The 72,089-nt window shown below is 48.6% G+C and overlaps 1 protein-coding gene across 1 annotated transcript; it reads left to right on the top strand.

Moving 5' to 3' along the window:
- Positions 1 to 34,240: 34,240 nt before the first annotated feature.
- Positions 34,241 to 41,242, top strand: LOC139243979 (probable G-protein coupled receptor 139). The gene is made up of 2 exons (XM_070870933.1): positions 34,241 to 34,421; positions 40,341 to 41,242. The coding sequence occupies exons 1-2, from the start codon at positions 34,241 to 34,243 to the stop codon at positions 41,240 to 41,242; spliced, it is 1,083 nt and encodes a 360-aa protein (XP_070727034.1).
- Positions 41,243 to 72,089: the final 30,847 nt, after the last annotated feature.

Consider the following 72,089-nt stretch of genomic DNA (forward strand, 5'->3'; position numbering starts at 1 on the left):
AGACTGTGGTCAATTGGTCAGTTTCTGGTTTCTAGGACAGACTGTAGTCAGTTGCTCAGTTTCTGGTTGTCTCGGTCAGACTGTGGTTAGTTGGCCAGTTTCTGGTTTCGAGATCAGACTGTGGTCAGTTGCTCAGTTGCTGGTTTATTGGTCAGACTGTGGTCAGCTGGTCAGTTTCGTTTTGTCTCGGTGAGACTGTGGTCAGTTGCTCAGTTTCTGGTTTCTAGGATGGACTGTGGTCAGTTGGTCAGTTTCGGGTTGTCTCGGTCAGACTGTGGTCAGCTTCTGGTTCCTAGGTCAGGCTGTGGTCAGTTGCTCAGTTTCTGATTTATATGTCAGACTGTGGTCAGTTGCTCAGTTTCTGGTTTCTCGGTCAGACTGTGGTCAGTTGGTCAGTTCGGGTTGTCTCGGTGAGACTGTGGTCAGTTGATCAGTTTCTGGTTTCTAGGACCGACTGTGGTCATTTGGTCAGTTTCGGGTTGTCTCGATGAGACTGTGGTCAGTTGCTCAGTTTATGGTTTCTAGATCAGACTTTGGTCCGTTGCTCAGTTACTGGTTTCTGGGTCAGATTGTGGTTAGTTGGCCAGTTGCTGGTTGCTTGGTAAGACTGTGGTCAGTTGGTCAGCTTCGGGTTGGCATGTAGACTGTGATGATTTGTTCAGTTGCTAGATCCTTAGTCAGGCTGTGGTCATTTGGTCAGTTGCTAGTTGCTCGGCGAGACTGTGGTCAGTTGGTCAGTTACTGGTTGCTCGGTGAGACTGTGGTCAGTTGCTCAGTTACTAGTGTTTAGGTCAGACTGTGGTCAGTTGGTCAGTTGCTGCTTGCTCGGCCAGACTGTGGTCAGTTGCTCAGTTACTGGTTGCTCGGTGAGACTGTGGTCAGTTGCTCAGTTACTAGTGTCTAGGTCAGGCTGTGGTCAGTTGGTCAGTTGCTTCTTGCTCGGCCAGACTGTGGTCAGTTGCTCAGTTTCGGGTTGTCTCAGTCAGACTGTGGTCAATTTCTGGTTCCTAGGTCAGTCTCTGGTCAGTTGGTCAGTTTCTGGTTTATAGGTCAGACTGTGGTTAGTTGCTCAGTTTCTGGTTTATAGGCCAGACTGTGGTCAGTTGGTCAGTTTCTGGTTGTCTCGGTGAGACTGTGGCCAGTTGCTCAGTTTCTGGTTTCTAGGTCAGACCGTGGTCAGTTGATCAGTTTCGGGTTTCTAGGTCAGACTGTGGTCAGTTGGCCAGTTGCTGGTAGATAGTTCAGACTGTGGACAGTTGGTCAGTTTCGGATTGGCATGTAGATTGTGATGATTTGTTCATTGCTGGATCCTAACTCAGGCTGTGGTAATTTGGTCAGTTGCTGGTTGCTCGGTGAGACTGTGGTCAGTTGTTTAGTTACTGGTTTCTAGGTGAGGCTGTGGTCAGTTTCTGCTTGCTCAGTCAGACTGTGGTCAGTTGCTCAGTTTCGGGTTGTCTCGTTCAGGCTGTGGAGATTTGCTCAGTTTTCGGGTCCTCTTGGTTAGACTGTGGTCAGTTGCTCAGTTACTGGTTTCTAGGTCAGGCTGTGGTCAGTTGGTCAGTTGCAGCTTGCTCAGTCAGACTGTGGTCAGTTGCTCAGTTTCGGCTTGTCTCGTTCAGGCTGTAGACATTTGCTATGTTTCGGGTCGTCTCGGTTAGACTGTGGTCAGTTGCTCAGTTTCGGGTTGTCCCAGTCAGACTTTGGTCAGTTGGTGAGTTTCTGGTTGTCTCGGCCAGGCTCTGGTCAGTTGCTCAGTTTCGGGTTAACTCGTTCAGGCTGTGGACATTTGCTCAGTTTCGGTTTGTCTCACTCAGACTGTGGTCAGTTGGTCAGTTTCTGCTTGTCTCTGTCAGACTGTGGTCAGTTGCTCAGTTTCCGGTTTATAGGTCAGACTGTGGTCAGTTTGTCAGTTTCCGGTTGTCTCGGTGAGACTGTGGTCAGTTGCTCACTTTCTGGTTTCTAGGACAGACTGTGGTCAGTTGGTCAGTTTCGGGTTGTCTCGGTGAGACTGTGGTCAGTTGCTCAGTTTGTGGTTACTAGATCAGACTGTGGTCCGATGCTCAGTTGCTGGTTTCTAGGTTAGACCGTAGTCAGTTGGCCATTTGCTGGTTGATTGGTCAGACTCTGGTCAGTTGGTCAGCTACCGGTTGGCATGTAGACTCTGATGATTTGTTCAGTTGCTGGATCCTAACTCACGCTGTGGTCATTTGGTCAGTTGCTGGTTGCTTGGTGAGACTGTGGTCAGTTGCTCAGTTATTAGTTTCTAGGTCAGGCTGTGGTCAGTTGGTCAGTTGCTGCTTGCTCGGCCAGACTGTGGTCAGTTTCTGGTTCCTAGGTCATGCTGAGATCATTTGGTCAGTTTCTGGTTTATAGGTCAGACTGTGGTCAGTTGCTCAGTTTCTGGTTTATAGGTCAAACTGTGGTCAGTTGCTCAGTTTCTGGTTTATAGGTCAGATTGTGGTGATTTGCTCAGTTTCTGGTTGTCTCGGTCAGACTGTGGTCAGTTGGTCAGTTTCGGGTTGTCTCTGTCAGACTGTTGTCAGTTGGTAAGTTTCTGGTTTCTCTGTCAGACTGTGGTCAATTGGTCAGTTTCTGGTTTCTAGGACAGACTGTAGTCAGTTGCTCAGTTTCTGGTTGTCTCGGTCAGACTGTGGTTAGTTGGCCAGTTTCTGGTTTCGAGATCAGACTGTGGTCAGTTGCTCAGTTGCTGGTTTATTGGTCAGACTGTGGTCAGCTGGTCAGTTTCGTTTTGTCTCGGTGAGACTGTGGTCAGTTGCTCAGTTTCTGGTTTCTAGGATGGACTGTGGTCAGTTGGTCAGTTTCGGGTTGTCTCGGTCAGACTGTGGTCAGCTTCTGGTTCCTAGGTCAGGCTGTGGTCAGTTGCTCAGTTTCTGATTTATATGTCAGACTGTGGTCAGTTGCTCAGTTTCTGGTTTCTCGGTCAGACTGTGGTCAGTTGGTCAGTTTCGGGTTGTCTCGGTGAGACTGTGGTCAGTTGATCAGTTTCTGGTTTCTAGGACCGACTGTGGTCATTTGGTCAGTTTCGGGTTGTCTCGATGAGACTGTGGTCAGTTGCTCAGTTTATGGTTTCTAGGTCAGACTTTGGTCCGTTGCTCAGTTACTGGTTTCTAGGTCAGATTGTGGTTAGTTGGCCAGTTGCTGGTTGCTTGGTAAGACTGTGGTCAGTTGGTCAGCTTCGGGTTGGCATGTAGACTGTGATGATTTGTTCAGTTGCTAGATCCTTAGTCAGGCTGTGGTCATTTGGTCAGTTGCTAGTTGCTCGGCGAGACTGATGTCAGTTGGTCAGTTACTGGTTGCTCGGTGAGACTGTGGTCAGTTGCTCAGTTACTAGTGTCTAGGTCAGGCTGTGGTCAGTTGGTCAGTTGCTTCTTGCTCGGCCAGACTGTGGTCAGTTGCTCAGTTTCGGGTTGTCTCAGTCAGACTGTGGTCAATTTCTGGTTCCTAGGTCAGTCTCTGGTCAGTTGGTCAGTTTCTGGTTTATAGGTCAGACTGTGGTTAGTTGCTCAGTTTCTGGTTTATAGGCCAGACTGTGGTCAGTTGGTCAGTTTCTGGTTGTCTCGGTGAGACTGTGGCCAGTTGCTCAGTTTCGGGTTTCTAGGTCAGACTGTGGTCAGTTGGCCAGTTGCTGGTAGATAGTTCAGACTGTGGACAGTTGGTCAGTTTCGGATTGGCATGTAGATTGTGATGATTTGTTCATTGCTGGATCCTAACTCAGGCTGTGGTAATTTGGTCAGTTGCTGGTTGCTCGGTGAGACTGTGGTCAGTTGTTTAGTTACTGGTTTCTAGGTGAGGCTGTGGTCAGTTGCTGCTTGCTCAGTCAGACTGTGGTCAGTTGCTCAGTTTCGGGTTGTCTCGTTCAGGCTGTGGAGATTTGCTCAGTTTTCGGGTCCTCTTGGTTAGACTGTGGTCAGTTGCTCAGTTACTGGTTTCTAGGTCAGGCTGTGGTCAGTTGGTCAGTTGCAGCTTGCTCAGTCAGACTGTGGTCAGTTGCTCAGTTTCGGCTTGTCTCGTTCAGGCTGTAGACATTTGCTATGTTTCGGGTCGTCTCGGTTAGACTGTGGTCAGTTGCTCAGTTTCGGGTTGTCCCAGTCAGACTTTGGTCAGTTGGTGAGTTTCTGGTTGTCTCGGTCAGGCTCTGGTCAGTTGCTCAGTTTCGGGTTAACTCGTTCAGGCTGTGGACATTTGCTCAGTTTCGGGTTGTCTCACTCAGACTGTGGTCAGTTGGTCAGTTTCTGATTGTCCAGGTCAGGCTGTGGTCAGTTGCTCATTTTCCGGTTTGCAGGTAGACTGTGCTCATTCGGTCAGTTTCGGTTGTCTAGGTCAGGCTTTGGTCAGTTGCTCATTTTCGGGTTGGCAGGTAGACTGTGGTCAGTTGGTCAGTTTCGGCTTGTCTTGGTCAGACTGTGGTCAGTTGCTCAGTTTCTTGTTGTTAGGTCAGTCTGTGGTCAGTTGCTCAGTTTCTGGTTTCTAGGTCAGGATGTGGTCAGTTGGTCAGTTCCTGGTTTCTAGGTCAGGATGTGGTCAGTTGGTCAGTTTCGGGTTGTCTCGGTCAGACTGTGGTCAATTGGTCAGTTTCGGATTGCCTCTGTCAGACTGTTGTCAGTTGGTCAGTTTCTGGTTTCTCGGTCAGACTGTAGACAATTGGTCAGTTTCTGGTTGCTAGGTCAGACTGTGGTCAGTTGCTCAGTTTCTGGTTGTCTCGGTCAGATTGTGGTTAGTTGGTCAGATTCTGGTTTCCAGATAAGACTGTGGTCAGTTGCTCAGTTTCTGGTTTCTAGGTCGGACTGTGGTCAATTGGTCAGTTTCGGGTTGTCTCTGTCAGACTGTGGTCAGTTGCTCAGTTTCCGGTTTATAGGTCAGACTGTGGTCAGTTGGTCAGTTTCCGGTTGTCTCGGTGAGACTGTGGTCAGTTGCTCAGTTTCTGGTTTCTAGGACAGACTGTGGTCAGTTGGTCAGTTTCGGGTTGTCTCGGTGAGACTGTGGTCAGTTGCTCAGTTTGTGGTTACTAGATCAGACTGTGGTCCGATGCTCAGTTGCTGGTTTCTAGGTTAGACCGTAGTCAGTTGGCCATTTGCTGGTTGATTGGTCAGACTCTGGTCAGTTGGTCAGCTACCGGTTGGCATGTAGACTCTGATGATTTGTTCAGTTGCTGGATCCTAACTCACGCTGTGGTCATTTGGTCAGTTGCTGGTTGCTCGGTGAGACTGTGGTCAGTTGCTCAGTTATTAGTTTCTAGGTCAGGCTGTGGTCAGTTGGTCAGTTGCTGCTTGCTCGGCCAGACTGTGGTCTGTTTCTGGTTCCTAGGTCATGCTGAGATCATTTGGTCAGTTTCTGGTTTATAGGTCAGACTGTGGTCAGTTGCTCAGTTTCTGGTTTATAGTTCAAACTGTGGTCAGTTGGTCAGTTTCTGGTTTATAGGTCAGATTGTGGTGATTTGCTCAGTTTATGGTTGTCTCGGTCAGACTGTGGTCAGTTGGTCAGTTTCGTGTTGTCTCTGTCAGACTGTTGTCAGTTGGTAAGTTTCTGGTTTCTCTGTCAGACTGTGGTCAATTGGTGAGTTTCTGGTTTCTAGGACAGACTGTAGTCAGTTGCTCAGTTTCTGGTTGTCTCGGTCAGACTGTGGTTAGTTGGCCAGTTTCTGGTTTCGAGATCAGACTGTGGTCAGTTGCTCAGTTGCTGGTTTATTGGTCAGACTGTGGTCAGCTGGTCAGTTTCGTTTTGTCTCGGTGAGACTGTGGTCAGTTGCTCAGTTTCTGGTTTCTAGGATGGACTGTGGTCAGTTGGTCAGTTTCGGGTTGTCTCGGTCAGACTGTGGTCAGCTTCTGGTTCCTAGGTCAGGCTGTGGTCAGTTGCTCAGTTTCTGATTTATATGTCAGACTGTGGTCAGTTGCTCAGTTTCTGGTTTCTCGGTCAGACTGTGGTCAGTTGGTCAGTTTCGGGTTGTCTCGGTGAGACTGTGGTCAGTTGATCAGTTTCTGGTTTCTAGGACCGACTGTGGTCATTTGGTCAGTTTCGGGTTGTCTCGATGAGACTGTGGTCAGTTGCTCAGTTTATGGTTTCTAGGTCAGACTTTGGTCCGTTGCTCAGTTACTGGTTTCTAGGTCAGATTGTGGTTAGTTGGCCAGTTGCTGGTTGCTTGGTAAGACTGTGGTCAGTTGGTCAGCTTCGGGTTGGCATGTAGACTGTGATGATTTGTTCAGTTGCTAGATCCTTAGTCAGGCTGTGGTCATTTGGTCAGTTGCTAGTTGCTCGGCGAGACTGTGGTCAGTTGGTCAGTTACTGGTTGCTCGGTGAGACTGTGGTCAGTTGCTCAGTTACTAGTGTCTAGGTCAGGCTGTGGTCAGTTGGTCAGTTGCTTCTTGCTCGGCCAGACTGTGGTCAGTTGCTCAGTTTCGGGTTGTCTCAGTCAGACTGTGGTCAATTTCTGGTTCCTAGGTCAGTCTCTGGTCAGTTGGTCAGTTTCTGGTTTATAGGTCAGACTGTGGTTAGTTGCTCAGTTTCTGGTTTATAGGCCAGACTGTGGTCAGTTGGTCAGTTTCTGGTTGTCTCGGTGAGACTGTGGCCAGTTGCTCAGTTTCTGGTTTCTAGGTCAGACCGTGGTCAGTTGATCAGTTTCGGGTTTCTAGGTCAGACTGTGGTCAGTTGGCCAGTTGCTGGTAGATAGTTCAGACTGTGGACAGTTGGTCAGTTTCGGATTGGCATGTAGATTGTGATGATTTGTTCATTGCTGGATCCTAACTCAGGCTGTGGTAATTTGGTCAGTTGCTGGTTGCTCGGTGAGACTGTGGTCAGTTGTTTAGTTACTGGTTTCTAGGTGAGGCTGTGGTCAGTTGCTGCTTGCTCAGTCAGACTGTGGTCAGTTGCTCAGTTTCGGGTTGTCTCGTTCAGGCTGTGGAGATTTGCTCAGTTTTCGGGTCCTCTTGGTTAGACTGTGGTCAGTTGCTCAGTTACTGGTTTCTAGGTCAGGCTGTGGTCAGTTGGTCAGTTGCAGCTTGCTCAGTCAGACTGTGGTCAGTTGCTCTGTTTCGGCTTGTCTCGTTCAGGCTGTAGACATTTGCTATGTTTCGGGTCGTCTCGGTTAGACTGTGGTCAGTTGCTCAGTTTCGGGTTGTCCCAGTCAGACTTTGGTCAGTTGGTGAGTTTCTGGTTGTCTCGGTCAGGCTCTGGTCAGTTGCTCAGTTTCGGGTTAACTCGTTCAGGCTGTGGACATTTGCTCAGTTTCGGGTTGTCTCACTCAGACTGTGGTCAGTTGGTCAGTTTCTGATTGTCTCTGTCAGACTGTGGTCAGTTGCTCAGTTTCCGGTTTATAGGTCAGACTGTGGTCAGTTGGTCAGTTTCCGGTTGTCTCGGTGAGACTGTGGTCAGTTGCTCAGTTTCTGGTTTCTAGGACAGACTGTGGTCAGTTGGTCAGTTTCGGGTTGTCTCGGTGAGACTGTGGTCAGTTGCTCAGTTTGTGGTTACTAGATCAGACTGTGGTCCGATGCTCAGTTGCTGGTTTCTAGGTTAGACCGTAGTCAGTTGGCCATTTGCTGGTTGATTGGTCAGACTCTGGTCAGTTGGTCAGCTACCGGTTGGCATGTAGACTCTGATGATTTGTTCAGTTGCTGGATCCTAACTCACGCTGTGGTCATTTGGTCAGTTGCTGGTTGCTCGGTGAGACTGTGGTCAGTTGCTCAGTTATTAGTTTCTAGGTCAGGCTGTGGTCAGTTGGTCAGTTGCTGCTTGCTCGGCCAGACTGTGGTCTGTTTCTGGTTCCTAGGTCATGCTGAGATCATTTGGTCAGTTTCTGGTTTATAGGTCAGACTGTGGTCAGTTGCTCAGTTTCTGGTTTATAGTTCAAACTGTGGTCAGTTGGTCAGTTTCTGGTTTATAGGTCAGATTGTGGTGATTTGCTCAGTTTCTGGTTGTCTCGGTCAGACTGTGGTCAGTTGGTCAGTTTCGTGTTGTCTCTGTCAGACTGTTGTCAGTTGGTAAGTTTCTGGTTTCTCTGTCAGACTGTGGTCAATTGGTCAGTTTCTGGTTTCTAGGACAGACTGTAGTCAGTTGCTCAGTTTCTGGTTGTCTCGGTCAGACTGTGGTTAGTTGGCCAGTTTCTGGTTTCGAGATCAGACTGTGGTCAGTTGCTCAGTTGCTGGTTTATTGGTCAGACTGTGGTCAGCTGGTCAGTTTCGTTTTGTCTCGGTGAGACTGTGGTCAGTTGCTCAGTTTCTGGTTTCTAGGATGGACTGTGGTCAGTTGGTCAGTTTCGGGTTGTCTCGGTCAGACTGTGGTCAGCTTCTGGTTCCTAGGTCAGGCTGTGGTCAGTTGCTCAGTTTCTGATTTATATGTCAGACTGTGGTCAGTTGCTCAGTTTCTGGTTTCTCGGTCAGACTGTGGTCAGTTGGTCAGTTTCGGGTTGTCTCGGTGAGACTGTGGTCAGTTGATCAGTTTCTGGTTTCTAGGACCGACTGTGGTCATTTGGTCAGTTTCGGGTTGTCTCGATGAGACTGTGGTCAGTTGCTCAGTTTATGGTTTCTAGGTCAGACTTTGGTCCGTTGCTCAGTTACTGGTTTCTAGGTCAGATTGTGGTTAGTTGGCCAGTTGCTGGTTGCGTGGTAAGACTGTGGTCAGTTGGTCAGCTTCGGGTTGGCATGTAGACTGTGATGATTTGTTCAGTTGCTAGATCCTTAGTCAGGCTGTGGTCATTTGGTCAGTTGCTAGTTGCTCGGCGAGACTGTGGTCAGTTGGTCAGTTACTGGTTGCTCGGTGAGACTGTGGTCAGTTGCTCAGTTACTAGTGTTTAGGTCAGACTGTGGTCAGTTGGTCAGTTGCTGCTTGCTCGGCCAGACTGTGGTCATTTGCTCAGTTACTGGTTGCTCGGTGAGACTGTGGTCAGTTGCTCAGTTACTAGTGTCTTGGTCAGGCTGTGGTCAGTTGGTCAGTTGCTTCTTGCTCGGCCAGACTGTGGTCAGTTGCTCAGTTTCGGGTTGTCTCAGTCAGACTGTGGTCAATTTCTGGTTCCTAGGTCAGTCTCTGGTCAGTTGGTCAGTTTCTGGTTTATAGGTCAGACTGTGGTTAGTTGCTCAGTTTCTGGTTTATAGGCCAGACTGTGGTCAGTTGGTCAGTTTCTGGTTGTCTCGGTGAGACTGTGGCCAGTTGCTCAGTTTCTGGTTTCTAGGTCAGACCGTGGTCAGTTGATCAGTTTCGGGTTTCTAGGTCAGACTGTGGTCAGTTGGCCAGTTGCTGGTAGATAGTTCAGACTGTGGACAGTTGGTCAGTTTCGGATTGGCATGTAGATTGTGATGATTTGTTCATTGCTGGATCCTAACTCAGGCTGTGGTAATTTGGTCAGTTGCTGGTTGCTCGGTGAGACTGTGGTCAGTTGTTTAGTTACTGGTTTCTAGGTGAGGCTGTGGTCAGTTGCTGCTTGCTCAGTCAGACTGTGGTCAGTTGCTCAGTTTCGGGTTGTCTCGTTCAGGCTGTGGAGATTTGCTCAGTTTTCGGGTCCTCTTGGTTAGACTGTGGTCAGTTGCTCAGTTACTGGTTTCTAGGTCAGGCTGTGGTCAGTTGGTCAGTTGCAGCTTGCTCAGTCAGACTGTGGTCAGTTGCTCAGTTTCGGCTTGTCTCGTTCAGGCTGTAGACATTTGCTATGTTTCGGGTCGTCTCGGTTAGACTGTGGTCAGTTGCTCAGTTTCGGGTTGTCCCAGTCAGACTTTGGTCAGTTGGTGAGTTTCTGGTTGTCTCGGTCAGGCTCTGGTCAGTTGCTCAGTTTCGGGTTAACTCGTTCAGGCTGTGGACATTTGCTCAGTTTCGGTTTGTCTCACTCAGACTGTGGTCAGTTGGTCAGTTTCTGATTGTCTCTGTCAGACTGTGGTCAGTTGCTCAGTTTCCGGTTTATAGGTCAGACTGTGGTCAGTTGGTCAGTTTCCGGTTGTCTCGGTGAGACTGTGGTCAGTTGCTCACTTTCTGGTTTCTAGGACAGACTGTGGTCAGTTGGTCAGTTTCGGGTTGTCTCGGTGAGACTGTGGTCAGTTGCTCAGTTTGTGGTTACTAGATCAGACTGTGGTCCGATGCTCAGTTGCTGGTTTCTAGGTTAGACCGTAGTCAGTTGGCCATTTGCTGGTTGATTGGTCAGACTCTGGTCAGTTGGTCAGCTACCGGTTGGCATGTAGACTCTGATGATTTGTTCAGTTGCTGGATCCTAACTCACGCTGTGGTCATTTGGTCAGTTGCTGGTTGCTTGGTGAGACTGTGGTCAGTTGCTCAGTTATTAGTTTCTAGGTCAGGCTGTGGTCAGTTGGTCAGTTGCTGCTTGCTCGGCCAGACTGTGGTCAGTTTCTGGTTCCTAGGTCATGCTGAGATCATTTGGTCAGTTTCTGGTTTATAGGTCAGACTGTGGTCAGTTGCTCAGTTTCTGGTTTATAGGTCAAACTGTGGTCAGTTGCTCAGTTTCTGGTTTATAGGTCAGATTGTGGTGATTTGCTCAGTTTCTGGTTGTCTCGGTCAGACTGTGGTCAGTTGGTCAGTTTCGGGTTGTCTCTGTCAGACTGTTGTCAGTTGGTAAGTTTCTGGTTTCTCTGTCAGACTGTGGTCAATTGGTCAGTTTCTGGTTTCTAGGACAGACTGTAGTCAGTTGCTCAGTTTCTGGTTGTCTCGGTCAGACTGTGGTTAGTTGGCCAGTTTCTGGTTTCGAGATCAGACTGTGGTCAGTTGCTCAGTTGCTGGTTTATTGGTCAGACTGTGGTCAGCTGGTCAGTTTCGTTTTGTCTCGGTGAGACTGTGGTCAGTTGCTCAGTTTCTGGTTTCTAGGATGGACTGTGGTCAGTTGGTCAGTTTCGGGTTGTCTCGGTCAGACTGTGGTCAGCTTCTGGTTCCTAGGTCAGGCTGTGGTCAGTTGCTCAGTTTCTGATTTATATGTCAGACTGTGGTCAGTTGCTCAGTTTCTGGTTTCTCGGTCAGACTGTGGTCAGTTGGTCAGTTTCGGGTTGTCTCGGTGAGACTGTGGTCAGTTGATCAGTTTCTGGTTTCTAGGACCGACTGTGGTCATTTGGTCAGTTTCGGGTTGTCTCGATGAGACTGTGGTCAGTTGCTCAGTTTATGGTTTCTAGGTCAGACTTTGGTCCGTTGCTCAGTTACTGGTTTCTAGGTCAGATTGTGGTTAGTTGGCCAGTTGCTGGTTGCTTGGTAAGACTGTGGTCAGTTGGTCAGCTTCGGGTTGGCATGTAGACTGTGATGATTTGTTCAGTTGCTAGATCCTTAGTCAGGCTGTGGTCATTTGGTCAGTTGCTAGTTGCTCGGCGAGACTGTGGTCAGTTGGTCAGTTACTGGTTGCTCGGTGAGACTGTGGTCAGTTGCTCAGTTACTAGTGTCTAGGTCAGGCTGTGGTCAGTTGGTCAGTTGCTTCTTGCTCGGCCAGACTGTGGTCAGTTGCTCAGTTTCGGGTTGTCTCAGTCAGACTGTGGTCAATTTCTGGTTCCTAGGTCAGTCTCTGGTCAGTTGGTCAGCTCCGGTTTATAGGTCAGACTGTGGTTAGTTGCTCAGTTTCTGGTTTATAGGCCAGACTGTGGTCAGTTGGTCAGTTTCTGGTTGTCTCGGTGAGACTGTGGCCAGTTGCTCAGTTTCGGGTTTCTAGGTCAGACTGTGGTCAGTTGGCCAGTTGCTGGTAGATAGTTCAGACTGTGGACAGTTGGTCAGTTTCGGATTGGCATGTAGATTGTGATGATTTGTTCATTGCTGGATCCTAACTCAGGCTGTGGTAATTTGGTCAGTTGCTGGTTGCTCGGTGAGACTGTGGTCAGTTGTTTAGTTACTGGTTTCTAGGTGAGGCTGTGGTCAGTTGCTGCTTGCTCAGTCAGACTGTGGTCAGTTGCTCAGTTTCGGGTTGTCTCGTTCAGGCTGTGGAGATTTGCTCAGTTTTCGGGTCCTCTTGGTTAGACTGTGGTCAGTTGCTCAGTTACTGGTTTCTAGGTCAGGCTGTGGTCAGTTGGTCAGTTGCAGCTTGCTCAGTCAGACTGTGGTCAGTTGCTCAGTTTCGGCTTGTCTGGTTCAGGCTGTAGACATTTGCTATGTTTCGGGTCGTCTCGGTTAGACTGTGGTCAGTTGCTCAGTTTCGGGTTGTCCCAGTCAGACTTTGGTCAGTTGGTGAGTTTCTGGTTGTCTCGGTCAGGCTCTGGTCAGTTGCTCAGTTTTGGGTTAACTCGTTCAGGCTGTGGACATTTGCTCAGTTTCGGGTTGTCTCACTCAGACTGTGGTCAGTTGGTCAGTTTCTGATTGTCCAGGTCAGGCTGTGGTCAGTTGCTCATTTTCCGGTTTGCAGGTAGACTGTGCTCATTCGGTCAGTTTCGGTTGTCTAGGTCAGGCTTTGGTCAGTTGCTCATTTTCGGGTTGGCAGGTAGACTGTGGTCAGTTGGTCAGTTTCGGCTTGTCTTGGTCAGACTGTGGTCAGTTGCTCAGTTTCTTGTTGTTAGGTCAGTCTGTGGTCAGTTGCTCAGTTTCTGGTTTCTAGGTCAGGATGTGGTCAGTTGGTCAGTTCCTGGTTTCTAGGTCAGGATGTGGTCAGTTGGTCAGTTTCGGGTTGTCTCGGTCAGACTGTGGTCAATTGGTCAGTTTCGGATTGCCTCTGTCAGACTGTTGTCAGTTGGTCAGTTTCTGGTTTCTCGGTCAGACTGTAGACAATTGGTCAGTTTCTGGTTGCTAGGTCAGACTGTGGTCAGTTGCTCAGTTTCTGGTTGTCTCGGTCAGATTGTGGTTATTTGGTCAGATTCTGGTTTCCAGATAAGACTGTGGTCAGTTGCTCAGTTTCTGGTTTCTAGGTCGGACTGTGGTCAATTGGTCAGTTTCGGGTTGTCTCTGTCAGACTGTGGTCAGTTGCTCAGTTTCCGGTTTATAGGTCAGACTGTGGTCAGTTGGTCAGTTTCCGGTTGTCTCGGTGAGACTGTGGTCAGTTGCTCAGTTTCTGGTTTCTAGGACAGACTGTGGTCAGTTGGTCAGTTTCGGGTTGTCTCGGTGAGACTGTGGTCAGTTGCTCAGTTTGTGGTTACTAGATCAGACTGTGGTCCGATGCTCAGTTGCTGGTTTCTAGGTTAGACCGTAGTCAGTTGGCCATTTGCTGGTTGATTGGTCAGACTCTGGTCAGTTGGTCAGCTACCGGTTGGCATGTAGACTCTGATGATTTGTTCAGTTGCTGGATCCTAACTCACGCTGTGGTCATTTGGTCAGTTGCTGGTTGCTCGGTGAGACTGTGGTCAGTTGCTCAGTTATTAGTTTCGAGGTCAGGCTGTGGTCAGTTGGTCAGTTGCTGCTTGATCGGCCAGCCTGTGGTCTGTTTCTGGTTCCTAGGTCATGCTGAGATCATTTGGTCAGTTTCTGGTTTATAGGTCAGACTGTGGTCAGTTGCTCAGTTTCTGGTTTATAGTTCAAACTGTGGTCAGTTGGTCAGTTTCTGGTTTATAGGTCAGATTGTGGTGATTTGCTCAGTTTCTGGTTGTCTCGGTCAGACTGTGGTCAGTTGGTCAGTTTCGTGTTGTCTCTGTCAGACTGTTGTCAGTTGGTAAGTTTCTGGTTTCTCTGTCAGACTGTGGTCAATTGGTCAGTTTCTGGTTTCTAGGACAGACTGTGGTTAGTTGGCCAGTTTCTGGTTTCGAGATCAGACTGTGGTCAGTTGCTCAGTTGCTGGTTTATTGGTCAGACTGTGGTCAGCTGGTCAGTTTCGTTTTGTCTCGGTGAGACTGTGGTCAGTTGCTCAGTTTCTGGTTTCTAGGATGGACTGTGGTCAGTTGGTCAGTTTCGGGTTGTCTCGGTCAGACTGTGGTCAGCTTCTGGTTCCTAGGTCAGGCTGTGGTCAGTTGCTCAGTTTCTGATTTATATGTCAGACTGTGGTCAGTTGCTCAGTTTCTGGTTTCTCGGTCAGACTGTGGTCAGTTGGTCAGTTTCGGGTTGTCTCGGTGAGACTGTGGTCTGTTGATCAGTTTCTGGTTTCTAGGACCGACTGTGGTCATTTGGTCAGTTTCGGGTTGTCTCGATGAGACTGTGGTCAGTTGCTCAGTTTATGGTTTCTAGGTCAGACTTTGGTCCGTTGCTCAGTTACTGGTTTCTAGGTCAGATTGTGGTTAGTTGGCCAGTTGCTGGTTGCTTGGTAAGACTGTGGTCAGTTGGTCAGCTTCGGGTTGGCATGTAGACTGTGATGATTTGTTCAGTTGCTAGATCCTTAGTCAGGCTGTGGTCATTTGGTCAGTTGCTAGTTGCTCGGCGAGACTGTGGTCAGTTGGTCAGTTACTGGTTGCTCGGTGAGACTGTGGTCAGTTGCTCAGTTACTAGTGTCTAGGTCAGGCTGTGGTCAGTTGGTCAGTTGCTTCTTGCTCGGCCAGACTGTGGTCAGTTGCTCAGTTTCGGGTTGTCTCAGTCAGACTGTGGTCAATTTCTGGTTCCTAGGTCAGTCTCTGGTCAGTTGGTCAGTTTCTGGTTTATAGGTCAGACTGTGGTTAGTTGCTCAGTTTCTGGTTTATAGGCCAGACTGTGGTCAGTTGGTCAGTTTCTGGTTGTCTCGGTGAGACTGTGGCCAGTTGCTCAGTTTCTGGTTTCTAGGTCAGACCGTGGTCAGTTGATCAGTTTCGGGTTTCTAGGTCAGACTGTGGTCAGTTGGCCAGTTGCTGGTAGATAGTTCAGACTGTGGACAGTTGGTCAGTTTCGGATTGGCATGTAGATTGTGATGATTTGTTCATTGCTGGATCCTAACTCAGGCTGTGGTAATTTGGTCAGTTGCTGGTTGCTCGGTGAGACTGTGGTCAGTTGTTTAGTTACTGGTTTCTAGGTGAGGCTGTGGTCAGTTGCTGCTTGCTCAGTCAGACTGTGGTCAGTTGCTCAGTTTCGGGTTGTCTCGTTCAGGCTGTGGAGATTTGCTCAGTTTTCGGGTCCTCTTGGTTAGACTGTGGTCAGTTGCTCAGTTACTGGTTTCTAGGTCAGGCTGTGGTCAGTTGGTCAGTTGCAGCTTGCTCAGTCAGACTGTGGTCAGTTGCTCAGTTTCGGCTTGTCTCGTTCAGGCTGTAGACATTTGCTATGTTTCGGGTCGTCTCGGTTAGACTGTGGTCAGTTGCTCAGTTTCGGGTTGTCCCAGTCAGACTTTGGTCAGTTGGTGAGTTTCTGGTTGTCTCGGTCAGGCTCTGGTCAGTTGCTCAGTTTCGGGTTAACTCGTTCAGGCTGTGGACATTTGCTCAGTTTCGGGTTGTCTCACTCAGACTGTGGTCAGTTGGTCAGTTTCTGATTGTCTCTGTCAGACTGTGGTCAGTTGCTCAGTTTCCGGTTTATAGGTCAGACTGTGGTCAGTTGGTCAGTTTCCGGTTGTCTCGGTGAGACTGTGGTCAGTTGCTCAGTTTCTGGTTTCTAGGACAGACTGTGGTCAGTTGGTCAGTTTCGGGTTGTCTCGGTGAGACTGTGGTCAGTTGCTCAGTTTGTGGTTACTAGATCAGACTGTGGTCCGATGCTCAGTTGCTGGTTTCTAGGTTAGACCGTAGTCAGTTGGCCATTTGCTGGTTGATTGGTCAGACTCTGGTCAGTTGGTCAGCTACCGGTTGGCATGTAGACTCTGATGATTTGTTCAGTTGCTGGATCCTAACTCACGCTGTGGTCATTTGGTCAGTTGCTGGTTGCTCGGTGAGACTGTGGTCAGTTGCTCAGTTATTAGTTTCTAGGTCAGGCTGTGGTCAGTTGGTCAGTTGCTGCTTGCTCGGCCAGACTGTGGTCAGTTTCTGGTTCCTAGGTCATGCTGAGATCATTTGGTCAGTTTCTGGTTTATAGGTCAGACTGTGGTCAGTTGCTCAGTTTCTGGTTTATAGGTCAAACTGTGGTCAGTTGCTCAGTTTCTGGTTTACAGGTCAGATTGTGGTGATTTGCTCAGTTTCTGGTTGTCTCGGTCAGACTGTGGTCAGTTGGTCAGTTTCTGGTTTCTAGGACAGACTGTAGTCAGTTGCTCAGTTTCTGGTTGTCTCGGTCAGACTGTGGTTAGTTGGCCAGTTTCTGGTTTCGAGATCAGACTGTGGTCAGTTGCTCAGTTGCTGGTTTATTGGTCAGACTGTGGTCAGCTGGTCAGTTTCGTTTTGTCTCGGTGAGACTGTGGTCAGTTGCTCAGTTTCTGGTTTCTAGGATGGACTGTGGTCAGTTGGCCAGTTTCGGGTTGTCTCGGTCAGACTGTGGTCAGCTTCTGGTTCCTAGGTCAGGCTGTGGTCAGTTGCTCAGTTTCTGATTTATATGTCAGACTGTGGTCAGTTGCTCAGTTTCTGGTTTCTCGGTCAGACTGTGGTCAGTTGGTCAGTTTCGGGTTGTCTCGGTGAGACTGTGGTCAGTTGATCAGTTTCTGGTTTCTAGGACCGACTGTGGTCATTTTGTCAGTTTCGGGTTGTCTCGATGAGACTGTGGTCAGTTGCTCAGTTTATGGTTTCTAGGTCAGACTTTGGTCCGTTGCTCAGTTACTGGTTTCTAGGTCAGATTGTGGTTAGTTGGCCAGTTGCTGGTTGCTTGGTAAGACTGTGGTCAGTTGGTCAGCTTCGGGTTGGCATGTAGACTGTGATGATTTGTTCAGTTGCTAGATCCTTAGTCAGGCTGTGGTCATTTGGTCAGTTGCTAGTTGCTCGGCGAGACTGTGGTCAGTTGGTCAGTTACTGGTTGCTCGGTGAGACTGTGGTCAGTTGCTCAGTTACTAGTGTCTAGGTCAGGCTGTGGTCAGTTGGTCAGTTGCTTCTTGCTCGGCCAGACTGTGGTCAGTTGCTCAGTTTCGGGTTGTCTCAGTCAGACTGTGGTCAATTTCTGGTTCCTAGGTCAGTCTCTGGTCAGTTGGTCAATTTCTGGTTTATAGGTCAGACTGTGGTTAGTTGCTCAGTTTCTGGTTTATAGGCCAGACTGTGGTCAGTTGGTCAGTTTCTGGTTGTCTCGGTGAGACTGTGGCCAGTTGCTCAGTTTCTGGTTTCTAGGTCAGACCGTGGTCAGTTGATCAGTTTCGGGTTTCTAGGTCAGACTGTGGTCAGTTGGCCAGTTGCTGGTAGATAGTTCAGACTGTGGACAGTTGGTCAGTTTCGGATTGGCATGTAGATTGTGATGATTTGTTCATTGCTGGATCCTAACTCAGGCTGTGGTAATTTGGTCAGTTGCTGGTTGCTCGGTGAGACTGTGGTCAGTTGTTTAGTTACTGGTTTCTAGGTGAGGCTGTGGTCAGTTGCTGCTTGCTCAGTCAGACTGTGGTCAGTTGCTCAGTTTCAGGTTGTCTCGTTCAGGCTGTGGAGATTTGCTCAGTTTTCGGGTCCTCTTGGTTAGACTGTGGTCAGTTGCTCAGTTACTGGTTTCTAGGTCAGGCTGTGGTCAGTTGGTCAGTTGCAGCTTGCTCAGTCAGACTGTGGTCAGTTGCTCAGTTTCGGCTTGTCTCGTTCAGGCTGTAGACATTTGCTATGTTTCGGGTCGTCTCGGTTAGACTGTGGTCAGTTGCTCAGTTTCGGGTTGTCCCAGTCAGACTTTGGTCAGTTGGTGAGTTTCTGGTTGTCTCGGTCAGGCTCTGGTCAGTTGCTCAGTTTCGGGTTAACTCGTTCAGGCTGTGGACATTTGCTCAGTTTCGGGTTGTCTCACTCAGACTGTGGTCAGTTGGTCAGTTTCTGATTGTCCAGGTCAGGCTGTGGTCAGTTGCTCATTTTCCGGTTTGCAGGTAGACTGTGCTCATTCGGTCAGTTTCGGTTGTCTAGGTCAGGCTTTGGTCAGTTGCTCATTTTCGGGTTGGCAGGTAGACTGTGGTCAGTTGGTCAGTTTCGGCTTGTCTTGGTCAGACTGTGGTCAGTTGCTCAGTTTCTTGTTGTTAGGTCAGTCTGTGGTCAGTTGCTCAGTTTCTGATTTATAGGTCAGTCTGTGGTCAGTTGCTCAGTTTCTGGTTTCTAGGTCAGACTGTGGTCAGTTGCTCAGTTTCTGGTTGTCTCGGTGAGATTGTGGTCAGTTGATCAGTTTCTGGTTTCTAGGACTGACTGTGGTCAGTTGGTCAGTTTCGGGTTGTCTCGATGAGACTGTGATCAGTTGCTCAGTTTCTGATTTCTAGGTCAGACTTTGGTCCGTTGCTCAGTTGCTGGTTTCTAGGTCAGATTGTAGTTAGTTGGCCAGTTGCTGGTTGCTTGGTCAGACTGTGGTCAGTTGGTCAGCTTCGGGTTGGCATGTAGACTGTGACGATTTGTTCAGTTGCTCGATCCTTAATCAGGCTGTGGTCATTTGCTCAGTTGCTAGTTGCTCGGGAGACTGTGGTCAGTTGGTCAGTTACTGGTTGCTCGGTGAGACTATGGTCAGTTGCTCAGTTACTAGTGTTTAGGTCAGAATGTGGTCAGTTGGTCAGTTGCTGCTTGCTCGGCCAGACTGTGGTCAGTTGCTCAGTTACTGGTTGCTCGGTGAGACTGTGGTCAGTTGCTCAGTTACTAGTGTCTAGGTCAGGCTGTGGTCAGTTGGTCAGTTGCTGCTTGCTCGGCCAGACTGTGGTCAGTTGCTCAGTTTCGGGTTGTCTCAGTCAGACTGTGGTCAATTTCTGGTTCCTAGGTCAGTCTCTGGTCAGTTGGTCAGTTTCTGGTTTATAGGTCAGACTGTGGTTAGTTGCTCAGTTTCTGGTTTATAGGCCAGACTGTGGTCAGTTGGTCAGTTCCTGGTTGTCTCGGTGAGACTGTGGTCAGTTGCTTAGTTACTGGTATCTAGGTCAGACTGTGGTCAGTTGGCCACTTGCTGGTAGCTAGTTCAGACTGTGGACAGTTGGTCAGTTTCGGATTGGCATGTAGATTGTGATGATTTGTTCATTGCTGGATCCTAACTCAGGCTGTGGTCATTTGGTCAGTTGCTGGTTGCTCGGTGAGACTGTGGTCAGTTGCTTAGTTACTGGTATCTAGGTCAGGCTGTGGTCAGTTGCTGCTTGCTCAGTCAGAATGTGGTCAGTTGCTCAGTTTCGGGTTGTCTCGTTCAGGCTGTGGAGATTTGCTCAGTTTTCGGGTCCTCTTGGTTAGACTGTGGTCAGTTGCTCAGTTTCGGGTTCTCCCAGTCAGACTGTGGTCAGTTGGTCAGTTTCGGGTTGTCTCGGTCATGGTGTGGTCAGATGCTCCTTTTCGGGTTGTCTCGTTCAGGCTGTGGATATTTGCTCAGTTTCGGGTTGTCTCGCTCAGTCTGTGGTCAGTTCCTCAGTTTCTGATTGTCCCAGTCAGGCTGTGGTCAATTGGTCAGTTTCTGATTGTCTCGGTCGGACTGTGGTCAGTTTCTGGTTGTCTCGGTCAGACTGTGGTCAGTTGGTCAGTTTCTGGTTTATAGGTCAGACTGTGGTCAATTGGTCAGTTTCTGGTTTCGAGGTCAGACTGGGGTCAGTTGGTCAGTTTCTGGTTGTTTCGGTCGGACTGTGGTCAGTTTTCAGTTTCTGGTTCCTAGGTCAGACTATTGTCTGTTGGTCAGTTTCTGGTTTCTAGATCAGATTGTGGTCAGTTGATCAGTTTCTGCTTGTATCGGTCGGACTGTGGTCAGTTGCTCAGTTTCTGGTTTCTAGGTCATACTGTGGTCAGTTGGTCAGTTTCGTGTTGTCTCGGTGAGACTGTGGCCAGTTGCTCAGTTTCTCGTTTCTAGGTCAGACTGTGGTCCGTTTACCAGTTGCTGGTTTCCAGATCAGACTGTGGTCAGTTGGCCAGTTGCTGGTTGCTTGGTCAGTCTGTGGTCAGTTGGTCAGTTTCGGCTTGGAATGTCGTCTCTGATGATTTGTTCAGTTGCTGGATCCTAAATCAGGCTATGGTCATTTGGCCAGTTGCTGGTTGCCCGGTGAGACTGTGGTCAGTTGCTCAGTTACTGGTTTCTAGGTCACGCTGTGGTCAGTTGTTCAGTTGCTGCTTGCTCAGTCAGACTATGGTCAGTTGCTCAGTTTCGGCTTGTCTTGTTCAGGCTGTGGACATTTGCTATGTTTCGGGTCGTCTCGGTTAGACTGTGGTCAGTTGCTCAGTTTCGGGTTGTCCCAGTCAGACTGTGGTCAGTTGGTGAGTTTCTGGTTGTCTCGGTCAGGCTGTGGTCAGTTGCTCAGTTTCGGGTTAACTCGTTCAGGCTGTGGACATTTGCTCAGTTTCGGGTTTTCTCACTCAGACTGTGGTCAGTTGCTCAGTTTCGGGCTGTCCCAGTCAGGCATTGGTCAGTTGGTCAGTTTCGGATTGTCCAGGTCAGGCTGTGGTCAGTTGCTCATTTTCGGGTTTGCAGGTAGACTGTGCTCATTCGGTCAGTTTCGGTTGTCTAGTACATGCTTTGGTCAGTTGCTCATTTTCGGGTTGGCAGGTAGACTGTTGTCAGTTGGTCACTTTCGGCTTGTCTTGGTCAGACTGTGGTCAGTTGCTCAGATTCTTGTTGTTAGGTCAGTCTGTGGTCAGTTGCTCAGTTTCGTGGGATTATTGTCAGGCAAAGGTCAATTGTTCAGTTTCTCGTTGAACTTCAGGATATGCTCAGTTGGTCAGTTTCTGATTGCGAGGACAGTCTGTGTTCAGTTGGTTAGTTTCGGGTTGTTCTTTCAGGCTGCGGACAGTTTCTCATCCTCGGGGCACCTCGGTCAGGCACTGGTCAATTGTTCAGTTTCTAGGTGCTCGCTGAGTTTGTGGTCAACTGTCCACTGATGCTGGAGGAAGTGAATATTTAAGGTTCTGGATTGGGTTCCGATTAAGCGCGATGCTTTGTCCTGGATGGTTTAAAGCTGTATTGCGATGGGGTACTCAATTAATTGGAGCTTCTCTATTTGTTTGAAGTTCTCTATTATGTTGAGTTTCTCTAGTAGTTTGAATTGCTGTATGAGTTCAACAGGCTGTGCGAGATGATGTGCTGTAATACTTATAGATAATCTTTGCGTGTCAGGGGCTTTATGAATATCGGCAGTGGTATGATAATGGGAGGTTGTAGGAGTCTGCGGGGCTGTATTTGTTTCAGGGACTGTATTCGTTTGAGCAGCAGTCCTAAATTGAGGGGCAAAATTAGTTTGTAGGGCAGTATTCGTTTGAGGCGCTGTGCTAGTTTGAGTTGTATGAGTTTGATGTGTTTTAATAGTTTGCGGGCTGCATTAGTTTCAGGCGCTTCAGTAGTTTGAGGGGCTGAATTGGTTTGAGTTGCAGCATTAGGATTTGAGGTTATATTAGTTTGAGTGGTTGTATTCGTTTGACGTGCGATATTATTTGAGAAGCGGATTAATTTGAGGGGCTGCATTAGCTTTAGAGTCTGTATTGGTTTTGAGGGGCCATATTATTTTGAGGTGCTCTGTCAGTTTGAGTTGTTGTATTCGTTTGAGAGACGGCATTAGTTTTAGGGCCTGTATTATTTTGAGGGCCTGTATTATTTTGAAGGCCTTTACGAGTTTGAGGTGCAGCAATAGTTTGAGGAATGTATTAGTTTGAGGGTCAGTGTTAGTTTGATGGACTGTATTATTTTGAGGGACTGTTTAGTTTGATGGTCTGTATCAGTTTGAGGGTCTGTATTAGTTTGAAGCACTGTATTAGTTTGAGGCACTGTATTAGTTTCATGGAATATATTAGATTGAGGGACTGTATTAATTTGATGGACTGTATTAATATGAGGGACTGTGTTGGTTTGAGGGTCTGTATTAGTTTGAGATGCTGTATTAGTTTGATTAGGCTGTATTAGTTTCAGGGACTGTATCAGTTTGAGGGTCTGTATTAGTCTGAGGGCTGTAATAGTTTGAGGACTGTAGTAGTTTGAGGGGCTGTATTAGTCTGAGGGCTGTATTAGTTTGAGGACTGTAGTAGTTTGAGGGGCTGTATTAGTTGAGGTACTGTATTAGTTTAAGGGACTGTATTAGTCTGAGGGCTGTATTAGTTTGAGGGACTGTATTAGTTTGAGGGGCTGTATTAGTTTGATGGAATGTATAAGTTTGAGGGTCTGTATTGGTTTGAGGGTGTGTATTAGTTTGGGGGTCTGTATTAGTTTGAGAGGCTGTATTAATTTGAGGCACTGTATTAGTTTGAGGGTCTGTATTAGTTTGATGCGCTGTATAATTTGATGGACTGTATTAGTTTGATGGACCGTATTAGTTTGAGGGACTGTATTAGTTTGATAAACTGTATTAGTTTGAGGGACTGTATTAGTTTGAAGGACTTTATTCGTTTAATGCACTGTATTAGTTTGAGGGGCTGTATTAGTTTGAAGCTCTGTATAGGTATGAGGGACTGTATTAATTTGAAGGTCAGTATTAGTTTGAGGGGCATATTAGTTTGAGGGGCCGTATATGATTGAGGGTCTGTATTAGTTTGAGGGACTGTATTCGTTTGAGGGTCTGTATTAGTTTCAGGGTCTGCATTAGTTTGAGGGGCTGTAAAAGTTTCAGGGAATGTATTACTTTGAGTGGCTGTATTAGTTTGAGGGGCTGGATTAGTTTGAGGGTCTGTATTTGTTTGATGGACTGTATTACTTTGAGTGACTGTATTAGTTTGAGGGACGGTATTAGTTTGAGGGACTTTATTATTTGGAGGGGCTTTGATAATTTGAGCAGCATTAATAGTTTGAGGGACTGTATTAGTTTGAGGGACTGCATTAGTTTGAGGGACTGTATTGGTTTGAGGGTCTGTATTAGTTTGAGGGTCTGTATTTGTTTGAGGGGCTGTAAAAGTTTAAGGGAATGTATTAGTTTGAGCGGCTGTATTAGTTTGAGGGGCTTTATTAGTTTGAGAGTCTGTATTTGTTTGATGGACTGTATTACTTTGAGGGACTGTATTAGTTTGTTGGACGGTATTAGATTGACGGTCTGTATTAGTTTTGGTGGATGTATTAGTTTTAGGGGTGTATTAGTTTGGGGGGCTGTATTAGTTCTAAGGACTGTATTCGTTTTCGGTTCTATATTAGTTTGATGGTCTGTATTAGTTTGAGGGATGGTATTAGTTTGAGAGCCTTTATCAGTTTGAGGTCCTGTATTAGTTTGAGGACTGTGGTAATTTGAGGGCCTATATTAGTTTGAACACTGTATTAGTTTGCTGGACTGTATTAGTTTGATGAACTGTATTAGTTTGACGTACTGTATTAGTTTGATGGACTGTATTAGTTTGATGGACTGCATTAGTTTAATGCACTGTATTAGTTTGACAGAATGTATTAGTTTGATGGACTTTATTACTTTGATAGGTCTTTATTAGTTTGAGGGACTGTATTAGTTTAAGGGCCTTTATTAGTTTGAGGTCCTGTATTAGTTTGAGGACTGTGTTAAATTGAGGGCATATATTAGTTTGAACACTGTATTAGTTTGATGGACTGTATTAGTTTGACGAATGTATTAGTTTAATGGATTGTATTACTGTATTACTTTGAGGGATTGCATACATTTGAGGGGCTGAATTATTTAATGGACTGTATTAGTTTGATGGACTGTATTAGTTTGATGGACAATTAGTTTGCGGGACTATATTAGTGTGAGGGTCTGTGTTATTTTGAGGTACTTTATTAGTTTCAGGGGCTGTGTTACTTTGATGGACTTTGTTAGATTGAGGGGTTGTAAAAGTTTGAGGGTCTGTATTAGTTTGAGTGACTGTATTAGTTAGTGGATTTGTATTAGTTTGAGGGGCTGTATTAGTTTGAGGGTCTGTATTTGTTTGATGGACTGTATTACTTTAAGGGATTGTATTAGTTTGAGGGACGGTATTAGTTTGAGGGACTTTATTAGTTAAAGGGGCTGTTTAATTTGAGCAGCATTAATATTTTGAGGGACTGTATTAGTTTGAGCGACTGTATTGGTTTGAGGGTCTGTATTAGTTTGAGGGTCTGTATTAGTTTGAGGGGCTGTAAAAGTTTGAGGGATGTATTAGATTGAGTGGCTGTATTAGTTTGAGGGGCTGTATTAGTTTGAGGGCCTGTATTAGTTTGATGGACTGTATTACTATGAGGGAGTGAATTAGTTTGAGGGACTGTATTAGTTTGACGGACGTTATTAGTTAGAGGGGCTGTATTAATTTGAGCAGCATTAATAGTTTGAGGGACTGTATTAGTTTAAGGGACTGTATTAGTTTGAGGGACTGTATTGGTTTGAGGGACCGTCTGAGATTGATTTACTATATTACATTGATGGACTGTAATAATTTGAGGGGCTGTATTAGTTTGATGGACTGTATTAGTTTGAGGGGCTGTATTAGTTTGATGGACTGTATTAGTTTGAATGGTTGTATTAGTTTGAAAGACTGTATTAGTTTGACGGACTGCATTAGTTTGAGGGTCTGTATTAGTTTGATGAACCATATTAGTTTGAAGGTGTGTATTAGTTTTACGGGATGTATTAGTTTGATGGGCTGTATTAGTTATAGGGACGGTATTCGTTTTAGGTTCTATATTAGTTTGATGCTCTGTATTAGTTTGACGGACTTTATTACTTTAATGGTCTTTATTAGTATTAGGGACTGCATTAATTTGAGGGCCTGTATTAGTTTGACGGACTTTATTAGTTTGAAGGTCTGTTATAGTTTATTGGGACTGTATTAGTTTGAGAGGCTGTATTCGTTTGATGGACTGTATGAGCTTGATGGACTGTATTCTTGGATTACTTCGAGGGACTGTATTGTTTGAGATGCTTTACTCGTGTGATAGGCTGTATTCATTGGAGGGTCTGAATTAGTTTGATGGACTGTATTCGTTTGGGCAGCTGTATTAGTTTGAGGAACTGTATTAGGTTGAGGGAATGTATTAGTTTGATGGACTGTATCAATTTGTGTGGCTGTATTCGTTAGAGGGACTGTATAAATTTGATGGGCTGTATTATTTTGATGGTATATTAGTTTGAGGGACTGTATTAGTTTGAGGAACTGTATTACTTTGATAGACTGTATTACTTTGAGAGACTGAATTAATTTGTGTGGCTGTACTAGTTTGAGGGTCTGTATTAGTTTGAGGGACTGTATTCGTTTGAGGGTCTGTATTAGTTTGATGGACTGTATTAGTTTGAGGGACTGTATTAGTTTGAGGGACTGTATTAATTTAAGTGACTGTATTAGTTTGACGGACTGTATTAGTTTGAGGGGCTGTATTAGTTTGAGGGGCTGTATTCGTTCGAGCGACTGTATTCGATTGAGGGTCTGTATTGGTTTGAGGGTCTGTATTAGTTTGAGGGACTTTATTAGTTTGATCCACTGTATTAGTTTGAGGGGATGTATTAGTTTGAGGCTCTGTATAGGTTTGAGCGTCTGTATTAGTTTGAGGGTCTGTATTAGTTTGATGGACTGTATTAGTTTAATGGACTGTATTGGTTTGAGGGGCTGTATTAGTTTGATGGACTGTATTAGTTTGAGGGACTGTATTACTTTGAGGGACTGTATTAGTTTAAGCGGCAGTATTAGTTTGAGGGACTGTATTAGTTTGAGGGGCTGTATTAGTTTGAGGGGCTGTATTCGTTCGAGCGACTGTATTCGATTGAGGGTCTGTATTAATTTGAGCAGCATTAATAGTTTGAGGGACGTATTAGTTTGAGAGACTGCATTAATTTCAGGGTCTGTATTAGTTTGAAGGGCATATTAGTTTGAGGTGATAATATGTTTGAGAGCTGTATTAGTTATACGTCTGTATTAGTTTGAGGGCCTGTATTAGTTTGAGGGGCTGTAGTAGTTTGAGGGGGTGTATTAGTTGAGGGGCTGTATTAGTTTGAGGGTCTGTATTCGTTTGATGCACTGTGTTACTTTGAGGGATTGTATTAGTTTGATAGACTGTATTAGTTTGAGGGTCTGTATTCGTTTGAGGAACTGTATTAGTTTGAGGGACTATATTAGTTAGAGTGGTTGTATTAGTTTGAGATTCTTCATTTATTTGAGGAACTGTATTAGTTAGAGTGGCTGTATTAATTTGAGCAGCATTAATAGTTTGAGGGACTGTATTAATTTGAGGGACTGTATTAATTTCAGGGTCTGTATTAGTTTGGAGGGCATATTAGTTTGAGGTGATATATATGTTTGAGGGGCTGTATTAGTTTGATGGAGTGTATTAATGTGATGGACTGTATTAGTTTGCGGGGCTGTAAAAGTTTGAGGGACTGTAGTAGTTTGAGAGGCTGTATTAGTTGATGGGCTGTATTAGTTTGAGGGTCTGTATTAGTTTGAGGGACTGTATTAGTTTGAGGGTCTGTATTCGTTTGATGCACTGTATTACTTTGAGGGATTGTATTAGTTTGATGGACTGTATTAGTTTGAGGGTCTTTATTAGTTTGAGCGACTGTATTAGTTTGAGGGACTTTATTAGTTAGAGTGGCTGTATTAATTTGAGCATCATTATTAGTTTGATGGACTGTATTCGTTAGAATGGCAGTATTAGTTTGAGGTGCTGTAATAGTTTGAGGGGCAGTATTAGCTTGAGGGGCTTTATTCTTTCGAGCGACTGTATTAGATTGAGGGTCTGAATTGGGGAGAGGGGCTATATTAGTTTGAGGGACTGTATTAGTTGGAGGGGCTGTATTAGTTTGAGTGGCTATATCAGTTTGAGGGGCTGTATTAGTTTCATGGACTGTATTACTTTGAGGGTCTGTATTCGTTTGAAGTAATTTATTAGTTTGAGGGTCTGTATTATTTTCATGGACTTTATTAGTTTCAGGTGCTGTATAATGTTGAGGGTCTGTATTAGTTTGATGGACTGTATTAGTTTGAGGGTCTGTATTAGTTTGATGGACTGTATTAGTTTGAGGGTCTGTATTAATTTGACGGAATGTATAAGTTTGATGGGCTGTATTAGTTTGAGGGAATGTATAATTTTGGGGGGCTGTATTAGTTTGAGGGACTGTATTAGTTGGAGGGGCTGTGTTAGTTTGAGTGTCTATATTAGCTTGAGGGGCTGTATTAGTTTCATGGACTGTATTAGTTTGAGGGTCTGTATTCGTTTGAGGTACTTTATTAGTTTGAGGGTCTGTCTTATTTTGATGGACTTTATTAGTTTCAGGTGCTGTATAAGTTTGAGGGTCTGTATTCGTTTGATGGACTGTATTAGTTTGAGGGTCTGTTTTAATTTGATGCACTGAATTAGTTTGAGGGTCTGTATTAGTTTGAGGGACTGTATTAGTTTGAGGGTCTGTATTAATTTGAGGGACTGTATAAGTTTGAGGGGTTGTATTAGTTTGAGGGAATGTATAATTTTGAGGGTTATATTAGTTTGAAGGCCTGTATTAATTTGAGGGCCTGTATTAGTTTGAGGTACTGAATTAGTTTGAGCGACTGTATTAGTTTGAGAGGCTGTATTAGTTTGATGGATTGAATTAGTTTGATGTCCTGTATTATTTTGTGGGGCTGTGTTAGTTTGAGGGATTGTATTAGTTTGAAGGTCTGTAATAATTTATTGGGACTTTATTAGTTTGAGAGGCTGTATTAGGTTGATGGACTGTATGAGCTTGATGGACTGTATTCATGGATTACTTCGAGGGACTGTATTAGTTTGAGTGACTTTATTTGTTTGATCGGCTGTATTAATTGGAGAGGCTGAATTAGTTTGATGGACTGTGTTAGTTTGAGGTGCTGTTTTTGTTTGATGGACTGTATTAGTTTGAGGGGCTGTATTAGTTTGAGGAAGTGTATTAGTTTGAGGGAATGTATTAGTTTGATGGACTGTCTTAGTTTGAGGGAATGTATTAGTTTGATGGACTGTCTTAGTTTGTGGGCTGTATTCGTTCGAGGGACTGTATAAATTTGATGGGCTGTATTAGTTTAATGCTCTATATTAGTTTGAGGGGCTGTATTATTTTGAGGGACTTTATTACTTTGAGAGACTGTATTAGTTTGAGGGACTGTATTAGTTTGAGGGACTGTATTAGTTTGAGGGACTGTATTCGTTCGAACGACTGTATTCGATTGAGGTTCTGTATTGGTTTGAGGGTCTGTATTAGTTTGATGGACTGTATTAGTTTGAGGGGCTGTATTAGTTTGAGAGGCTATATTAGTTTGAGGGGCTGTGTTAGTTTGATGGACTGTATTAGTTCGAATGACTTTATTAGTTTGATGGATTGTATTAGTTTGAGGGGCTGTATTAGTTTGAGGCTCTGTATAGGTTTGAGCGTCTGTATTAGTTTGAGGGTCTGCATTTCTTTGAGGAACTGTATTAGTTAGAGGGGCTGTGTTAATTTGAGCAGCATTAATAGTTTGAGGGACTGTATTAGTTTGAGGGACTGTATTAATTTCAGGGTCTGTATTCGTTTGAAGGGCATATTAGTTTGAGGTGCGATATATGTTTGAGGGGCTGTATTAGTTTGATGGAGTGTATTAATGTGAGGGTCTGTATTGGTTTGAGGGGCTGTATTAGTTTGAGGGACTGTATTAGTTTGAGGGGCTGTATTAGTTTGTGTGGCTATATTAGTTTGAGAGGCTATATTTGTTTGATGGACTGTATTAGTTTTCGGGACTGTATTAGTTTGACGAGTTGTATTTGTTTGATCGTCTGTATTAGTTTGAGGGGCTGTATTAGTTTGAGGGGCCGTATTAGTTTGTGTGGCTATATTAGTTTGAGAGGCTGTATTTGTTTGATGGACTGCATTAGTTTGCGGGACTGTATTAGTTTGACGAGTTGTATTTGTTTGATGGTCTGTATTAGTTTGAGGGACTCTATTAGTTTGATCATTGCGAAAGTCTGTTACTGAATCCAGGCTGGTTCTGATTTCGGCTAATCTCACACCCAGTGAGGGTCTGAGCCCAACACACACAGAATGGGACAGTTTAGATAGAGATTTATCTTTGTCTAACCCGTGTGCACATGCTCTGGGAAATTTGATGGGACAGTTTAGAGGGAGCGTTTCGCTGCATCTAACCGGTGATGTACCTGCCCTGGGTATGTTTGATGGGACAGTGTAGAGGGAGCTTTACTCTGCATCTAAGCCGTGCTGTACCTATCCTGGGATTGTTTGATGGGATAGTGTGCAGGAGCTTTACTCGTATCTAACCCCCTGTACCTGCCCTCGAATGTTTGATCGGGACAGTGTAGAGGGAAATTTACTCTATATGTAACCGGTGCTGTACCTGCGCTGGAAGTATTTGATGGACAGTATAGAGGAACATTTACTCTGTATCTAATTCCGTGCTTTACCTGCCCTGGGCGTGTTTGATGGGCCATTGTAGAGAGAAATTTATTGTGTGTCCACCCGTGCTGTATCTGCCCTGGGAGTGTTTGATGGGACAGTGTAGAGAGAAATTTACTGTTTATCTAACCCCGTGCTGTACCTGACGGTGGAACAATTTAACCTGAACTGGTTGTCATTCTCCACGCCTCAAATTGCTGAGCATTAAACACAGATGCAGCATTTTTGTTGGTCAGTCGTATTATTACAAAACTCATTTTGTTCACTCTGGTAGTTTCTGTCTCTGGCTGGGGTTCGGGTTCCTCAGGCACTTCCTTCACTCGTCAGCGCTGAGTATTGCGATTGAAGCATCGGTGGCATCATGTTCTGTCACCATCGTGATTTCCACCTTCATAACTTTGACGGTCTGCCCGAGCTTCTCTTCTGCTGCAACCTTCATCTGTGATTTGGTTACATCTAGCCTTGATATACTTCGAGGAAATAGATACAAATAATGTAATAGGAATCAGAGCAATGCTTTATAATGTGCGGATTGAATCCCGGCGCGGGATGTTTTCAGCGCGGGGCTCATGCTCCGCTAAGCAAATGATATATCACGTACAGCACACAAAGCAGACATTCGGAACGACTGCTCCATGCTGGCATTTATGCAGCACACACACCACCACCCTACCCCCACACAACTCCCACAACTCTACATCTTACCCTATTAGCAGTATCTTCTAATGTTTTCTGCCTGATTTGTTGACCTGGCTTCCCATTAAATGGTTCTGCACTATTCGCCTCAACCACTGCCTGTGGTGCTGGGATCCACATTCTCACCTCTCTGGTTATAGTGGCTTCTCCTGAAATTATTATTGGATTTATTGGTGACGATCTTATCATCATGGCCCTATTTTTGGTCTCATAATTATTTCATGATTTCAGTTTTTTAAAACTCTGTTTTAAACTGTGCTTGCTTTTCCGCTATTGCATTTATCACAGCACAAGTAACGATTAGAATCAAGCTCAAAAAGAGCACAGCTTCGATTCTACACACGAAACAAGGACTCAATGACTTCTGTTATCAAAGGACCACAGAATCATACAGCACAGAAGAGGCCATTCGATCCATCATGCTGCTCCAGGCTGTGTGATCGAGCTATTCAGTCAGCCCCACACACCTGTTCTGTTCCCAGATCCCTTCAAATGCCATAATTTCAGCATCGATTCCAATTACAGAAGAACATAAGAATTAGGAACAGGAGTAAGCCATCTAGCCCCTCGAGCCTGCTCCGCCACTCAACAAGATCATAGATGATCTGACCGTGGACTGAGCTCCACTTACCCATCCGCTCCCCATAACCCTTAATTCCCTGAATGGTTAAAAATCTATCTATCTGTGATTTGAATACATACAATGAGCCAGCCTCAACTCCTTCCTTGGGCAGAGCATTCCACAGATTCACAACGCTCTGGGCGAAGAAATTCCTTCTCAACTCCGTTTAAATTGCCCCCCCCAGTATTTTGAGACTATGCCCCCTAGTTCCAGTCTCCCCGACCAGTGGAAACAACATCTCGGCCTCTATCTTATCTACCCCTTTCATTATTTTCAATTTTTCTATAAGATCACCGCTCATCCTTCTGAACTCCAACGAGTAAAAACATCGTCTACACAATCTATCATCATAAGGTAACCCCCTCATCTCCGGGATCAGCATAGTGAATCGTCTCTGTACCCCTTCCAAAGCTCGTATATCCTACCTTAAGTAAGGTGACCAGAACTGCACGCAGTACTCCTGGTGCGTCCTCGCCAATGCCTTGTACAGTTGCAGCATGACCTCCCTGCTTTTGTATTCCATCCCTCTCGTAATGAAGGCCAACACTCCATCCGCCTTCCTGATTACCTGCTGCACTTTTTGAGATTCATGCACAAGAACCCCCAGGTCCCTCTGCACCGCAGCATGTTGTAATTTCTCCCCATTCAAATAATATTCTCTTTTATTGTTTTTTTTTCCAAGGTGGATGATCTCACATTTTCCAATATTGTATTCCATCTGCCAAAATTTAGGCCATTCGCTTAACCTATCTAAATCTCTTTGCAGCCTCTCTGTGTCCTCCACACAACCCGCTTTCCCACTAATCTTTGTGTCATCTGCAAATTTTAAAAGTTATTGTTAAATCTGCTTCTATCCCATTTTCAGCGAGAACAAGCCAGATCATGCAAACTCGCAGTGTAAGACAAATTCTCCTCATCTTCCCTCTGCTAATTTTCGTAAAAAAATTCTCTCTGGTTAACAAGTCTTCTACCACTGGCAGAGTTTCTCTTCAGTTACTTTATCCAAAGCCCTCATATTCTTGAAAACTTCTATTAAATCTATCGTTAATATCTCTGATCGAACGGGAAAAATCACAGTTGCTTATATCTCCTTATAACTCTCTCTGGGGGAACCAGTGCACCAGCGCAGCCTTCGGTCGCATGAGGAAGAGAGTGTTGGAAGGTCACGCCATAAAATCTGGCACCAAGCTCATGGTCTACGAGAATGTAGACATAGCCAGCCTACTGTACGGATCACAAAAGTGGACCGTATATAGTAGGTACCACAAATTACTGGATAAATACCTATGTCTTCTCAAGATCCTGCAGATCCCTTGGGATGTCAGACGTTAGCGCCCTCGATCAGGCCAGCATCCCCACATCGAAGCACTGAGCACACTTGATCAGCTCCGCTGGGTGGGCCACATTGTCCGCCTGCCTGAAACGAGACTCGCAAAGCAAGCGCTCTACTTGGAACTCGTACACGGCAAACGAGCCCAACGTGGGCAGATGAAACGTTACAAGGACACCCTCAACGTCTCCTTGAAAAAGAGCAACATTCCCACTGACAGCTGGGAGTCCCTGGCCAAAGACTGCACTAATGGAGGAAGAGCATCCGGGAGGTCGCTGAGCACCTCGAGTCTCATCGCCAAGAGCATGCAGCAAACAAGCGCAGAGAGCGGAAGGAGTGTGCGGCAAACCAGTCCCACCCACCCTTTCGCTCAACCATTATCTACCCCATTTGGTACAGAGAACGTAATTCCCATATATGTTCAATCACCTAAGAACTCACTTTTAGAGTGGAAGCAAGTAATCCCCGATTTCGAGGTACTGCCTATGATGATGATTAAATCTCTTCCACACCTTCTCCAAGGCTTTCCTAATGTGTGATGCCGAATCGTCATGCAGAGATTAACCGATGTTTAACAGATTTTTATTTTATCTACATTATGTGTGAATCGGTGGTGTGGGCAGCATTTATTGTCCATCCCAAATTCCACCTTAACGCTGCTGGTGAATGCATCGATACATCTAGAGGGCTATTTAGAGTTAACCATATTGCTGTGGGACTGGGGTCATATATATGCCAGTCTAGGTAAGGACGGGGGATTTCCATCCCCAAAACAGGTTATTGAACTAGATGGGGAATGACAATCGAGATCCACACGGTCACCATTGCTGACACAATTTTTAATTATAGATTTATTGATTCACCTTAAATTGCACAGCTGGTGGGATCTGAACTCATGCCCTTGGATCTTTTGTCCAGGTCTCTGGATCATTAGCACTGTAGCACAATCACTTTGCTGCCATAGGCGATGATTCATAAAGTCATGATTCTTCCTGCGTTTTTAACAGTTTTATTAACTTGCCCTGCCACCTTCAAAGATTTGTGCACATCGACTCCCAGGTGTCTCTGCACCAACACACCATTTAAAAAATGTATTTTTTTACGTATATTGCCTCCTGTCATGTTCCTTCCCAAAATGTATCACTTCACACATGTTTAATTTTGCCTGCCATGTGTCTTCCCATTTAACCAGACTATCGCTGTGCTCCTGAAGTCTGCTATGCTCCCCACTGCTTACTACATTTCTGAGTTTCGTGACATCTGCAAATTTGAAATTATGCCTTTAGACTTAGGTCCTGGCTATTAATCTCTATCAGAAAGAGCACTGCCACTAATATAGAACCCTAGGTTTCACCACTCTATACTTCCCTTCTGTCTGAACGCCAACTTTTCATCACCACTCTCAGTTATTTGTTCCGGTGCCAATGTTGTATCCACGCAGCTACTGTCCCTTTAATTCCATGAGGTTCAGTTACCCTATCAAGTCGATGAAGTGACATTTTATCAAACGCCTTTTGAAAGTCGTTATACACAACATCAGCTGCACTACGCTCATCAAACCGTTAGGTTATTACATCAAGGAACTCAATCAGGTTTTTCAGATACACTTCGACATCAACACAATTTGTGCTGGTTGTCTTTTATTAATCCAGGTTTTTCCAAGTGACAGATAATTTCATACCGGATTATGGCCTCCAGAAGTTTCCCCACCACAGACGTTAGTCTGACTGGACTGTAGCTGCAGGTTTTATCCCTCTTTCCTTTTTTGAACAGGGTGTACCATTTGCGAACCTCAGTCCTCTGTCACCACTGACATATCCAAGGAGGATTAATGATTCTGGCCTGAGCTATTTCCATCATTCCTTCACTCAGCAACACTCATACATCCATTCGGACGAGTTATAGAGAAACATAGAAAAATAGAAATTTACAACACAGGAGTCCATTTCCAACCCATCGTGTCCGCACCGGCCGACAAAGACTCACACGACAATTGGTCAGCAGCCCTGAAGCTTACATGTAATCGTTTTAACCATTAACAATGGGGAAAAGTAAAGATCACCAAGCACAAACAGACTGCCCCACACAACTGTGATATATCTTAAACTGAACCATTCTATACTCCAGACCAACCGGAGCCATGTGATCTCCCGGGAGAGGCAGTTTAAAATCCAGGCCAATTTCGTGAAAAGTATTTGAGAACATTCCTATCCGACCCATCCAGGTGATCCAAACTAGTCCTGGAGATCAACTTTATTGTGGTACATAAAGTGTTGGATTGAAAGGGGTTAATTGAAAATGTTTGTTCAGGGACTGTAATTAATATCAGTCTCCACGGGTTTACGGAAGCTGCTTATTCAGTGACTGTAATTAATATAAGTCTCTATTTACCGAATTGTGTCACTGGAGTGATTCTCGCTCATTTTAAAAAGGCACTCCTTTCAATGTGTTACCCAATAGTCACAGTGAGAGCATTACCTCTGGCACTAACAGCGATCATCGCAATGCTTCACAGAGAGGGAGTCGGAATCTGAGAACAGTAGATTCGAATGTGATAAGAATGGATCAGAATCTGAAAAAAATGGATTGGAATGTTACAACAAATGGCAGGAGTTTCATCTTGTATTTTAACTATCTTGTTGCACATTATGAGGAACTACCAATAGTATTGCGAATGCGTTATGCATTGCGTATTACTCAATACATTTACTATCCCGTCCTTGCTGTTGTTGGTTTTGCTGGTAAGTCTATCTAGTTATTCCAGTAACCATGTTTCAAAGTATTACTGGTCTCATATTTTACTCCCCCCCCCCTCCTTGCTGCATTTGATGTTCCTGGTAGTCTCTGTATCCAACTATTAACTCTGCAAACCATGTTTCGCTGTATTACTAGACTTGTAAATTGCTTTCTCATCTTTGCTTCAGTTGTTGTTCCTGGGACATCTCTGCATCCAGCTATTAATTATTCATATGTTGTTAATTGTACGAGTGTTCTTTTAATTTATTCCAAACTCTTTGGTGTTGTTGGTGTTCCTCTTAAGTCTCCATATCCAGCAATTATAACTCTAATCTATATTTCACTGTATTACTGAGTATGTCACTTAAATCTTTGGAAGTCTTTATCACATTGTATATCTATTGACCCAGTCCCCTCTGTGGCCAATGTCTGAAGCTGATCGAGATTGTTCACAAATTCGGTATTCTGTTTTACCCTGAGTTCAGTTCTGACCTCTTCTCCTTTGAATCACTGGTCCTGCCCACTATCATCTGCATTATACTGGCCACCTCATTCCTTCGCTTCAATAGCCCAGTGACTTTGTTAAACAGGAATTAACCATTGCAATGCTTTCCTTGCCCATCTCACAGTTACAGTCCACTATGAATTAGAGTTCACCTAAATAATTTGCTCTTCATATCCTAACTCCACTAAGTCCTGTTCACCCATCAACAATCTGCTCTTCAATCAACATTGGATCCCGATTAAGTAATGCCTCATTTTTATTATTCTCACCCATGTGTTCAAATCCCACCATGGTCTCACCCCCTCCAATTAGTCCCATTCTCCTGCTCTATTCCTATAGTCCAGCAATTTTCCCCTTCAAGTATTTATCCAATTGCCCAATAAATGTTAATTTACTTCCCTCTATACGTCCTCCAGTCATACTCTCTCTATTCTCTTTTTCTCATTCATTCTGGCACTTTGTAAGTTTCTCACTTTCTCTCTGTCTCTCTGTCAGTTTCACTCTGTCTCTTCACATTTTACTGTCTCTGTCTCTTGCTCATAGAATGAAAGATTAATACAGGAAAGAAAGGCAACTCGGTCCATAGTGTCCATGCCGTCTCTTGGATAGAACTATCCCAGATGTCCAACTCTTTAGCCAGAAAAATGTAAATTATCCCCTTCCACGAATAAAGAAATTCCCTTTCAAAAATAAAGATTAAATTTACTTCCACCGTGTTCTCACAAATCCTATTCCAGATCGCAACAGCTCACTGCATAAAGAACACTCTTCTCATCTCTCCTGTGGTTCGTTTTTCAATTACCTTAAACCTGTCTCCTCTGGTTACGCACCATTGTGCAACTGGAAGCATTTTCGACTTACTCGCTCTATCAAAACCCATCATAATTTTGAAAATCTATATTAAATGTTAAATCTTTGCTGATGATACAACGTCATCATCGTAGACAGTGACTTTAAATAGAGGAAGGCTTGCTTCCACTCTAAAAATGAGTTCTTATGTAACTGAAGAGTCCAATACGGAAATTACAATCTCTGTCACACGTGGGACAGAGAGTGGTTGAAGGAAAGGGTGCGTGGGGCTCGTTTGCCACATGCTCCTTCTTACTCCTGCGCTTGGTCTCTGCTTGCTCTCCACGACGAGACTCGAGGTGCTCAGCGCCCTCCTGGATGCTCTTCCTCCACTTCAGGCAGTTTTGGGCCAGGGACTTCCAGCTGTCGGTTGGGATGTTGCATTTCATCAAGGAGGCTTTGATCGTTTCATTCAAAAGTTTCCTCTGCCCACCTGGGGCTCGCTTACTGTGTAGGAGTTCCGAGTAGAGTGCTTGCTTGCGAGTCTTGTGTCAGGCATCCGGAAGATGTGGCCCACCCAATGGAACTGTCCAGGTGTACCAGCATTGAAGTACTGATAATACAAAGATAAGTTTGAAAGCATGTTGTGAGGAGGACGCAAAAAATATGCAAAGGCATATCGATAGGCTAAATGGATGGGCTAAAAGAATGGCAGATGGGGTATAATGTGGAAAATGTGACGTTATCTTCCTTGTTATGAAAAATAAATAAGCACATTTTTATTAAATGGGGAGAGATTCCAAATTGCTGTGGTCCAGATTGGTCAATGATTCTTGTACATAAAACACATAAGGTTTGCATGTAGATACAATTAGCAATTAGAAAAGGCAGCAGAATGTCTGGCTTTATTTCAAGTGGGACTGTATATAGATGTCCTGCTACAACAATACAGGTTGGCAATAAGACTACAGCTGGAGTATTGTGTACAGTTTCGGTCACTTTAGTCAAGGAAGGATTTACTTGCATTGGAGGCAGTTCAGAGAAGGTTCACGACGTTGATTACTGTGATGAAAATGTTGTCATAAGAATAAAGGTTGAGCAGGATGGGTGTGAATATATTGGAGTTTAGAAAACTATGAGGTGATCTTATTTAAATGTGTAAGATTCTATAGGGACTTGATGGGGTAGACGCAGAGATGATGTTTCCTCTAGTGGGGGAAATCTAGAACCAGGGGACATAGGTTCAGAATAACGGATCGCCCATTTAAATCACAAATGAGAAGCAATTTATTCTCTCAGGGGGGCGTGAATCTTTCGAATTCTCTGCGACAGAGAGCTGTGGAGGCAGCTTCTATGAATCTTATTAAATGGAGATAGACTGATTTTTAAATGAGAAGGCAGTTCAGGGTAATGTGGAGTGGGCACGGAAGTGGAGTTGTGACCAAGATCAGATGTTCTTTCCAAAGAGTCAGGTCCAATCACAGAGGCGTGAGCGGAGTAAAATATTTGGCTCTCGGAATGAAATCCCTGGACCGACGTGAGAGCACTGGAAGTTAGGAGAACCTGTGAATGAAATTTCTCGACAGAGGTGGCTGTAGTGTAATGTAGGCGAACCTGGTCCTTAAATATCTAGACTGAGGGGTGTAGCAGTGTAATCTAGGGAGATGTTGGTGTGAACTCCTGAAGCGAGATGGGAGCCCTATCTGGGAAGTCCCATCATCGCATCACTGGAATCATCTCAGAGACCCCGAGTTCATGAATATTTATTTATTGTGAATGTTTTATCGTTATTTTCTGTGATGCAATAATTCATAAATCATATAAGAGGCCGTCCATTTTTAAATATTTTATTCCTTCCTTTTATCAGCCAATTTCTCGTCTTTTGTTCTCACTTGGAGTTGAATAGAGGAAGCAAAACTCTATTCGCTCTGTTCTGTCCACGCTATGTTATAGGCGGGTAAATATCCGCTGATCATTTAGTTCCAGTCAGTGTCTCCTTTGTCACTATCTCAAGTTCTGCATTAATGGCACTGCTTCTGATGGATGGAACAGGATTACAAGCATCATTAACATTCACAAACAAAAGGTTCATTCAGCCAGATTTCTTTCATTTATTTCCAATCTTTAATTTGAATTTGAAATTTGGTCCCACCCATGCCGATCTGTCTCAGTACAGTGGGTCTCTCAGCGAGAAACAGAGTGGAAAAATCTGTTGCCTCCGGCTGTACACTCCTGATCGTGGGGCCCCTCGTGCGGAGGGGGAGCGGGAGGTCAGAATCCTCGTCGTCGGACTGCTCCGGGGCATGGCCAAGCGGACCATCAGCTGGTCCAGGCAGCGGGCGGTCGAGAGGATCGTTCAGCCCGGCTGCCTCCCTCACTTCCGCGGAAACGTTCAATCCAGCGTGTCCCTGGAGATGGAGCACGCGGTGTCTACCGGAACGTTCATTGCCTTCCGCGAGAGGTGGGTGCTGGAGGGACTGAAGTGCATCATCATCACCGGCAAACACATTTACTTTGATTCTTCAATGGTAAAAGTTTAATTTGATTACAGTTATCGGTTTTATTGCACACATATGTCATCGCAGCACATTTGGAATGAGGTCACATGATGGGTCCAAGTCAGCATGGATTTGTGAAAGGGAAATCATGCTTGACAAATCTTCTGGAATTTTTTAAGGATGTTTCCAGTAGAGTGGACAAGGGAGAACCAGTTGATGTGGTATATTTAATCTTTCAGAAGACTTTCGACAAGGTCCCACACAAGAGATTAATGTGCAAAGCTAAAGCATATGGGATTGGGGGTAGTGTGCTGACATGGATTGAGAACTGGTTGTCAGACAGGAAGCAAAGAGTAGTAGTAAATGGTACTTTTCAGAATGGCAGGCAGTGACTCGTGGATCTGTGCTGGGGCCCCAGCTGTTTACACTGTATATTAATGATTTCGACGAGGGGATTAAATGTAGTATCTCCAAATTTGCGGATGACACTAAGTTGGGTGGCAGTGTGAGCTGCGAGGGGGATGCTATGAGGCTGCAGAGTGACTTGGATATGTTAGGTGAGCGGGCAAATCCATGGCAGATGAAGTCTAATGTGGATAAATGTGAGGTTATCCAATTTGGTGGTAAAAACACAGAGACAGACTATTATCTGAATGGTGACAGATTACGAAAAGGGGAGGTGCAACGAGATCTGGGTGTCATGGTACATCAGTCATTGAAGGTTAGCATGCAGGTACAGCAGGCGATTAAGAAAGCAAATGGCATGTTGGCCTTCATAGCAAGGAGAGTTGAGTACAGGGGCAGGGAAGTATTGCTACAGTTGTGCAGGGCCTTGGTGAGGCCACACCTGGAGTATTGTGTACAGTTTTGGTCTCCTAACTTGAGGAAGGACATTCTTGCTATTGAGGGAGTGCAGCGAAGGATCACCAGACTGATTCCCAGGATGGTGGGACTGACCTATCAAGAAAGAATGGATCAAGTGGGCTTGTATTCAATGGAGTCAGAAGAATGAGATGGGATCTCATAGAAATGTTTACGATTCTGACGGGTTTAGACAGGTTAGATGCAGGAAGAATGTTCCCAATGTTGGGGAAGTCCAGAACCAGGGGTCACAGTCTAAGGATAAGGGGTAAGCCATTTAGGACTGAGATGAGGAGAAACTTCTTCACCCAGAGAGTGGTGAACCTGTGGAATGCTCTACCACTGAAAGTTGTTGAGGCCAATTCACTAAATATATCCACAAAGGAGTTATATATTGTACTTACTACCAGGGGGATCAAGGGGTATGGCGAGAAAGCAGGAAAGTGGTGCTGAAGTTGCATGTTCAACCAAGAGTTCATTGAATGGCGTTGCAGGATCGAAGGGCCGAATGGCCTACTCCTGCAAATATTTTCTATATTTTCTATGTTTCTATAATGAGGGAGCAATTCATATATAATTTAAATCAAAAATCGTTATATTTCAGGATAAACAACCCCAGCTGATTGGAACTTAGGTACTTAGAATATGAACAAACTTTCATATTTTCTCGTCTAATATTCTCTGCACAAGTGGAAACCAGCAGGTGAACAGCTGCAACAATTAATCTCTTCCATTTGTGTTCAAATACTTTAAATATTCGTTTCAAGGACACCCTCAAAGCCTCCATGTTAAAATGCAACATCCCCACCGACACATGGTAGCTCCTAGCCAAAGACCACCCTAAGTGGAGAAAGTGCATCCGGAAGGGCGCTGATCACCTCGAGTCATCGCCGAGAACATGTAGAAACCAAGCACAGGCTGCGGAATGAGCGTGTGGCAAACCCGAGTCCCCACCCACCCTTTTCTTCAAACACTCTCTGTCCCACGTGTGACAGAGACTGTTATTACCATGTTGGACATTTCAGTCACCTGATAACTCACTTTTAGCGTGGTAGCACGTCTTTCTCGATTTCGAGGGACTGTCTATGATTATTTTGTTACATAAGCATTTGGCGGCTCATTGACTGAGGGATAGGTCGTGTGATTTAATGCTGATAAATTAATTTATTTGGTGATTACCTTGTCAATGATTGCTAATTATTTTACTTTGGAGTCTATTTCTTGCTCCCAAATTAATGTTTAGTTTACCTGTTTATTTCCCTGCCTGACAGTTAACATCCTGACGATTGTGATCCTGCCTCGTGGAAAGTGCGGTCTCTCCAGATGTGTCACTCGCTATCTGGTGGCCATGGCCGTGACGGATCTCCTGGTCATTATCCTCGACGTGATACTGAGGCACATTCCAATTCTTTATCAGAAAGAGTTACATTTCGTGCGGTCCTTCCGCGTGTGTAATATTCACGCCGTCTTACTTCACGCAGCCACAGATTGTTCTGTCTGGTTCACCATCAGTTTCACCTTTGATCGCTTTGTGGCCATTTGTTGCCAGAATCTGAAAACTAAATATTGCACCGAGAGAACGGCGGCTGTGGTTCTGGGAACCGTGACTTTGCTGAGCGGGTTAAAGAACATTTTCTGGTATTTTATGTTGACAGGTTTGTATACACTTGCAAACATGCCCTGGTTTTGCTATATAACAAATGATGTTCTGTATTCACCGGTCTGGGCAGCAATCATATTCCTTCATTATATTCTCACCCCATGTATCCCATTTGCTGTGATTCTGCTGCTCAATACTGTCACCGCCAGGCATATTATATTGGCCAGCAGAGCCCGCAGGCAACTCCGGGGTGCCAGCAGTGGGGAGTGTCTCAGTGACCCAGAGATGGCGAGCCGCAGGAATTCTATTATTTTACTGTTTGTTATCTCCGGCAATTTCATTCTGTTGTGGGCGGTGTTTATGGTGTATTCTTTATGGACCCAGCTGTACTTTCTGGGGCATGATTCTGTTTATATACCTTTTTATGTAATGGACGTTGGAATAATGCTACAGCTGCTGAGTTGCTGCACAAACACGGCAATTTATGCCGTGACCCAGACTAAGTTCAGACAGCAGTTGAAGAATGTTGGGAAATATCCCTTCACACTGATTCTGAAATTAATTAAACAATGAGAAGACGCAGAAAAGTTCCTGCATCAGATTCCCTGTGTCCTGATATTGTGAGTGAGCTGCTCTCCCCCGCGTGGCCAGTGATTCGCGTGAATAATAACACTCTCACTCACACACTGTCTACAACGGGCGCCCTATGAGGGGTCTGCAGTCCGGGTGAATCACCATCAGCAACATAGGCAGTCGCACGAAATATAGAAACATAGAAACATGGAAAATAGGTGCAGGAGTAGGACATCCGGCCTTCCGAGACTGCACCACCGTTCAATCAGATCATGGCTGATCATTCACCTCAGTATCCATTTACTCCTTTCTCTCCATAATCCTTCATCCATTGAGCTGTAAGGGCCATATCTAACACCCTCTTGACTTTCCCCAATGAACTGTCATGAACAACGCTGTGCAGGAGGGAATTCCACAGGATGTGATTGGGATTACGGAGACGTGGCTCCAGGATGATCAGGGCTGGGAACACAACATCCAGGAGTATTCAACATTCAGGAAAGATAGAATAAAAGTAAAAGGAGGTGGGGTAGCATTGCTGGTTAAGGAGCAAATTAAGGCAATAGTTCGGAAGGACATTAGCTTGGATGATGTGGAATCTATATGGGTAGAGCTGCAGAATACCAAAGGACAAAAAACGTTAGTGGGAGTTGTGTACAGAACTCCAAACAGTAGTAGTGATGTTGGGGAGGGCATCAAACATGAAATTAGGGGTGCGTGCAATAAAGGTGCAGCAGTTATAATGGGTGACTTTAATATGCACATAGATTGGGTTAACCAAACTGGAAGCAATACGATAGAGGAGGATTTCCAGGAGTGCATAAGGGATGGTTTTTTAGACCAATATGTCGAGGAACCAACTAGGGGGGAGGCCATCTTAGACTGAGTGTTGTGTAATGAGAGAGGATTAATTATCAATCTCGTTGTGCGAGGCCCCTTGGGGAAGAGTGACCATAATATGGTGGATTCTGCATTAGGATGGAGAATGAAACAGTTAATTCAGAGACCATGGTCCAGAACTTAAAGAAGGGTAACTTTGAAGGTATGAGGCGTGAATTGGCTAGGATAGATTGGCGAATGATACTGAAGGGGTTGACTGTGGATGGGCAATGGCTGACATTTAGAGACCGCATGGATGAACTACAACAATTGTAGATTCCTTTCTGTCGTAAAAATAAAAAAGGGAAGGTGGCTCAACTGTGGCTATCAAGGGAAATCAGGGATAGCATTAAAGCCAAGGAAGTGGCATACAAATTGGCCAGAAATAGCAGAGAACCCGGAGACTGGGAGAAATTTAGAACTCAGCAGAGGAGGACAAAGGGTTTGATTAGGGCAGGAAAAATGGAGTACGAGAAGAAGCTTGCAGGGAACATTAAGACGGATTGCAAAAGTTTCTATAGATATGTAAAGAGAAAAAGGTTAGTAAAGACAAACGTAGGTCCCCTGCAGTCAGAATCAGGGGAAGTCATAACGGGGAACAAAGAAATGGCGGACCAATTGAACAAGTACTTTGGTTCGGTATTCACTGAGTAGGACACAAACAACCTTCCGGATATAAAAGGGGTCGGAGGGAGTAGTAAGGAGGAGCAACTGAGGGAAATCCTTATTAGTCGGGAAATTGTGTTGGGGAAATTGATGGGATTGAAGGCCGATAAATCCCCAGGGCCTGATGGACTGCACCCCAGAGTACTTAAGGAGGTGGCCTTGGAAATAGTGGATGCATTGACAGTCATTTCCAACATTCTATTGACTCTGGATCAGTTCCTATGGAGTGGAGGGTATCCAATGTACCAATGTAACCCCACTTTTTAGAAAAAGAGGGAGAGAGCAAACAGGGAATTACAGACCGGTCAGCCTGACATCGGTAGTGGGTAAAATGATGGAATCAATTATTAAGGATGTCATCGCAGTGCATTTGGAAAGAGGTAATATGATAGGTCCAAGTCAGCATGGATTTGTGAAAGGGAAATCATGCTTGACAAATCTTCTGGAATTTTTTGAGGATGTTTCCAGTAGAGTGGACAAGGGAGAACCAGTTGATGTGGTATATTTGGACTTTCAGAAGGCTTTCGACAAGGTCCCACACAAGAGATTAATGTGCAAAGTTAAATCACATGGGATTGGGGGTAGTGTGATGAAATGGATTGAGAACTGGTTGTCAGACAGGAAGAAAAGAGTAGGAGTAAATGGGGACTTTTCAGAATGGCAGGCAGTGACTAGTGGGGTACCGCAAGGTTCTGTGCTGGGGCCCCAGCTGTTTACACTGTACATTAATGATTTAGACGAGGGGATTAAATGTAGTATCTCCAAATTTGCGGATGACACTAAGTTGGGTGGCAGTGTGAGCTGCAAGGAGGATTCTATGAGGCTGCAGAGCGACTTGGATAGGTTAGGTGAGTGGGCAAATGCATGGCAGATGAAGTATAATGTGGATAAATGTGAGGTTATCCACTTTGGTGGTAAAAACAGAGAGACAGACTATTATCTGAATGGTGACAGATTAGGAAAAGGGCAGGTGCAAAGAGACCTGGGTGTCATGGTACATCAGTCATTGAAGGTTGCATGCAGGTACAGCAGGCGGTTAAGAAAGCAAATGGCATGTTGGCCTTCATAGCGAGGGGATTTGAGTACAAGGGCAGGGAGGTGTTGCTACAATTGTACAGGGCCTTGGTGAGGCCACACCTGGAGTATTGTGTACAGTTTTGGGCTCCTAACCTGAGGAAGGACATTCTTGCTATTGAGGGAGTGCAGCGAAGGTTCATCAGACTGATTCCCGGGATGGCGGGACTGACCTATCAAGAAAGACTGGATCAACTGGGCTTGTATTCACTGGAGTTCAGAAGAATGAGAGGGGACCTCATAGAAACGTTTACAATTCTGACGGGGTTAGACAGGTTAGATGCAGGAAGAATGTTCCCAATGTTGGGGAAGTCCAGAACCAGGGGACACAGTCTAAGGATAAGGGGGAAGCCATTTAGGACCGAGATGAGGAGGAACTTCTTCACCAAGAGAGTGGTGAACCTGTGGAATTCTCTACCACCGAAAGTTGTTGAGGCCAATTCACTAAATATATTCAAAAAGGATTTAGATGAAGTCCTTACTACTAGGGAAATCAAGGGGTATGGTGAGAAAGCAGGAATGGGGTACTGAAGTTTCATGTTCAGCCATGAACTCATTGAATGGCGGTGCAGGCTAGAAGGGCCGAATGGCCGACTCCTGCACCTATTTTCTATGTTTCTATGTTTCTATGTAAGAACTCTCAGAGTGAAGAGGTTTCTCCTCATCTCAGTCCTAAATGGCCTATCCCTTACCCTAAGACTGTCCCTTGGTTCTGGACTTCTCCAACAACGGGAACATTCTTCCTGCGTCTAACCTGTCCAGTCCAGTCAGAATTTTAGTTGTTTCTATGAGATCCCTTCTCAACTTTCTGAACTCCAGTGAATACAGTCCCAGACGCTGTAGTCTGTCCCATATGTCTGTCCTGCCTCCCGGGAATCAGTCTGGTAAACCTTCGCTGCACTCCCCCAATAGCAAGAACGTCCTTGCTCAGACTAGGAGACCAAAATTAAACACAATATTCCAGGTGAGGCCTCACTGAGGCCATGTACAACTGCAGTAAGACCTCCCTGCTACTATATTCAAATCACATAGCTATGAAGGCCAACAACCAATTTGCCTGCTTCACCGCCTGCTGTACCTGCATGCCAACTTTCAATGACTGATGTACCATGACACCCAGGTCTCGTTGCACCTTCCCTTTTCCTAATCTGCAGCCATTCAGATAATATTCAGAATGGCGGCAGATTTGGAAAAGGGGAGGTGTAATGCCCATTTAAACCTGATATGAGGAGGAATTCCTTCTCTCAAATCTTAGTAGATGTGTTGAATTCGCTGCCTCTGACCGCTGGGGAAGGTAGGTCATTGATAAAAATTAAGACAGAAATAGACATTTTCTTAACAGATGTGGGGATAAGGGGTTATGGGGAACAGGCAGGGAAGTTGACCTGAAACCGTGATCAGATCAGGCATGGTCGTGTTAAATGGTGGAGCAGGCTCGAAGAGCCGTGTGGCCTGCTCCTGATCCTATTTATTATGTTCGTATGTCTTTAGGCTGTTAAATGAACTGTGTATGGCAATGTATCCACCCGTCCCTCCTGCTTGATGGTGCATCAGTGAGTTCACACTGAGGAGAGCAGTGCAACGAATGTAGTGCAGGGGTCCAATGCATTCAGTCCCTGCAAAACAGATACACCGCTTTGGGTACTTTTGAGGGTTTTGACTCATCAGTTGGTAGCAGCAACAGCCAAGGTCAAGGCACAGTGGGTGGCTCTGCTGCACAGCAGGGCAGGGAAATCAGTGGGAAAGCTCTAGTGAGAGGGGATTCGATTGTAAGGGGAATAGATCGGCGTTTCTGCAGCCACAACCGAGACGCCAGGATGGTATGTTGCCTCCCTGGTGCAACAGTGAAGAATGTCTCGGAGCGGGTGCAGGACATTCTGAAGAGGGAGGGTGAACAGCAAATTGTCATAGTGCTGTCGGTTCCGACGATCTCGGTAAAAAAAAGGGATGAGGTCCTACGAGACGAATTTCAGAAGGTAGGAGCTAAATTAAAAGGTAGGATCGCAAATGTAGTAATCTCAAGATTGGTACCAGTGCCACGTGCTAGTCAGAGGAGGAATCGCAGGATAGCTCAGATGGATACGTGGCTTGAGGAGTGGTGCAAGAGGTCGGGATTCAAATTCCTAGGACATGGGAACTGTTCTGGGGGAGGTGGGACCAGTCCAAACCGGACGGTCTGCACCTGGGCAGGACCGGATCCAATTCCTAGGGGGAGTGTTTGTTAGTGATGTTGGGGAGGACTTAAACTAACATCACGGGGGATGGGAACCTATGCAGGGAGACAGAGGAAAGTAAAATGGAGGCAGAAGCAAAAGATAGAAAGTGGAATAGCAAAGGTGGAGGGCTGATCAACTCAAGGCAAAAAACCAAAAGGGCCGAATAACAGAAAAATTCTGAAGAGGCAAAGTGTGTTAAAAAGACAAGCCTGAAAGCTCTGTGCCGCAATGCAAGGAGTATTCGAAATGAGGTAGACGAATTAACTGCTCAGTCAGCAGAGAATGGATATGATGTATTTTGCATCACAGAGACATGGCTCCAGGTTTACCAAGGCTGGGAACGCAACAGCCAGGGGTATTCACCATTTAGAAGGATAGGAGAGAAGAAAAGGAGGCCGGGTGGCGTTGCTGATTAAAGAGGAAATTAATGCTACAGTAAGGAGGGAGATTAGCCTGGATGATGTGGAATCGGTATGGGTGGAGCTGCGGAATTCCAAAAGGGCAGAAAACGTTATTGGGATTTTTGTACAGACCACCAAACAGTAGTCGTGATGTTGGGCACAGCATCAATCAAGAAATAAGTGGGGTGTGTAATAAAGGTACATCAGTTATCATGGGCGACATTAATCGACATATTGATTGGGCTAACTACACTGGTAGCAATGCGGTGGGAGATGATTTCCTGGAATGTATTAGGGATAGTTTCTCGACCAATATATCTAGGAACCAACTATAGAGCTGGCCATCATAATGTGATGTGTAATGTGAAGGGACTATTTAGCAATCTTTTTGTGCGAGGCCCCTCAGGGAAGAGTGACCATAATATGGTAGATTTCATTAATAAGATGGGCAGTGACACAATTAATTTGGAAACTAGGATGCTGAACTTAAGAAAAGGTAACTTCGAAGGTATGAGGCGTGAATTGGCTAGAATAGACTCGCAAAGGACATTTAAAGGGTTGATGGTGAATGAGCAATGGAAAACATTTAAAGATCACATGGATGAGCTTCAGCAATTGTAGATCTCTGTCTGGAGTAAAAATAAAACGGGGAAGTAGGCTCATCCGTGGCTAACAAGGGAAAGTAAGGATAGTCTTAAAGCCAAGGAAGAGGCATACAAATTGGCTCGAAAAAGCTACACACCTTAGGACTGGGAGAAATTTAGAATTCAACGGAGGAGGACGAATGATTGAGAAGGGGAACTTAGATAGCGAGAGGAAGCTTGCAGGTACATAAAAACTGACTGCAAAAGCTTCTAAAGAAATGTGAAGAGAAAAAGATTAGTGAAGGCAAATGTAGATCGCTTGCAATCGGATTCAGGTGAATTTATAATGGGGAACAAAGAAATGGCAGATGAATTGAACAAATACTTCGGTTCTGTCTTCACGAAGGAATGCAACAATAACCTTCCGAATGTACTCGGGGACAATGGGTCAAGTGCGGAGGAACTGAAGGATATCCTTATTAGGCAGGACATTATTTTCGGGAAATTGATGGAATTGAAGGCCAATAAATACCGGGAGCCTGACAGTCTGCAACCAGAGTACTTAAGAAAGTGGCCCTAGAAATAGTGGATGCATTGGTGATCATTTTCCAACAGTCTATCGATTCTAGATCAGTTCCTATGGACTGGAGGGTAACTAACGTAGCACCACTTTGTAAAAAAGAAGGAAGAGAGAAAAGTAATAATTATGGACCAGTTAGACTGACATCAGCAGTGAGGAAAATGTTGGAATCAATCGTTAAGGTTGAAATAGCAGCGCATTTGGAAAGCAGTGACAAGACCGGACCAAGTCAGCATGGATTTATGAAAGGGAAATCATGCTTGACGAATTGTCTGGCATTTTTTTGGGATGAAACTAGCAGAGTGGACAAGGGGGGAACCAGTGGATGTGGTGTATTTGACTTTCAAAAGGCTTTTGACAAGGTCCCGCACGAGAGATTGGTCTGCAATATCAAAGCACCTGTTATTGGCGGTAATGTACTGACGTGGATAGAGAACTGGTTGGCAGACAGGAAGCAGAGAGTCGGGATAAATGTTCCTTTTCAGAATGGCAGGCAGTGACTAGTGGAGTGCAGCAGTGCTCAGTGCTGTGACCCCAGCTCTTTATAATGTACATTAACGATTTAGATGAAGGAATTAAGTGTAATATCTCCAAGTTTGCTGATGACACTAAACTGGGTGGCGATGTGAGCTGTGAGGAGGACGTTAAAGGGCTGCAGGGTGACTTGGGCAGGTAAGGTGAGTGAACAAATGCATGGCAGGTGCAGTATAATGTGCAATTGGTGGCAAAAACACATAGGCAGAATATTATCTGAATGGCGGCAGATTAAGTAAAAGGGAGATGCAACGAGAACTTGGTATCATGGTTCATCAGTCATTGAAAGTTGACATGCAGGTACAACAGGCAGTGAAGAAGGCAAATTGCAGTTTGGCCGTTATAGCACGGGGATTTGTGGATAGGAACAGGGAGGTCTTACTGCAGTTGTACAGGGCCTAGGTGAGGCCTCACATGGGGTATTGTGTTCAGTTTGATCTCCTAATCTGAGGAAGGACGTTCTTGCTGTTGAGGGAGTGCAGTGAAGGTTCACCAGACTGATTCAAGGGATGGCTGGACTGTCATGTGAGGAGAGACAGGATCAACTGTGCCTTGATTCACTGGAGTTTCGAAGGATGAGAGGGGCTCTCACAGAAAAGTATAGGATTCTGGGGGAATTGCAGAGGTTAGATGTGGGAAGAATGTTCCCGATGTTAGGGAAGTCCAGAACTATGGGACTGTGTCTTAGGGCATGAGGTTTGCCATTTACGACTGAGATGAGGAGAAACTTCTTCACTCAGAGAATTCTTAACCTATGGAATTCCCTGCCGCAGAGAGTTGTTGATGCCACTTCTTTGGATATATTCAAGAGGGAGTTAGATATGGTGCTTACAGCTAAGGGGATCAAGGGGTATGGGGAGAAAGCAGGAGAGGTGTGTTGAGCGAATGATCAGTCATGATCTTATTGAATGACGGTCCACTCACGAAGTGCAGATTGGCCTAATCCTGCACCTATTTTCTCTGTTTCTATATTTCTATGTTCACCTGCTCCCAGTGTGGGAAGGGAGGTACTTATTAGAGCTATCTGCTGAAACACACACCGAGCAGATCACAAGAGACTCCCCCTGTTTACTTCTGATCTTAGTGCTAGTTTTAATCAGATCCAGGTCTGAACTGTACCTGAGATGTGGTTAATCTTCTGGATATTTTTCAAATAAAGGGAAGAGTGATGGGCTTATTAAGTGCTTACTTCCAATACTGTAAAGTAATAAGTATGTCGTCAATACAACCGAAAATAAGATTCAATCTTCTGGCCGGATGTTGCAATTAGATTACTCTGTGAAAGAGCTGAGCGATCACGATCTGATCAGTAGTACAACCTGCGTCCAGCAAATGGGGATGTCCCACAATTTAATTCCAACTGAGAGGCGCGGAAATGTCCCCGAGAAAAGTAAGTGTGAGGAGAGCTCATTGTCAGATTCTGAGCAAACATCTCCCCACAGGGTCATCACACACTGCACCCTTCCTGGGGCAGCTCTTGGTCAGACACTGTACATACTGCACCCACAGGGACATCACACACTGCCCCTCCCTGGGGCAGCTCAGGGTCAGACACGGAACATACTGCACCCAAAGGGACATCACACACTTCACCCTTCCTGGGGCAGCTCAGCGTCAGACACTTTACATACTGCACCCACAGGGACATCACACACTGCACACTCCCTGGGGTAGCTCTGGGTCAGACACAGTACATACTGCACCCAACGGGACATCACACACTGCACCCTCCCTGGGGCAGCTCTGGGTCAGACACTGTACATACTGCACCCACAGGGACATCACACACTGCACCCTCCCTGGGGCAGCTTTGGGTCAGACACTGTACATACTGCACCCACAGGGACATCACACACTGCACCCTCCCTGGGGCAGCTCTGGGTCAGACACTGTACATACTGCACCCACAGGGACATCACACACTGCACCCAAGGGACATCACACACTGCACCCTCCCTGGGGCAGCTCAGGGTCAGACAATGTACATACTGCACCCACAGGGACATCACACACTGCACCCTCCCTGGGGCAGCTCAGGGTCAGATTCTGCACATACTGCACCCACAGGGACATCACACACTGCACCCTCCCTGGGGCAGCTCAGGGTCAGACGCTGTACATACTGCACCCACAGGGACATCACATACTGCACCCTCCCTGGGGCACCTCAGGGTCAGACACTGAACATACTGCACCCACAGGGACATCACACACTGTACCTTCACTGGGGCAGCTCAGGGTCAGACACTGTACATACTGCACCCACAGGGACATCACACACTGCCCCCTCCCTGGGGCAGCTCAGGGTCAGACAGTGACATACTGCACCCACAGGGACATCACATACTGCACTTTCCCTGGGGCAGCTCAGGTTCAGAGACTGTACATACTGCACCCACAGGGACATCACACACTGCACTCACCCTGGGGCAGCTCAGGGTCAGACACTGACGTACTGCACCCACAGGGACATCACAAACTGCACCTTCCCGGGGGCAGCTCTGAGTCAGTCATGTACATACTGCACCCACAGGGACATCACACACTGCCCCTCCCTCGGGCAGCTCATGGTCAGACACTGTACATACTGCACCCACAGGGAGATCACACACTGCACCCTCCCTGGGGCAGCTCTTGGTCAGACACTTTACATACTGCACGCACAGGGACATAACACACTGCACTTTCCCTGGTGCAGCTCTGCATCAGACTCTGCACCCTACAGGGACATCACACACTGCACCCTCTCTGGGGCAGCTCTGGGTCAGACACTGTACATACTGCACCCACAGGGACACCACACACTGCACTTTCCCTGGGTCAGCTCAGGGTCAGACACTGTACATAATACACCGTCAGGGACATCACACACTGCACCCTCCCTGGGGCAGCTCAGGGTCAGACAGTGTACATACTGCACCCTCAGGGACATCACACACTGCACCCACCCTGGGGCAGCTCAGGGTCAGAAAGAGACATAATGCACCCACATGGACATCACACATTGCATCCTCCCTGGGGCAGCTCAGCGTCCGACACTGTACATACTGCACCCACAGGGATATCACACACTGCACCCTCCCTGCGACAGCTCAGGGACAGACACTGTACATACTGCACCCACAGGGACATCACACACTGCACCCTCCTTCGGACAGCTCAGGGTCAGACAGTGACATATTGCACACGCAGTGACATCACACACTGCACCCTCCCTGGGGCAGCTCTGGGTCAGACACTGTACATACTGCACCCACAGGGAAATCACACACTGCACCCTCCCTAGAGCAGCTCAGGGTCAGACACTGAACATACTACAGCCACAAGGATTTCACACACTGCACCCTCCCTGGGGCAGCTCAGAGGCTGACAGTGACATACTGCACCCACAGGAACATCACGCGCTGCAACCTCCCTGGGGCAGCTCTGTGTCAGACAGTGACATACTGCACCCACAGGGACATCACACACTGCACACTCCCTGGGGCAGCTCTGGGTCAGACAGTGACATACTGCACCCACAGGGACATCACACACTGCTCCTCGCTGGGGTAGCTCTTGGTCAGACACTGAACATACAGCACCAAACAGGGATATCACACACTGCCCCTCCCGGGGCAGCTCAGGGTCAGACACTTTACATATTGCACCCACAGAGATATCACACACTGCCCCTCCCTGCGGCAGCTCAGCGTCAGACTCACCACTTGCTGCATCCCACAGGGACATTTCACACTGCACCTCTCTGGGGCAGCTCTGGGTCGGACACTGTACATAATGCACCCACAGGGACATCACACACTGCACCCTCCCTGGGGCAGCTCTGGGTCAGACAATGACATACTGCAACCACAGGGACATCATACACTGCACCCTCCCTGGGGCAGCTCTGGGTCGGACTGTGACATACTGCAACCACAGGGACATCACATTCTGCACTTTCCCTGGGGCAGCTCTGGGTCAGACACTGCACCCCACAGGGACATCACACACTGCACCGTCCCTGGGGCAGCTCTGGGTCAGACAGTGACATACTGCACCCACAGGGACATCACATACTGCACCCTCCCTGGGGCAGCTCTGGGTCAGACAGTGACAAACTGCACCCACAGAGACATCACACACTGCACCCTCCCTGGGGCAGCTCAGGGTCAGACTCACCATTAACTCCATCCTACATAGACATTTCACACTGCCCCCTTCCATGGGGCAGCTCTGGGTCGGACACTGTACATACTGCACCCACAGGGACATCCCACTCTGCACCCTCCCTGGGACAGCTCTGGGTCAGACAGTGACATACTGCACCCACAGGGACATCATACAGTGCACCCTCCCTGGGGCAGCTCTGGGTCAGAAACTGTACATTCTGCACCCACAGGGACATCACACACTACCCCACCCTGGGGCAGCTCCGGGTCAGACACTGTACATACTGCACCCACAGGGACATCACACACTGCACCCTCCCTGGGGCAGCTCTGGGTCAGACAGTGAGCTACTGGAGCCACAGGGACATCACACACTGCCCCTCCCTGGGGCAGGTCTTGGTCAGACACTGAACGTACTGCATCCACAGGGACATCACGCACTGCACCCTCCCTGGGGCAGCTCAGGGTCAGACAGTGACATACTGCACCCACAGGGACATCACACACTGCAATCTTCCTGGGGCAGCTCTGGGTCAGGCAGTGACATACTGCACCCACAGGGACATCACACACTGCACCCTCCCTGGGGCAGCTCAGGGTCAGACACTGTACATACTGCACCCACAGGGACATCACACACTGCCCCTCCCTGGGGCAGCTCTTTGTCAGACACTTTACATACTGCACCCACAGGGACATCACACTATGCACCCTCTCTGGGGCAGCTCTTGGTCAGACACTGTACATACTGCACCCACAGGGACATCACACACTGCCCCTCCCTGGGGCAGCTCTTTGTCAGACACTGTACATACTGCACCCACAGGGACATCACACTATGCACCCTCTCTGGGGCATCTCTTGGTCAGACACTGTACATACTGCACCCACAGGGACATCACACACTGCACTTTCCCTGTTGCAGCTCTGGGTCAGAAACTGCACCCCACAGGGACATCACACTATGCACCCTCCCTGGTGCAGCTCTTGGTCAGACTCTGTACATACTGCACCCACTGGACCATTACACACTGCCCCTCCCTGGGGCAGCCCTGTGTCAGACACTGTACATACTGCACCCACAGGGACATCACGCACTGCACACTCCCTGGGGCAGCTCTGGGTCAGACAGTGACATACTGCACCCACAGGGACATCACACACTGCTCCTCCCTGGGGCAGCTCTTGGTCAGACACTGAACATACAGCACCAAACAGGGATATCACACACTGCCCCTCCCTGGGGCAGCTCAGGGTCAGACACTGTACATATTGCACCCACAGAGATATCACACACTGCTCCTCCCTGCGGCAGCTCAGCGTCAGACTCACCACTTACTGCATCCCAAAGGGCCATTTCACACTGCCCCCTCTCTGGGGCAGCTCTGGGTCGGACACTGTACATACTGCATCCACAGGGACATCACACACTGCACTCTTCCTGGGGCACCTCTGGGTCAGACAATGACATACTGCAACCACAGGGACATCATACACTGCACACTCCCTGGGGCAGCTCTGGGTCGGACAGTGACATACTGCACCCACAGGGACATCACATACTGCACTTTTCCTGGGGCAGCTCTGGGTCAGACACTGCACTCCACAGGGACATCACACACTGCACCCTCCCTGGGGATGCTCTGGGTCAGACAGTGACATACTGCACCCACAGGGACATCACATACTGCATCCTCCCTGGGGCAGCTCTGTGTCAGACAGTGACATACTGCACCCACAGGAACATCACATACTGCACCCTCCCTGGGGCAGCTCTGGGTCAGACAGTGAAAAACTGCACCACAGGGACATCACACACTGCACCCTCCGTGGGGCAGCTCTTGGTCAGACAGTGAACATACAGCACCAAACAGGGACATCACACACTGCCCCTCCCTGGTGCAGCTCAGGGTCAGACACTGTACATATTGCACCCACAGGGACATCACACACTGCCCCTCCCTGGGGCAGCTCAGCGTCAGACTCACCACTTACTGCATCCCACATAGACATTTTACACTGTCCCCTCTCTCGGGCAGCTCTGGGTCGGACACTGTACATACTGCACCCTCAGGGACATCACACACTGCCCCTCCCTGGGGCAGCTCAGGGTCAGACACTGTACATACTGCACCCTCAGGGACATCACACACTGCACCCTCCCTGGGGCAGCTCAGGGTCAGAAAGAGACATAATGCACCCACAGGGACATCACACACTGCACCCTCCCTGGGACAGTTCTGGGTCAGACACTGTACATACTGCACACAGAGGGACATCACACACTGCACCCTTCCTGGGGCAGCTCAGGGTCAGAAAGAGACATAATGCACTCACAGAGACATCACACATTGCACCCTCCCTGGGGCAGCTCAGCTTCAGACACTGTACATACTGCACCCACAGGGACATCACACACTGCACCCTCCCTGGGGCTGCTCAGGGTCAGACTCTGTACATACTGCACACATAGGGACATCACACACTGCACCCTCCCTGCGGCAGCTCTGGGTCAGACACTCTACATACTGCACTCACAGGGACATCACACACTGCAGCCTCCCTGGGGAAGCTCTGGGTCAGACACTGTACATACTGCACCCACAGGGTAATCACACACTGCACCCTCCCTGAGGCAGCTCTGGGTCAGATCGGGACATACTGCACCCACAGGGACATCACGCACTGCACCCTCCCGGGGGCAGCTCTGGGTCAGACCGTGACATACTGCACCCACAGGGACATCACGCACTGCACCCTCCCGGGGGCAGCTCTGGGTCAGACACTGTACATACTGCACCCACAGGGACATCACACACTGCACCCTCCCTGGGGCAGCTCAGGGTCAGACACTGTACATACTGCACCCACAGGGACATCACACACTGCCCCTCCCTGGGGCAGCTCTTTGTCAGACACTGTACATACTGCACCCACAGGGACATCACACTATGCACCCTCTCTGGGGCAGCTCTTGGTCAGACACTGTACATACTGCACCCACAGGGACATCGCACACTGCACTTTCCCTGTTGCAGCTCTGGGTCAGACACTGCACCCCACAGGGACATCACACTATGCACCCTCCCTGGTGCAGCTCTTGGTCAGACTCTGTACATACTGCACCCACAGGGACATCACACACTGCACACTCCCTGGGGCAGCTCTGGGTCAGACAGTGACATACTGCACCCACAGGGACATCACACACTGCTCCTCCCTGGGGCAGCTCTTGGTCAGACACTGAACATACAGCACCAAACAGGGATATCACACACTGCCCCTCCCTGGGGCAGCTCAGGGTCAGACACTGTACATATTGCACCCACAGAGATATCACACACTGCTCCTCCCTGCGGCAGCTCAGCGTCAGACTCACCACTTACTGCATCCCAAAGGGCCATTTCACACTGCCCCCTCTCTGGGGCAGCTCTGGGTCGGACACTGTACATACTGCACCCACAGGGACATCACACACTGCACTCTTCCTGGGGCACCTCTGGGTCAGACAATGACATACTGCAACCACAGGGACATCATACACTGCACCCTCCCTGGGGCAGCTCTGGGTCGGACAGTGACATACTGCACCCACAGGGACATCACATACTGCATTTTTCCTGGGACAGCTCTGGGTCAGACACTGCACTCCACAGGGACATCACACACTGCACCCTCCCTGGGGCAGCTCTGGGTCAGACAGTGACATACTGCACACACAGGGACATCACATACTGCACCCTCCCTTGGGCAGCTCTGGGTCAGACAGTGACATACTGCACCCACAGGAACATCACACACTGCACCCTCCCTGGGGAAGCTCTGGGTCAGACAGTGAAAAACTGCACCCACAGGGACATCACACACTGCACCCTCCCTGGGGCAGCTCTTGGTCAGACAGTGACATACTGCACCCACAGGGACATCAGACACTGCCCCTCTCTGGGGCAGCTCTTGGTCAGACACTGAACATACAGCACCAAACAGGGACATCACACATTGCCCCTCCCTGGGGCAGCTCAGCGTCAGACTCACCACTTACTGCATCCCACATAGACATTTCACACTGTCCCCTCCCTCGGGCAGCTCTGGGTCAGAAAGAGACATAATGCACCCACAGGGACATCACACACTGCACCCTCCCTGGGACAGCTCTGGGTCAGACACTGTACATACTGCACACAGAGGGACATCACACACTGCACCCTCCCTGGGGCAGCTCTGGGTCAGAAAGATACATAATGCACCCACAGGGACATCACACATTGCACCCTCCCTGGGGCAGCTCAGCTTCAGACACTGTACATACTGCACCCACAGGGACATCACACACTGCACCCTCCCTGGGGCAGCTCAGGGTCAGACTCTGTACATATCTGCACACATAGGGACATCACACACTGCACCCTCACTGCGGCAGCTCTGGGTCAGACACTCTACATACTGCACTCACAGGGACATCACACACTGCAGCCTCCCTGGGGAAGCTCTGGGTCAGACACTGTACATACTGCACCCACAGGGTAATCACACACTGCACCCTCCCTGAGGCAGCTCTGGGTCAGATCGGGACATACTGCACCCACAGGGACATCACGCACTGCACCCTCCCGGGGGCAGCTCTGGGTCAGACCGTGACATACTGCACCCACAGGGACATGACGCATTGCACCCTCCCGGGGGCAGCTCTGGGTCAGACACTGTACATACTGCACCCACAGGGACTTCACACACTGCACGCTCCTTGGGACAGCTCTGGGTCAGAGAGTGACATACTGCACACACAGGGACATCAAACACTGCACCCTCCCTGGGGCAGCTCTGGGTCAGGCACTTTACATACTGCACCCACAGGGACATCACACACTGCACCCTCGCTGGGGCAGCTCTGGGTCAGACAATGATATACTGCAACCACAGGGACATCATACACTGCACCCTCCCTGGGGCAGCTCTGCGTCGGACAGTGACATACTGCACCCACAGGGACATCACATACTGCACTTTCCCTGGGGCAGCTCTGGGTCAGACACTGCACCCCACAGGGATATCACACACTGCACCCTCCCTGGGGCAGCTCTTGGTCAGACACTGTACATACTGCACCCACAGGGACATCACACACTGCACCCTCCCTGGGGCAGCTCAGGGTCAGACACTGTACATACTGCACCCACAGGGACATCACACACTGCCCCTCCCTGGGGCAGCTCTTTGTCAGACACTGTACATACTGCACCCACAGGGACATCACACTATGCACCCTCTATGGGGCAGCTCTTGGTCAGACACTGTACATACTGCACCCACAGGGACATCACACACTGCACTTTCCCTGTTGCAGCTCTGGGTCAGACACTGCACCCCACAGGGACATCACACTATGCACCCTCCCTGGTGCAGCTCTTGGTCAGACTCTGTACATACTGCACCCACAGGGACATCACACACTGCCCCTCCGTGGGGCAGCCCTTTGTCAGACACTGTACATACTGCACCCACAGGGACATCACACACTGCACACTCCCTCGGGCAGCTCTGGGTCAGACAGTGACATACTGCACCCACAGGGACATCACACACTGCTCCTCTCTGGGGCAGCTCTGGGTCGGACACTGTACATACTGCACCCACAGGGACATCACACACTGCACTCTTCCTGGGGCACCTCTGGGTCAGACAATGACATACTGCAACCACAGGGACATCATACACTGCACCCTCCCTGGGGCAGCTCTGGGTCGGACAGTGACATACTGCACCCACAGGGACATCACATACTGCACTTTTCCTGGGGCAGCTCTGGGTCAGACACTGCACTCCACAGGGACATCACACACTGCACCCTCCCTGGGGCAGCTCTGGGTCAGACAGTGACATACTGCACCCACAGGGACATCACATACTGCACCCTCCCTGGGGCAGCTCTGGGTCAGACAGTGACATACTGCACCCACAGGAACATCACACACTGCACCCTCCCTGGGGCAGCTCTGGGTCAGACAGTGACATACTGCACCCACAGGGACATCAGACACTGCCCCTCCCTGGGGCAGCTCTTGGTCAGACACTGAACATACAGCACCAAACAGGGACATCACACACTGCCCCTCCCTGGTGCAGCTCAGGGTCAGACACTGTACATACTGCACCCACAGAGACATCACACACTTCCCCTCCCTGGGGCAGCTCAGCGTCAGACTCACCACTTACTGCATCCCACATAGACATTTCACACTGTCCCCTCCCTCGGGCAGCTCTGGGTCGGACACTGTACATACTGCACCCTCAGGGACATCACACACTGCCCCTCCCTGGGGCAGCTCAGCGTCAGACACTGTATATATTGCACCCTCAGGGACATCACACACTGCACCCTCCCTGGGGCAGCTCAGGGTCAGAAAGAGACATAATGCACCCACAGGGACATCACACACTGCACCCTCCCTGGGACAGCTCTGGGTCAGACACTGTACATACTGCACACAGAGGGACATCACACACTGCACCCACCCTGGGGCAGTTCAGGGTCAGAAAGAGACATAATGCACCCACAGGGACATCACACATTGCAACCTCCCTGGGGCAGCTCAGCTTCAGACACTGTACATACTGCACCCACAGGGACATCACACACTGCACCCTCCCTGGGGCAGCTCAGGGTCAGACTCTGTACATACTGCACACACAGGGACATCAAACACTGCACCCTCCCTGCGGCAGCTCTGGGTCAGACACTCTACATACTGCACTCACAGGGACATCACACACTGCAGCCTCCCTGGGGAAGCTCTGGGTCAGACACTGTACATACTGCACCCACAGGGTAATCACACACTGCACCCTCCCTGAGGCAGCTCTGGGTCAGATCGGGACATACTGCACCCACAGGGACATCACGCACTGCACCCTCCCGGGGGCAGCTCTGGGTCAGACCGTGACATACTGCACCCACAGGGACATCACGCACTGCACCATCCCGGGGGCAGCTCTGGGTCAGACACTGTACATACTGCACCCACAGGGACATCACACACTGCACCCTCCCTGGGGCAGCTCAGGGTCAGACACTGTGCAAATTGCACCCACAGGGACTTCACACACTGCACCCTCCTTGGGACAGCTCTGGGTAAGACAGTGACATACTGCACACACAGGGACATCAAACACTGCACCCTCCCTGGGGCAGCTCTGGGTCAGGCACTTTACATACTGCACCCACAGGGACATCACACACTGCACCCTCCCTGGGGCAGCTCTGGGTCAGACAATGATATACTGCAACCACAGGGACATCATACACTGCACCCTCCCTGGGGCAGCTCTGGGTCGGACAGTGACATACTGCACCCACAGGGACATCACATACTGCACTTTCCCTGGGGCAGCTCTGGGTCAGACACTGCACCCCACAGGGATATCACACACTGCACCCTCCCTGGGGCAGCTCTGGGTCAGACACTGTACATACTGCAACCACAGGGACATCATACACTGCACCCTCCCTGGGGCAGCTCTGGGTCAGACAGTGACATACTGCACCCACAGGGACATCACAAACTGCACCCTCCCTGGGGCAGCTCCGGGTCAGACACTGTACATACTGCACCCACAGGGACATCACACACTGCACCCTCCCTGGGGCAGCTCTGGGTCAGACAGTGAGCTACTGCACCCACAGGGACATCACACACTGCCCCTCCCTGGGGCAGGTCTTGTTCAGACACTGAACGTACTGCATCCACAGGGACATCACGCACTGCATCCTCCCTGGGCCAGCTCATGGTCAGACAGTGACATACTGCACCCAAAGGGACATCACACACTGCAATCTTCCTGGGGCAGCTCTGGGTCAGGCAGTGACATACTGCACCCACAGGGACATCACACACTGCCTCTCCCTGGGGCAGCTCTTTGTCAGACACTGAACATACAGCACCAAACAGGGACATCTCACACTGCCCCTCCCTGGGGCAGCTCAGGGTCAGACACTGTACATACTGCACCCACAGAGGCATCACACACTGCCCCTCCCTGAGGCAGCTGAGCGTCAGACTCACCACTTACTGCATCCCACAGGGACATTTCACACAGCCCGCTCCCTGGGGCAGCTCTGGTCGGACACTGTACATACAGCACCAAACAGGGACATCTCACACTGCCCGCTCCCTGGGGCAGCTCTGGTCGGACACTGTACATACTGCACCCACAGGGACATCACACACTGCCCCTCCCTGGGGAAGCTGAGGTTCAGACACTGAACAGACTGCACCCACAGGGACATCACACACTGCCCCCTCCCTGGGGCAGCTCAGAGTCTGACAGTGACATACTGCACCCACAGGGACATCACACACTGCACCCTCCCTGGGGCAGCTCAGAGTCTGACAGTGACATACTGCACTCACAGGAACATCACACACTGCACCCTTCCTGGGGAAGCTCTGGGTCAGACAGTGACAAACTGCACCCACAGGGACATCACACACTGCACCCTCCCTAGGGCAGCTCTTGGTCAGACAGTGAAATACTGCACCCACAGGGACATCAGACACTGCCCCTCCCTGGGGCAGCTCTTGGTCAGACACTGAACATACAGCACCAAACAGGGACATCACACACTGCCCCTCCCTGGGGCAGCTCAGGGTCAGACACTCTACAAACTGAACCCAGAGAGACATCACACACTTCCCCTCCCTGGGGCATCTCAGCGTCAGACTCACCACTTACTGCATCCCACATAGACATTTCACACTGCCCCCTCCCTGGGGCAGCTCTGGGATGGACACTGTACATACTGCACCCACAGGGACATCACACACTGCACACTCCCTGGGACAGCTCTGGGTCAGACAGTGACATACTGCACCCACAGGGACATCAGACACTGCACCCTCCCTGGTGCAGCTCTGGGTCAGACAGTGACATACTGCACCAACAGGGATATTACACACTGCACTCTCCCTGGGGCAGCTCTGGGTCAGACGGGGGCATACTGCACCCACAGGGTCATCACACACTGCACTCTCCCAGGGGCAGCTCTGGGTCAGACACTGTACATACTGCACCCACAGGTACATCACACACTGCACCCTCCCTGGGGCAGCTCTGGGTCAGACGGGGGCATACTGCACCCACAGGGTCATCACACACTGCACTCTCCCAGGGGCAGCTCTGGGTCAGACACTGTACATACTGCACCCACAGGTACATCACACACTGCACCCTCCGTGGGGCTGCTCTGTGTCAGACACTGCACATTCTGCACCCACAGGGACATCACACACTGCACCCTCCCTGGGGCAGCTCTGGGTCAGACACTGCACCCCACAGGGACATCACACACTGCACTCTCCCTGGGGCAGCTCTGGGTCGGACACTGAACACACTGCACCTCACAGAGACATCACATACTGCCCCTCCCTGAGGCAGCTGAGCGTCAGACTCACCACTTGCTGCATCCCACAGGGACAGTTCAACTTGCCCCCTCCGAGGGGCAGCTCTGGGTCGGACACTGTACATACTGCACCCACAGGGACATCACACACTGCCCCTCCCTGCGGCAGCTGAGGGTCAGACACTGAACATACTGCACCCACAGGGACATCACACACTGCACACTCCCTGGGGCAGCTCAGGGTCAGACACTCTACATACTGCACTCACAGGGACATCACACACTGCAGCCTCCCTGGGGAAGCTCTGGGTCAGACACTGTACATACTGCACCCACAGGGTAATCACACACTGCACCCTCCCTGAGGCAGCTCTGGGTCAGATCGGGACATACTGCACCCACAGGGACATCACGCACTGCACCCTCCCGGGGGCAGCTCTGGGTCAGACCGTGACATACTGCACCCACAGGGACATCACGCACTGCACCCTCCCGGGGGCAGCTCTGGGTCAGACACTGTACATACTGCACCCACAGGGACATCACACACTGCACCCTCCCTGGGGCAGCTCAGGGTCAGACACTGTGCAAATTGCACCCACAGGGACTTCACACACTGCACCCTCCTTGGGACAGCTCTGGGTAAGACAGTGACATACTGCACACACAGGGACATCAAACACTGCACCCTCCCTGGGGCAGCTCTGGGTCAGGCACTTTACATACTGCACCCACAGGGACATCACACACTGCACCCTCCCTGGGGCAGCTCTGGGTCAGACAATGATATACTGCAACCACAGGGACATCATACACTGCACCCTCCCTGGGGCAGCTCTGGGTCGGACAGTGACATACTGCACCCAGAGGGACATCACATACTGCACTTTCCCTGGGGCAGCTCTGGGTCAGACACTGCACCCCACAGGGATATCACACACTGCACCCTCCCTGGGGCAGCTCTGGGTCAGACACTGTACATACTGCAACCACAGGGACATCATACACTGCACCCTCCCTGGGGCAGCTCTGGGTCAGACAGTGACATACTGCACCCACAGGGACATCACAAACTGCACCCTCCCTGGGGCAGCTCCGGGTCAGACACTGTACATACTGCACCCACAGGGACATCACACACTGCACCCTCCCTGGGGCAGCTCTGGGTCAGACAGTGAGCTACTGCACCCACAGGGACATCACACACTGCCCCTCCCTGGGGCAGGTCTTGTTCAGACACTGAACGTACTGCATCCACAGGGACATCACGCACTGCATCCTCCCTGGGCCAGCTCATGGTCAGACAGTGACATACTGCACCCAAAGGGACATCACACACTGCAATCTTCCTGGGGCAGCTCTGGGTCAGGCAGTGACATACTGCACCCACAGGGACATCACACACTGCCTCTCCCTGGGGCAGCTCTTTGTCAGACACTGAACATACAGCACCAAACAGGGACATCTCACACTGCCCCTCCCTGGGGCAGCTCAGGGTCAGACACTGTACATACTGCACCCACAGAGGCATCACACACTGCCCCTCCCTGAGGCAGCTGAGCGTCAGACTCACCACTTACTGCATCCCACAGGGACATTTCACACAGCCCGCTCCCTGGGGCAGCTCTGGTCGGACACTGTACATACAGCACCAAACAGGGACATCTCACACTGCCCGCTCCCTGGGGCAGCTCTGGTCGGACACTGTACATACTGCACCCACAGGGACATCACACACTGCCCCTCCCTGGGGAAGCTGAGGTTCAGACACTGAACAGACTGCACCCACAGGGACATCACACACTGCCCCCTCCCTGGGGCAGCTCAGAGTCTGACAGTGACATACTGCACCCACAGGGACATCACACACTGCACCCTCCCTGGGGCAGCTCAGAGTCTGACAGTGACATACTGCACTCACAGGAACATCACACACTGCACCCTTCCTGGGGAAGCTCTGGGTCAGACAGTGACAAACTGCACCCACAGGGACATCACACACTGCACCCTCCCTAGGGCAGCTCTTGGTCAGACAGTGAAATACTGCACCCACAGGGACATCAGACACTGCCCCTCCCTGGGGCAGCTCTTGGTCAGACACTGAACATACAGCACCAAACAGGGACATCACACACTGCCCCTCCCTGGGGCAGCTCAGGGTCAGACACTCTACAAACTGAACCCAGAGAGACATCACACACTTCCCCTCCCTGGGGCATCTCAGCGTCAGACTCACCACTTACTGCATCCCACATAGACATTTCACACTGCCCCCTCCCTGGGGCAGCTCTGGGATGGACACTGTACATACTGCACCCACAGGGACATCACACACTGCACACTCCCTGGGACAGCTCTGGGTCAGACAGTGACATACTGCACCCACAGGGACATCAGACACTGCACCCTCCCTGGTGCAGCTCTGGGTCAGACAGTGACATACTGCACCAACAGGGATATTACACACTGCACTCTCCCTGGGGCAGCTCTGGGTCAGACGGGGGCATACTGCACCCACAGGGTCATCACACACTGCACTCTCCCAGGGGCAGCTCTGGGTCAGACACTGTACATACTGCACCCACAGGTACATCACACACTGCACCCTCCCTGGGGCAGCTCTGGGTCAGACGGGGGCATACTGCACCCACAGGGTCATCACACACTGCACTCTCCCAGGGGCAGCTCTGGGTCAGACACTGTACATACTGCACCCACAGGTACATCACACACTGCACCCTCCGTGGGGCTGCTCTGTGTCAGACACTGCACATTCTGCACCCACAGGGACATCACACACTGCACCCTCCCTGGGGCAGCTCTGGGTCAGACACTGCACCCCACAGGGACATCACACACTGCACTCTCCCTGGGGCAGCTCTGGGTCGGACACTGAACACACTGCACCTCACAGAGACATCACATACTGCCCCTCCCTGAGGCAGCTGAGCGTCAGACTCACCACTTGCTGCATCCCACAGGGACAGTTCAACTTGCCCCCTCCGAGGGGCAGCTCTGGGTCGGACACTGTACATACTGCACCCACAGGGACATCACACACTGCCCCTCCCTGCGGCAGCTGAGGGTCAGACACTGAACATACTGCACCCACAGGGACATCACACACTGCACACTCCCTGGGGCAGCTCAGGGTCAGACAGTGACATACTGCACCCACAGGGACATCACACACTGCACCCACCCTGGGGCAGCTCAGGGTCAGACACTGAACATACTGCACCCCACAGGGATATCACACACTGCCCCTCCGTGGGGCTGCTCAGCGTCAGACTCCCCACTTACTGCAGCCCACAGGGACATTTCACACTGCCCCCTCCCTGGGGCAGCTCAGGTCATACACTGAGCATTCTGCACCCCACATCATCATCACACTTTTCCCGCTCCTTGGGGCAGCTCAGGGTCAGACACTGCACCCCACAAGGACACCAAACACCGCCCTTCCCTGGGGCATCTCAGGTCAGACATTCCACCCCACAGTGATATCACGCACTTCCCCGTCCCTTGGGCAGCCCAGGGTCAGACTCACGCCTTACTGCTCCCCACAGGGACATCACACACGGCGCCCTCTCTGAGGAAGCTCAGGGCCAGACACTGTACTCACTGCACACCACAGGGACATCACACACTGCACCCTCCTTGGGGCAACTCAGATTCAGAAACTGCAGCCCACAGGGACATCACACATTGGCCGCTCCCTGGGGCAGCTCAGGGACATGACCTGAACAAACTGCACCTCACAGGGTGATCACAACATGCATGCACCTGTAAGAATACAGGCTTCATAGAATATTTTGAGGGATTAGGTACTGCAAGTGTAAAATGAACCAAAGACGTTCATTGAAAAGCTTGCTTCAGCAAAGACAAAGACACTGCTTTGGATTTTCTGCTGACGTCAGGTTCTGGCTCTGTCACCAGTTACTATGGTGTTACATCACACATTATCACTCGGAAACAAACGTATTATTACTGGGAAGTAGCACCGAGGAGCTCAGCTCTGTCTTAGTTTATCGCTTATCTCGCTTCTCTGAACGTAGAATCACAAAGAACATTTGCAAACTGTTGAAAATAATAAATGATAAATCGTTTTTACTTATTGTAATACACTTATTTAGGACTCATTACTATCAAAATCCTGTGTTGCGTCGTCAGCATGGAAGCTGAAAAACATAACAGAAAAAACTTGTACTGAGGTTGAAGATAATATCTGTCAAAACCAATGCCTGGAGACAGAGGGTCCCAGGCTCCAGACTGGGAAGATGTGGATCTAAAGGAGTGTAAGAGCGAAATACCTTTATTAGGGGTAAAGTAATTAGGCTCTCCCCACAGTACTGTATCAATCCCCAAAATAATCCCCCTGACTCGCTCTCTCCCCATAGTCCTGTACCAATCCCCAAACTAATCCCATTGCCCCGCTCTCGCCCAATAGTCCTGTATTAATCCCCAAACTAATCCCACTGACCCGCTCTCTCCACATAGTCCTGTATCAATCCCCAAACTAATCCCACTGCCCCGCTCTCTCCCCATAGTCCTATATCAATCCCCAAACTAATCCCACTGCCCCGCTCTCTCCCCATAGTCCTGCATCAATATCCAAATTAATCCAACTGTCCCGCTCTCTCTCCATAGTCGTGTATCAATCCCAAACTAATCCCACTGCCCCGCTCTCTCCCCATAGTCCTGTATCAAACCCCAAACTAATCCCACTGCCTTGCTCTCCCCACAGTCCTGTATCAATCCCAAACTAATACCACTGCCCCGCTCTCCCCACAGTCCTGTATCAATCCCAAACTAATCCCACTGCCCCGCTCTCTCCCCATGGTCCTGTATCAATCCCCAAACTAATCCCACTGCATGCGCTCTCCCCATAGCCCTGTATCAAACCCCTAACTAATCCCACTGCCCCGCTCTCTCCCCATAGACCTGTATCAATCTCCAAACTAATCCCACTGCATCGTTCCTACCCATAGTCCTGTATCAATCCCCAAGCTAATCCCACTGTCCCTCTCTCTCTCCGTAGACCTGTATTAATCCCCAAACTAAACCCACTGCCCATCTCTCTCGCCATAGTCCTGTATCAATCCCCAAACTAATGCCACTGCCCAGCTCTCTCCCCATCGTCCTGTATCAATCTCCAAACTAATCCCACTGCCCCGCTCCCTCCCCATATTACTGTATCAATCCACAAACTAATCCCACAAACCCGCTCTCTCCCCATAGTCCTGTATCACTCCCCAATCTAATCCCACTGCCCCGCTCTCTCCCCATAGTCCTGTTTCAATCCCCAAACTAATCCCTCTGCTCCGCTCTCTCCCCATACCCCTGTATCAATCCCCAAACTAATCCCACTGCCCCGCTCTCTCCCCATAGTCCTGTATCAATCCCCAAACTAATCCCTCTGCCCCGCTCTCTCCCCATAGTCCTGTATCAATACGCAAACTAATCCCACTGCCCCGCTCTCTCCCCATGGTCCTGTATCAAGCCCCAAACTAATCCCTCTGCCCCGCTCTCTCCGCATAGTCCTGTATCAATCCCCAAACTAATCCCACTGCCCCGCTCTCTCCCCATAGACCTGTATCAATCTCCAAACTAATCCCACAGCCCCACTCTCTCCCCATAGCCCTGTATGAATCCCCAAACTAATCCCACTGCCTCGCTCTCTCACCATAGTCCTGTATCAATCCCTAAAGTAATCCCACTGCCCCGCTCTCTCCCCACAGTCCTGTATCAACCAAACTAATCCCACCGACCCGCTCTCTCCCCATAGTCCTGTATCAATTCCAAACTAATCCCACTGCCCGGCTCTCTACCCATAGCCCTTGATCAATCCCCAAACTAATCCCACTGACCCGCTCTTTCCCCATACTCCTATATCAATCCCCAAACTAATCCCACTGCCCCGGTCTCTCCCCATAGTCCTGTATCAATCCCCAAACTAATCCCTCTGCCCCGCTCTCTCCCCATAGTCCTGTATCAATCCGCAAACTAATCCCACTGCCCCGCTCTCTCCCCATAGTCCTGTATCAAGCCCCAAACTAATCCCTCTGCCGCGCTCTCTCCCCATAGTCTTGTATCAATCCCCAAACTAATCCCACTGCCCCGCTCTCTCCCCAGAGACCTGTATCAATCTCCAAACTAATCCCACAGCCCCACTCTCTCCCCATAGCCCTGTATCAATCCCCAAACTAATCCCACTGCCCCGCTCTCTCCCCACAGTCCTGTATCAATCCCAAACTAATCCCACTGCCCCGCTCTCTCCCCATAGTCCTGTATCAATTCCAAACTAATCCCACTGCCCGGCTCTCTCCCCATAGCCCTGGATCAATCCCCAAACTAATCCCACTGACCCGCTCTCTCCCCATACTCCTATATCAATCCGCAAACTAATCCCACTGACCCGCTCTCTCCTCATAGTCCTGTATCAATCCCCAAACTAATCCCACTGCCCCACTCTCTCCCCATAGTCCTGTATCAAACCCCAAAGTAATCCCAGTGCCCCGCTCTCTCCCCATAGTCCAGTATCAGTCCCCAAGCTAATCCCACTGCCCCGCTCTCACCCCATAGTACTGTATCAATCCCAAAACTAATACCACTGCCCCGCTCTCTCCACATAGTCCTGTATCAATCTCCAAACTAATCCCACTGCCCCGCCCTCTCCCCATAGTCCTGTATCAATCCCCAAACTAATCCCTCTGCCCCGCCCTCTCCCCAATAGTCCTGTATCAATCCGCAAACTAATCCCACTGCCCCGCTCTCTCCCCATGGTCCTGTATCAAGCCCCAAACTAATCCCTCTGCCCCGCTCTCTCCCCATAGTCCTGTATCAATCCCCAAACTAATCCCACTGCCCCGCTCTCTCCGCATAGACATGTATCAATCTCCAAACTAATCCCACAGTCCCAATCTCTCCCCATAGCCCTGTATCAATTCCCAAACTAATCCCACTGCCTCGCTCTCTAACCATATTCCTGTATCAATCCCCAAACTAATCCCACTGACCCGCTCTCTCCCCATGGTCCTGTATCAATCCCCAAACTAATCCCACTGCACTGCGCTCTCCCCATAGCCCTGTATCAATCCCCTAACTAATCCCACTGCCCCGCTCTCTTCCCATAGACCTGTATCAATCTCCAAACTAATCCCACTGCATCGTTCCTACCCATAGTCCTGTATCAATCCCCAAGCTAATCCCACTGTCCCTCTCTCTCTCTCTCCGTAGACCTGTATTAATCCCCAAACTAAACCCACTGCCCATCTCTCTCGCCATAGTCCTGTATCAATCCCCAAACTAATGCCACTGCCCAGCTCTCTCCCCATCGTCCTGTATCAATCTCCAAACTAATCCCACTGCCCCGCTCCCTCCCCATATTACTGTATCAATCCACAAACTAATCCCACAACCCCGCTCTCTCCCCATAGTCCTGTATCACTCCCCAATCTAATCCCACTGCCCCGCTCTCTCCCCATAGTCCTTTTTCAATCCCCAAACTAATCCCTCTGCTCCGCTCTCTCCCCATACCCCTGTATCAATCTCCACACTAATCCCACTGCCCCGCTCCCTCCCCATATTACTGTATCAGTCCCCAAACTAATCCCACTGCCCCTGCTCTCTCCCCATAGGCCTGTTTCACTCCCCAAACTAATCCCACTGCCCCGCTCTCTACCAATAGTCCTGTATCAATCCACAAACTAATCCAACTGTCCCGCTCTCTCTCCGTAGCACTGTATCAAACTCCAAACTAATCCCACTGCGCCGCTCTCTCCCCATAGTCCTGTATCAATCCCCAAACTAATCCCACTGCCCCGCTCTCTCCCCATAGTCCTGTATCAATCCCCAAACCAGTCCCTCTGCCCCGCTCTCTCCCAATAGTCCAGTATCAATCCCCAAACTAATCCCACGACCCCGCTCTCTCCCCATAGTCCTGTATCAATCCCCAAACTAATCCGACTGCCCCGCTCTCTCACCATAGTCCTGTATCAATCCCCAAACTAATCCCACTGCCCCGCTCTTTCCCCATAGTCCTGTATCAATGCCCAAACTAATCCCACTGCCCCGCTCTCTCCCCATAGTCCTGTATCAAGCCCCAAACTAATCCCTCAGCCCCGCTCTCTCCCCATATTCCTGTATCAATCCCCAAACTAATCCCACTGCCCCACTCTCTCCCCATAGTCCTGTATCAATCCGCAAACTAATCCCACTGCCCCGCTCTCTCCCCATAGTCCAGTATCAATCCCCAAACTAATCCCACTGCCCCGCTCTCTCCCCATAGTACTGCATCAATCCCCAAACTAATCCCACTGTCCCGCTCTCTCCCCATAGTCCTGTATCAATCTCCAAACTAATCCCACTGCCCCGCCCTCTCCCCATAGTCCTCTAGCAATCCCCAAATTAATCCCACTGCCCCGCTTTCTCCCCATAGTCCTGTATCAATCTCCAAACTAATCCCACTGCCCCGCTCTCTCCCCTAGCCCTGTATCAATCTCCATACTAATCCCACTGCCCCGCTTTCTCCTCATAGTCCTGAATCAATCCCCAAACTAATCGCACTGCCCCGCTCTCTCCCCATAGTCCTGTATCAATCCCCAAACTAATCCCACTGACCCGCTCTCTCCCCATAGTCCTGTATCAATCCCCAAACTAATCCCACTGTTCTGCCCTCTCCCCATAGTCGTATTTCAATCCCAAAACTAATCCCACTGCCCCGCTCTCTCCCCATAGCCCTGTATCCACCCCCAAACTAATCACACTGCCCCGCTCTCTCCCCATAGTCCTGTATTAATCCCCAAACTAATCCCACTGACCCGCTCTCTCCACATAGTCCTGTATCAATCCCCAAACTAATCCCACTGCCCCGCTCTCTCCCCATAGTCCTATATCAATCCCCAAACTAATCCCACTGCCCCGCTTTCTCCCCATAGTCCTGCATCAATATCCAAATTAATCCAACTGTCCCGCTCTCTCTCCATAGTCGTGTATCAATCCCAAACTAATCCCACTGCCCCGCTCTCTCCCCATAGTCCTGTATCAAACCCCAAACTAATCCCACTGCCTTGCTCTCCCCACAGTCCTGTATCATTCCCAAACTAATACCACTGCCCCGCTCTCCCAACAGTCCTGTATCAATCCCAAACTAATCCCACTGCCCCGCTCTCTCCCCATGGTCCTGTATCAATCCCCAAACTAATCCCACTGCATGCGCTCTCCCCATAGCCCTGTATCAAACCCCTAACTAATCCCACTGCCCCGCTCTCTCCCCATAGACCTGTATCAATCTCCAAACTAATCCCACTGCATCGTTCCTACCCATAGTCCTGTATCAATCCCCAAGCTAATCCCACTGTCCCTCTCTCTCTCCGTAGACCTGTATTAATCCCCAAACTAAACCCACTGCCCATCTCTCTCGCCATAGTCCTGTATCAATCCCCAAACTAATGCCACTGCCCAGCTCTCTCCCCATCGTCCTGTATCAATCTCCAAACTAATCCCACTGCCCCGCTCCCTCCCCATATTACTGTATCAATCCACAAACTAATCCCACAAACCCGCTCTCTCCCCATAGTCCTGTATCACTCCCCAATCTAATCCCACTGCCCCGCTCTCTCCCCATAGTCCTGTTTCAATCCCCAAACTAATCCCTCTGCTCCGCTCTCTCCCCATACCCTTGTATCAATCCCCAAACTAATCCCACTGCCCCGCTCTCTCCCCATAGTCCTGTATCAATCCCCAAACTAATCCCTCTGCCCCGCTCTCTCCCCATAGTCCTGTATCAATACGCAAACTAATCCCACTGCCCCGCTCTCTCCCCATGGTCCTGTATCAAGCCCCAAACTAATCCCTCTGCCCCGCTCTCTCCGCATAGTCCTGTATCAATCCCCAAACTAATCCCACTGCCCCGCTCTCTCCCCATAGACCTGTATCAATCTCCAAACTAATCCCACAGCCCCACTCTCTCCCCATAGCCCTGTATGAATCCCCAAACTAATCCCACTGCCTCGCTCTCTCACCATAGTCCTGTATCAATCCCTAAAGTAATCCCACTGCCCCGCTCTCTCCCCACAGTCCTGTATCAACCAAACTAATCCCACCGACCCGCTCTCTCCCCATAGTCCTGTATCAATTCCAAACTAATCCCACTGCCCGGCTCTCTACCCATAGCCCTTGATCAATCCCCAAACTAATCCCACTGACCCGCTCTTTCCCCATACTCCTATATCAATCCCCAAACTAATCCCACTGCCCCGGTCTCTCCCCATAGTCCTGTATCAATCCCCAAACTAATCCCTCTGCCCCGCTCTCTCCCCATAGTCCTGTATCAATCCGCAAACTAATCCCACTGCCCCGCTCTCT

The sequence above is a fragment of the Pristiophorus japonicus genome, unplaced genomic scaffold (genome assembly GCF_044704955.1).
Source record: "Pristiophorus japonicus isolate sPriJap1 unplaced genomic scaffold, sPriJap1.hap1 HAP1_SCAFFOLD_195, whole genome shotgun sequence".
Taxonomy (NCBI): domain Eukaryota; kingdom Metazoa; phylum Chordata; class Chondrichthyes; family Pristiophoridae; genus Pristiophorus; species Pristiophorus japonicus.

Excerpts from the sequence above, each read along its gene's own strand:
- LOC139243979 (XM_070870933.1), top strand. The coding sequence starts at position 34,241 with ATGGATCAGAATCTGAAAAAAATGGATTGGAATGTTACAACAAATGGC. Across the intron at positions 34,422-40,340 it reads TGCTGTTGTTGGTTTTGCTG|TTAACATCCTGACGATTGTG; the intron begins GTAAGTCTATCT and ends CCTGCCTGACAG.